Source organism: Lathamus discolor, chromosome Z, assembly GCF_037157495.1.
Source record: "Lathamus discolor isolate bLatDis1 chromosome Z, bLatDis1.hap1, whole genome shotgun sequence".
Taxonomy (NCBI): Eukaryota; Metazoa; Chordata; class Aves; order Psittaciformes; family Psittacidae; genus Lathamus; species Lathamus discolor.
Genome location: NC_088909.1, coordinates 36,675,162 through 36,747,250, shown reverse-complemented (window position 1 = coordinate 36,747,250; position 72,089 = coordinate 36,675,162). Strand labels below are relative to the sequence as shown.

The 72,089-nt window shown below is 38.6% G+C and overlaps 1 protein-coding gene across 5 annotated transcripts; it reads left to right on the top strand.

The window, feature by feature from the left end:
- The first annotated feature begins 16,962 nt into the window (after window positions 1-16,962).
- LOC136005007 (solute carrier organic anion transporter family member 4C1-like) lies at window positions 16,963-48,406 on the top strand. Of its 5 annotated transcripts, none has more exons than XM_065662089.1 (13): window positions 16,964-17,232; window positions 21,440-21,703; window positions 29,887-30,081; window positions 32,207-32,303; window positions 33,197-33,318; window positions 34,180-34,295; window positions 34,606-34,750; window positions 36,592-36,787; window positions 41,452-41,605; window positions 42,731-42,918; window positions 44,338-44,402; window positions 46,349-46,486; window positions 47,578-48,406. In XM_065662089.1, exons 1-13 carry the CDS (start codon window positions 17,016-17,018, stop codon window positions 47,718-47,720), a joined length of 2,040 nt encoding a protein of 679 aa, XP_065518161.1. In that variant the 5' UTR covers window positions 16,964-17,015; the 3' UTR covers window positions 47,721-48,406. The 5 variants fall into 5 exon arrangements, with proteins under 5 accessions (XP_065518165.1, XP_065518161.1, XP_065518164.1 ...); XM_065662090.1 differs by having other exon boundaries at window positions 16,966-17,232; window positions 47,616-48,406; XM_065662091.1 differs by having other exon boundaries at window positions 17,013-17,099.
- The last annotated feature ends 23,683 nt before the right edge of the window (window positions 48,407-72,089 follow it).

Sequence of the window (72,089 nt, the reverse complement as noted above, 5' to 3'; positions counted from 1 at the left end):
TATTATATTATTGAAAATTAAATTGAATCAATAAATAATGAAATCCTAAACAAAGCCGCCTAGAAGTTTCATTCACATGTAGTGCCAGAAAGGCATGTATATTAATAAAAGGATTGCTTAGGGAGTCAAGAGAAAATTACTGCTGGTCACTATACACCTGTCTTGGGAACTTCCAAATCGAACAGGAACCTTCTCCAAAGATGTTATTCCTGTTGCTTAGATTCTGTTAAGTAAACATAACTTCTGAAGCATACTTGGAAACCAGCACATGTGTTCTAATTGCATTGTTCTAAGTGCATTAGGATCTGAGTTGAAGTAATTTCAGAAACTGAGCCAAACTTAGACTTCCACATGTGTTTCTTTAAAACATCATCTTTGCTAATGATGAATTCTTGGTAATACAGAGTCTGCCTGTGTTTTTTAAACTCAGAGTATCTAAGACTTAAACTCACTATCAAACGGCTAACATCCAGTCCAGCAACACCATTTCATTCTAAAGTAATACATTAGGTATGTAAATTATACACCTGTACTAAGTTTCCTCTGTCTTGAATTTGAGTCAGGTTATTGTCTGTCTTGACAATGCCATTTTCCAGAGTGTCAGAGGATATAAATGAAGATACTGCCATTAAGATAGTCTATTTACCCTAGCTTTACTGTTGTTTACTGCCTTTAAATCTTCAGGTAATTGTTTTAACTGGACACCAGGAAAATAACTTACTTCTGAAACAGTGTTCCAAGCAGTGGCATTGATTTTTTTTCGTATTTACATTCTCCACTCCTGGCTGCTACCCAAGTAGCTCTTGTGAAATTGCACTGGCTAAGATGGAACAAAACTACTCATCCTTACCTACAGCTTAAGCCAACTGAAACCGAAGCTGATTTCTGAGAACAGGAATGGAGTGTTGAAACATTATAAAATTACTTCCTTGTCACTAAAAATTTGGATAAGCCAAGTCTGGTATAAAGGAAAAAACTAAGTTAAATCCAGCACTGTTCATAACCTGAGAAATTCAAAGACACTAGCATGAATAGGCTGAATAGCATTTAAAAACCACTACTGAAGATTTCATAGAATGTGCAATGATTGTTTTTTAGTATTTGTGTAAAAAGGTAATTCTTATTCAAGTAACAGCAGCGTGTATATTTTCTACAGTGTTTGACTGACTTTATTGCTTGTACACACTTGAAAGGAAAATCCAAGGATAATACAATATTTCTGTCACTATTAGCATGCATTCATGAGACCCAGCTCAGAACTTCTCGGCAGCAAAAATCCAGAAAGTACAGAAACAAGAAACTGGCAGAGCAGAGATGGAAAGCCTTGAAGAATCAGACCACAAAGAAGGTGGGAGACATCATACCATGTCTGCTGCTAATGGGAGGACTTGGTCTTCCTGCAATAGTTGCTATCCCTGACATCCCAGCTTCAATCTTGGCAGGAAAAACTGCAGCCTGCCTTTTGAGAGCTTTGCGCTGATGAGGTAGTCATGGGCAGTTTGTTTATTTTCCTCGGTCTACAGTTGTGTTAGTTCATATAGAAAGCTTTGTATGTTTATTGTATTTTCAGAGATAAAGATTCTGTCAATCTCTGGAGGAAGAAATGGTATATAGGAGAGGACAGAGAGAAATGAAAGAAGTATAAGGAACTTCCCAACAGCCCACTTGCACAGGTGTCCCTGTCTGATTTATCACTGGTCTAAGCCTCCCTTAGAGGGTTATGCAGTGACAGCTAAAGAACTGGTCTCTGCTTTTCTGTATCTGCTAGCACAAACACATCTTTTGAAATATTTATGAGGTGCTCATAATAGTCAGTGCAATAGATTATTTTTGGTAATAGTCCATGCCTGGGCAAACAAATGGGCTAGTTTAGTATGTATAAATGATTGCAAAATTAACTGCAGCAGGGGTGGCTCAGAATTGCATAGCTTCTTCTGTGTGTTTGCAGTTGCAAATCAGGAAATCCCCCTCTTCTAGAACCATCACTGTGACTGGACACATCCTTTGTTCCAACATGAGTTCCATCATAAAAACACAGTTAGCTCTTAGAGTGAAATGTCAGAAACAGCCAATGCTAGAAAGTCATAGTAGGTAGGAAAACATTCCTTCTTGCCAATGAATTCCTTTGTGTTTCCTGCTAATGAGTACATCTGCGTTCTCCCAGTATGAAGCTGAGGACTAGGCACCTGCTAGTTTCTGTTAACAGTATGAAGATAGGAATTTTACAGGTATTCTGTTACATGCAAGGTTTCAGTTTTCATTGCGACGAATTCCAGAAATAATATCTTTTAAAGTGGCTTTCTTACAGTCAGTTGAAATATGCCCCCCAAACAAACCAAACATCAAACTTTTTAGTATTAAGGTAAGATACCATTAGGACTGCAAAATATATGACTGAATTCATTATAGGTACCAAATATGAAACATAGTAATAAATGAATTACCATAATAGAGATTATCACACGCTCCAGCAGAACCTGAAGTTCTGAAGAGGAGCTGCAATACTTACTGAAACTGGAACCACAGACATTATTAGAACTTCTAGCCATTACGCAGATAGCTATAAATTTTCAGCAGTTTGGCAGCTCACCCATTTCCCAACAATGTTTACTTATTCTAAAAACATAAAGGTCAAAACTGAAAAAGAATAAATTTAATTCCTTTATGTCCAAACAAAATTAACTTGTTCTGGATGAGATACATGGATGAGAATAGGACATGCAGTTCTCTACTTATATGACCATGGATAAATAAAACTGCTCACACCTATTGCTTGTTTCGTTATTGAGGACTAAAAGATAATATCAATAACAGTTTTTAAATTTTTTTTTTAAGTCCCCATACCAGAGTGGAACCTGAGTGTCCAATAATCAAGTAACAAAGCTTTTTGTCCTCCGCAATGACCTGATCCAGCAACACAGTCAAGCTTCCTTTTAGCCTGTGCCTTAGAAAATTACCTTACAAACTGCTCTGTCACTGGCAGGTGCTAGGCGACCTACCCTTGCTTGCTAACCTAACCCTTTTTGTTGCCAAATGTTTTATGAAATTGTGGTTGTTTTCTCTGGAGACATGCCCTGAGAAGGCCATTGTCTCCTGTTGATCATATCACTCAGATTTCTGGGGCACAGGCAAATAAATTGTTAACACACTGCTGCAAGTTTAACAGGACAATTGCTTTGTAGCTCTCTGAAACACAGATACTGATCTAAACCCTGCTGACTCATAGCACTGACTAGACCTGATGCCTGTACTTTGAATTTATGTTGAAATCAAATTTATGTTGATCACTGCTATAACTGAGTGCATTATTCAACTTTAGCCATAAAGTGTTCTTAGGCCTCTAAAGGCTAGAAATTAAGTTCAAATAACAGGTAAATGAAAGATATTTTATGCATTGAATGCCTTTCTACTTTTTGTGAAACCTTCTTATAAGACAAATTTGCACTGTCAATTTTGTTAAATCAACAAGATAGGAAAAGAGAAATACAGATTCTGAAGTATTTGTTTGAACTAATAAGCAACCATTTTCTTAAATACTTTATGAAGAAAAAAATTGTGGTCTAAATCAACTACATTGGCTAGTCAAGTAGTAGATAGCAAGCAGATGAAGACCAAAGCAGTAGCAGCGAGTCAGGTATTTCCAGAGCATACCAACATCTGTGAATACAAAACTAAACAAAACAGTAGTGAAATAAAGTACTTACTTCAAAATCCTGATTCAACCTATCATGCAGAATGTGTAAAAGATAATAAGCCCCTGCAAAAGGCTGTGGGTGGTTTTGTTTGGTTGGTTGCTTTTTTCCATCTTAGCAGTCCATTTATAGCTCTCTCCTTGAACTTCTGAGCATCAGAAAGGCCAAGTGAAATTCCACTTAACTTTGTACACCTGAAAATTCATGTGGACACTGTTGTCTCTAAGAATTGGTGTGTTTCTTTAGCTCTTTATGTGAGCCACATTTTTATACCACCACTTCTGTCTCATGTAGCAAGACATACAACACCTGTACTACTAGAAAAAAGGAACTTAGAAAATTCTCCAGCTATTATCTATTTTAGAACCACAGAAAACTGTCAGCTTAAGACATGCTACTAGTTCATATTTCCTAAAATGTTATACTCTAAATATTAACATACATCTATTTTTAATTGTATTTTTTGAACAAAAGGGATTACAGAAAAATAGCAGACTGTTTTCTCATACTTCCAAATAATTTTTAAACACTTGTGAAATGATACACATGTATTTAATTAATTATAAATAAAAGCTCATTGCTTCAACATTTGTATTGAATTTAATACTCACAACATGGAATCTAAACTTAGTGTTGCAGAAATTCTTGGAAAAGTTCTCATTCAGATATGTAGATTTGAACTAAATCTGCTTTTATAAATTTGTGCTTAAGAAATCAAATGAAAGTGGATTAAAAAGAGCTTGAAACATTACACACAAAAATCTTATGTGAGTTACGTCAATAACATGTATTTATAAAAAACTCAAAGTATTTAAAAGGTATAGCTGGCTGGACCTGTCTTCACAATGATCTCAACAAAAAGGATGAATTGAGAAAGTTAACAATAGTACAAGTAGAGCATGGGATATGAGTTACCTCCCTTTAAAACCACCTTTTTTTTCTCTCCCCTTCTCCTTCCTCATCCTCTCCACATATTTGCAGCAGGCTCATCCTACAGATTTGACCCATTAGTTTATTACTTAAGGACAAAGCCAAAATTTTGGAATGCTTAACTTGGTTCTGAAAGAGAGCCTGGGTCCCTGTGGAGTAACTTTGGCATACAGGGTCATATATAGGTAAACGCTGCCTTCAAATTTCACTCAGACTAGATGTTAGTAGTAAACCCATGGGGTCACTGATTGGGTAGAAGTTCATTTTTCATAACTACTACTGTATTATTTAGCTATTACTTTCTGATGAACATTTACTGCATTGCTGGATTTAGCTTAATATTCATGGCCAAATTAATTAGTAAATTAAATGAAATTAGTTTTAATTGTAAGTTAACAATTTATGGATTGTCATATAATTTATAAACTGAGCAAACTGAATTTATGAACTGAATTTTAAAAGATTATAATAATGCTGCCCCTGAAAAATAAACACCCTAAGAAGTTTCATAAAATATCCAGCACCTTTATTGTTTCATCTCACAAAAAAATTTTGATCATGAAAATGTTTTAAGGTAATTAACTTTATATTAATTTTTAATATTTGCATATTAGTTTTTATTTTACAATTATATATTTTATACTAATTTTTATTTATTTTCCTTGGCTTAAACTAATAAAACCTAAAATTACAGAATTTTCGGGATTATATTACTTCTCTGTTTCCACATCATTAATTTTTCCTGCTACTAGAGGCACGCAAATATTTTACTAAAATCAATGAACTTTCCATGCTCTGAGAAGTATTTCCTAAGCAGTTTCGCCTGCATTCATGGATTAATATCGCAGTCATTGAGAGTACGTACATTCTTGATGGTGAATCACATTGTAGTGTTCCTACTCACACAGGTGTCCCATTGAAGTCAAGATTATTATTAGGGTGGCTAAAGTGTATGAAATGAGTAAAGTGAAAGGAAAAAAAATCCTTGCTTGTTGATGTAAATGTCAGGATTACCTTCAGCTTCAACGGCGTCAGGTTTTAATTCTGATGATATTCTTACATCAGGCTTTTAAAGTAACTGCAGTCAGTGGGATATCTACTTCTGGCATACTTGAACTGAGGATCAGCATTTGTAATTGTATTCTAAAAACCTTCTTGAAAAGGTCCTTTTACCTTGTCCTGGACTTATGAATTAAACTTCTCTTTTGGGATTTACAAATTTAAACACATATTTTGAATGTATATCATAGTTACACTCTTGTTTTCCATAGGCTTTTAAATGCTCTTCCCAGAAACTGGTGCATTAAGCTATATGCATAGTTCTCCGAGGGAACACATCTTTCAACAGGATTTGATTAAAAATTCTTTGATTGTGAAGAGTTAGATAATTGTTTATTAAAAAATATTTGGTGTCACACCATTTTGAAGTGACAGCTGGGGCATGTGTTAGCATAACTTGTAATTACAATATATAAACATGTTAGCATGTTGTAACTGAGACAGTTAATATCAGTAGCAAAAACAATAGAATCACAGCAAGGACAAGTTAGGATGGCTCCAGGTTTCCCAGAAAATTCCTGATGTGTTACCTCTACATAGTTTGAGTTCCTATATTTAAAAAAGGTCAGTTTATTTTCTTTCTCTTCCACCCAGGTAACGCCTTCTGTCTCTCAGATTCCTTGCCAGTCTTCATTTATGTAGAATGCTTTTCATTCTGTTTAATTCCTCCTTGAAGTTTCCCTCGGATGACCAGCACTCTTCCAAAGAGAATATATTCTAAGTGGAATCAGTTTGTCACTTTCTCCTTCGTACTAATCTAGTATTCTGAAAAGTTTTTAAAGTCAGAATGAATTTTAACAAATCTTCTGCAGATGCATGGGTGTGAGCTGAATGCTTATAACAACTAAAAAACTAAGGTACAATTAAGACTGCTAATAGTTTATAGTTGGAGGCAAAATAATAGGACATTGATAATAGGATAGTCAAGAAATTGTGCCCCCACAACTGTTTATCATTTCCATCAATGTAATGGTGTGAAACAAAAGAAGAAAAGCACGTAATAGCAACTAAAGAAATAATGGGTGGGAGAGATGCTCATCTGGTGCTATTTAATACGATGTGGTCCAAGAAAATCTGAACAAATAACATGAGTTATTTATTAATCAGATCAGTCAGGTTGTCCAGTGCACCTCCCATCCCATCTTCTCCAAGTTTTTCCAGCTGTGCTCATGGTCAGGAGTTCCCTGGATCAGCCTCTGGAAGCAAAGCTGCCTGAGGAAGACCTGAGAGAAGCCTCATGGGGGGGCCTGCCGTGCTTCCCCTGGGAGGTGTCACTGCCTGCTTTGCTGCTGCCCTCAGTGCTCCCCAGCCCTCACACAGCAGCAAGTGCTGCTGCTCCCTGACAAGACTAGTCATGAATGTACTTCCATCATGTGCATGAGTCTTACTAGTGATGTATCTATAGTGTCTCCAAGATTCTGACACTAATTCTTTTCTTGCCTTCGGTAAGTTTCCATCATCTTCCCTATTCTTTTTCTTATGACAGTCCCTCAGCCAGGTTACAAATGTCCATCCTGTGTTTCCGATGCCACACAGAAAGCACTTGGGGATGTCCTCGCAGTTTTAAGGCATCCACAGTTACTCTTGAGAGTTTGACTCTCTTTTGGTGATGCATTCTAAGGCATCTCAGGTCTGAGGGCCAGCAGGACACCGACAGGTTCTGAACAGCCTCATAGGGGTCTCCACTGACACCCCTGCTGATGGCACCCCTGCTCAGGGCTCCAGGGAGGTGCAGAGAAAAGCTGCCATGGCTGAAGAGGTGGCTGCCCATGTTGCCACCCTTCGCTCCTGACTCTCTGTCCTTTTATGCAGCCACTGGCCCTTGCTGCTCCCTGACCTTAGGTTAAAAGTTATAGCTACCTTGTCCCTCAAACAACTGTTGTTTCTTAGTCTTATCTAGTGCATTTGATTCCTTCATGACTTTCTGCTAGTTTGGACATTTTGCTCTTTCAGGTCTCCTGAGGTTTCACAGCCTTAATGTGTCAGTGCTGATGTGTTCACCAGGAGAATCCAGACTTTTTATGGGGAAATCTGAGTACACTAGAAACAGACCAAGATCTCTGGTCCTCTCAACTGATCCTCACCTGTTGAGAGGTTTTTACTAGTAGTAGATAGGTTCTTGGGATGTTTTGTTCTCCTGGGCCTCCCTTTAGAAAATCCTTTTCTCAGCTCATGGGTGAAAAGAGAATGGCAGCCCTTCTAGCCCACTAAATACAGTTGCCATTGCGCAGGGTTTGTGTCAAACTGAAGAGACACCATTAGGAGTTGTTAGGCTTTGTACAGACTTGCTGGCCTGGATGCTAATGGCTCGCTGCATTTCCCCTCACAATCCAAACTGAAGCCATCAACCTTGAGACCCAGGGTATCTGTGAAGTGTTACTATAACACCAAAGAAGGGGTTGACACTAAGAATTTATGCATATTGTCTTAACTGTATACAAGTTGAATTATGAATGATAAAAAAAGGTGATTGGATAAACAATAATTCCTTGATCAGACTGCTAACACACTGTGCTTATTTTGCCCAGAACAAGACTGAGCTTAACAAATATTGGAAATATGTGTTTGTTATATATAAGCTACTCTAACTTGGATCCCATAAACTGGTGACAGCATGAAGTGCCCCAGATCTGTCAAGATCTTGCCACGCATTGGTGTTGGTGATTGAGTCTCCTGCCACTTCTAATGGGTATACTATACCTTCTTCTGTTGTATTTAGTCACTTAATAATGTATGGAACCCTCTGATCCTTTTCTGCCCGATTGCTCTTCTGTCACTGTGTTTTGGCTGTTAAACAGTATAAGGGTTTGTTTTTTAAAGTCCTATGCTGAATGTAGCCTTTTCTTTCTGCAAGGATCTTTTAACATTACCTACTTTTGTAACTTAGTGTATGATGTAAATATATAAATGTGATTTAGTTGATGGAAGGCCATCAGTTTGGCTTCTGTTGTCTCAGATCTTCAGCTTCTCTACCAGGTCATCTTCAGTAAAATGGGTAATGATGACCAGGATATTTAGTTATGTGTCCCGAAATGTAACATGTCTCATTCTACTACATTACTCTTTACAAAAGTTCAAACAAAAACACAGTACAAAACTAAACTGCATATGAAGCAACTTTTAAAAACTGCTAAATACATTCCCTCAATTAGAAATTAAGAAATGCTAATGTATTATTAAGCTTTCTTTGAAACAACTCCTATGAGTCTATGGAAAAACTGAAATGCAATCTAAATTACTGTGCTATGGACCTCTAAAGCAATCATTTTATCCATAATTTCTTAAAAATACATAATTTAATTCTTTTCTAGTTAAACAAGCCACTTACTAAAGAATCTTTGCAACAACAACAAAAAAAAAAACCTGTTATGCATTAACTTCATAATTTGGCTGCTGCATTTGGTAAAAACTAACACACAAAGGGATTGTTTGGATTTTTTTCCTTACATCTATTTTTATATATCCTGTAAATTAAATCTACTTCATCAACCTGATATTCAGTGGACTACTGAGCGGGAAAATTACTTTTGCTATTATTTTTCAATTACAGCTTCTATTTTTTGTATTTGTTTTTGAATTTCACCACTTTGTAGTTTTCCTAGGTTAATAGAAGTGTAAAAGGCAATCATCAGCTGGGAAGATTAATTTTTAGAGTTTTATCTGTGCAAGGCAACTTTTAAAAATTTTATTTGTTAACAGGTTATTTTTTGATAGAGACATTCCAGGGAATTCATCAACTTTTCATGCACAAATTCTGTTTTATGTAATATATTTTTGGTCCATGAGAAAATGAACACGAGCCGGCAGTGTGCGCTCACAGCCCAGAAAGCCAACCATATCCTGGGCTGCATCAAAAGGAGTGTGACCAGCAGGGCAAAGGAGGTGATCCTGCCCCACTACTCTGCTCTTGTGAGGTCTCATCTGGAGTATTGTGTGCAGTTCTGGTGTCCTCAACATAAAAAGGACATGGAACTGCTGGAACAAGTCCAGAGGAGGGCCACGAGGATGATCAGGGGACTGGAGCACCTCCCATATGAAGACAGGCTGAGGAAGTTGGGGCTGTTCAGCCTGGAGAAGTCTGTGTGGAGACCTCATAGCAGCCTTCCAGTAGCTGAGGGGGGCCTATAGGGATGCTGGGGAGGGACTCTTCGTCAGGGACTGTAGGGACAGGACAAGGGGTAAGGGGTTAAAACTTAAACAGGGGAAGTTTAGATTGGATATAAGGACGAAATTCTTTCCCGTTAGGGTGGTGAGGCCCTGGAATGGGTTGCCCAGGGAGGTTGTGAATGCTCCATCCCTGGCAGTGTTCAAGGCCAGGTTGGACAAAGCCCTGAGTGGTATGGTTTAATGTGGAATGTCCCTGCCCATGGCAGGGGAGTTGGAACTAGATGATCTTGAAGTCCTTTCCAACCCTAACTATTCTATGATTCTATGATTTTAATACTTTCCAGCTTTTATATTTCCCATATATAATTATCATGACTAAGTTAAAAAAGACCCTGCCCAGAAATCACTCACAGAAACATTATTTTTGTCCAGGAAGATAGTAGTTAGTGAATGAAATCAGACTTAATTCTCCTAAACAAACAGAAGTCTTATGTATTTATTATTTATATTGAAATATATTTTATGTATTTTATTTATTTATTATTAATATAGAAACAGGGGAAATCCTTGAAAACCCCATGGCAAGTTATACTGCATCAATAAAAACATGGAACAGAATTGTGTAATTTCAGCTTTAATACACTTACTAGTAAAAGTTTCCTGTAAAAGGCTGCAACAGTTTGAAATATTTGCCATTAAAGACACTTCTAAATATCAAAGCAACAAGTTCAGGATTTATATATTTATCTGAATACATACCTGAAATATGGACATAAATAGCTAGCTGGTAAGAATCCTTGTTCTGTTTGACTATAACTTGTAAAACTGTTACAAACCTCATTTAATCTTGATCCATTGAATTGCGAAGAATGTTGTATCAGACATCACAGCCATGCCTCAAAACATATTGGACTTTCCAAAATTGGAAAATATCCCTGTCTCAGAAAAATCTGAGATTCCTGAGAAAACTCCGGTATCTCTTCTTTCAGTGTTTTAGACAGGACATTCACCAGGTATAGTAATAAAACTGCCCAAATCTAACAATCATGTGACTTTGTCGCCTGTTTTGTAGTGTTGTCTCTAACAAACTACCAAGTTTCTTTGTATAAACACTTCTTTCAGAGACTTTTTTAAAGCACAAATGGAGAGATTTGGTATACTCTCTTAGATGCACATTCATAGGAACGCTCTCTGTTCATAAAGAGGCAATGTCAATAGGAACTAAAACTGTAACATAAAATCCCATCCCATCCCCCAAAAAGTGAGTTTTTTTTCTGCTGCTGAAATCTTTTGTTTCTGACAGGTGACAGAATCAGAGTGGTTAAGGCTGGCAGGGACCTCTGGAGGTTATCTGGTCTAACCACATGCTCAAACATCACCCCCAGCCAGGTGCCCAAGACCATATCCAGGTGCCTTTTGAATATTTTCAAGGATGGAGACTCCACAAACTCTCAGGGAAACCTGTCCCAGTGCTTTATCAGCCTCACAGTGAAAATGTGTTTCCTGGCATCCTAGCAACACCTCCTGTGTTTCAGTCTGTGCCCTCTGCCTCTGGTCCTGTCACTGGGCACCACTGAAAAAAGCCTGTCTCCGCTTTCTCGGCATCCTACCTTCAGGTATTTATAGACATTAATTAGACTCCCCACCTTCATCACCCTGAGCCTACTATTCTCCAGGATGAACAGCTTTTGCCTACAGGAGAGATGGTCCAATCCCTTCACCAGTGTGGTGGTCCTTCACTGCACTCTCTATTAGCTCCATTTCTCTGATGATCGGGGGAGAACTGGGCACGCCACTCCAGGTGTGGCCTCACCAGTGATGAGTAAAAGTCATCTTTGGATGACGCCAGTGAAGCAGAATGAACATAGAGTGGGTGCGCATTTTTACCTGCCATATAAATGTTAGAAATAAATTAAACTCAGAGCTATTAAAAAAAAAAAAAAAAAAAAAAAGAGCTGCCATCATGGTGAGCATCTAAGAGAGAAAATTTGTGGATTTACCTGTTCCTGCTCTGTACATGTAGATTTTACTTAACATCATAAATGATTACTACCTGTCTACCACTAGAGGTCATGTATTCGCTAATGAAACAAACTGAAGCAGATAAAATTGAAAATTTTTTTTTGTTAAAACTGGGAACCAGGCAGAAATAAAACCAAAGAGACTGCCCAGCTCTCGAAAATACTGAAGCTAGTGTTTCTGAAGAGAAATTAAATAATTAGTTCTTCTCCATTAATCTGTTCATTAGGTTCCAAGAGTAGAAAGTAATCCATGGAATCTACTACGTGAAGAATCAGTGACTGTGATATGGGATTTGTCCCATTAGCTCTGAATACGTTTACTGGTCAAAGAACACAATGTTTACAGAAAATAGGCAAGGTTTGATTAGAATTAAAAGATTACGGCATCGAGATAAAAACAGGAGATGCCTTGAGTTTTCACACTGAGGCATATTTATCAAACAGTTTAACAAATGATGGGAACAACTATAGGAACTACAGGAATTCATTGTAGGATACTGGTTTAACCCTAACCAAGAGAACAAACCTATATACACTTCAATGTATTTCACTGCACAGTAGGTTGGTTGGACTTCTCGAGGATGAAAAAGGCACAAACGTTAAGTACAGAAGATCCATTACTAATGTCTTAATGAAGACAATCATTCAAGAAAACGTCTCCTTTGACATACATTCAAAACAGGGGAAAGCTGGTATTGCTTCTTTGGGCCTACAATTAGACACAGGGCAGATTAAGAGCTACATTACCTTAAATAACATAGGTACAAGACTTTAAGCAAGCAGAGAGGTTATTGCAGCGTTGGCAGAAGTACATGACTGCCCTGAAGCACAGTGTAATTTAGAGATACCTTGAGCTAGCTCACATCCAACAGCAGAAGAGTACACAGCTGTAGGACTTCTCTGTTCCCTTTCAAAAGAATAAATGTCTTCAAAAAGAAACAAAACTAGATCATTTTGCATAAAAACTAGAAAGCTACACACAATCAAAATGCTGATTTTACAATGTTTCCAAAACAAGCACAACATCAGGATTTAAATGGAATTCAGTTTTACTGGAAATATGAAACTATGACGATAGTCAAGAGAAAAGATAACTAAAGTTTCACATTCCTGGTTCTGCATGCCAAATAGGCAGGCTAATTTCTACCCTATTATGACTCTCTCTGGGTGCTAACACACCCCAATCCACATGCCTCTTTGAAGCAGGGAAATATACTTGGCAGAGGGGTTAACTACATCTTTAAATACCACAATGTAGATAAAAATTCAAGAAGACCCAAGGCTTCTCTCCACTGGGGAAAAAAAAAAAAAAAAAAAAAAAAAAGAAAGAAAAAAAGAGACAGGCAGACACAAAGAAAGATTATTCATTTAAAAAGGCAGCACTGTTTTCTCACAGCTTCGAGTAAATTCTGACCTAGGCTAAGAAACTGAAAATTATGTGGAGAGAGCTACCACAGTAGAAATAAAACAATCCACAGAGGAAAAAGATTTTATTTAGAGTGCCAAAATATCAGAAATAAAGTTGTGGAATTATCTGACATCTGAAAAATTCAGCAAACACTGAAAAGCTGCCTGGAAAATTAGTTTGTTAGGATCCCAGGTAATCTACTTTTCATCTTATTTTATAGCTGGTAGAGTCAAAGGGAGCATTGTACTGACAAAATGTGTCATGTTTCTGGGAGATAATCTTCTTACAATGTGAGAGTGGGTCTGTGAACCACTTGGCCTTTAAATGAGAGGGCATGGCTTCAAGATGTCTGACAAAGAATATCTGAAATATGCAGGTTTTGGTCTTATCTGATGGCAAAACTCAATCACTTTTGCTGTTCAGAGAATGACAGTTCTGTGACTTCTTGAGAAGCAACTCTGGTTCTTAAACAAATCCAGAGGTCTAATCTAGCATTCCTGTGGTGGGTTTATGTCTGATCAAAAATGAGACACAATGCAATCGCACACTGCACAATGCAATGCAACTTGAGAACTACTATGACTTCTGAGACTGCAAAAGCTGTAGCTGATCAAATACAGCACTGTGAAGGTAAAAGAAGGCTACACGTTATAACCCTTCCACAAATTCAGCAATTTTTTCTTTAAGATGCTTGCCTCTCTGCAAGGCATTCCAGTATGAATTTTATGTTATTATTCTGAGTTAACTATCATTTTTTTCCCCTAGAATGTAGTTTCCCATTACAGGGAAAAAGTTCCTTCACAGGAACTTTGGATCAGAAAAAGACATTCTAGTTGATCTGTTTTCATATCCATATCCTAGCCATAATTTCACCAAGCTCCACCTAAAGTTTTAAAATTCACTAAATCCATTAGAATTTTTGCAGAAAGCAACTTATAGAACAACTTCAGCAGGTCTCCATTCACTCTGATAGCTAACAAACGTACAAATTGTAGGTCATATTTGCCTTTTCTATGAGTAACCTCCATCTGGATCAACAGATTATCTACCTCGTTCTATTACCATTTGTACCTGAGCACTCCAAATACCTCACCGGAAACCAGTTGTATTTTATATTTTCAGGCAGGTCATGTATTCAGTCTTGAATGTCAGGAATTTAAACTTCGTTAATAGCTTGTAATGATACAGCAGTAGCATAGCAGTTCATAAAAGGCAGTTGGATCTCTGTAAATTGCTTACTGAGGAACAGTATCACTCACGAAACATAAACCAGTTGTATACGTTGTATACGTTGTATTTCATTCCCTCTCTCTCCCTGTGCCTTTTTCCTAAAATCACAGAATCGGTTGGGTTGGAAAAGACCTTTAAGATCATCAACCACTGCCCCAGCGCTGCCATGGCCACCATTAAACCATGTCATTGAGGTGTTCATCTACACAGTTTGTGAACACTTCCAAGTGACTGTGACTCCACCACTGCCCTGGGTGGCCAGTTCCAATGCCTGACCACCCTTCTGGGGAAGAAACTGTTCCTAATATCCAGTCTAAACCTCCCCTGGCACAGCTTGAGGCCATTTCCTCTTGTCCTATTGCTTGTTCCTTGGGAGAAGAGACCAGCCACCTCCTGGCTCCATCCTCCTGTCAGGCAGTTTTAGAGAGTAATAAGGTCTCCCCTGAGCCTTCTCTTCTCCAGACTAAAAACCCCCAGTTGCCTCAGCCATTCCTCATTAGACTTGTTCTCCAAGCCCTTCACCAGCTCCGTTGCCCTTCTCTGGCCCTGCTCTAGCACCTCAATATCTCAATATACTAGCATGGTATAAACTCTTTAAAGTGCACTTCTGTTTAATCTCCTGAATTATTTGATTCCCTATTCAATTCTCAGAGTAGTTCTGTGCTGGACACCACTATGATACCCTCTCCCCAGTATTCGTAAAAATAATGTTTGCTTCAGCTGAACAGACTATTTTTCATAGTGAGCTCCACTTCTCTTTTTCCCTTCCTTCCTGTCACCTTCCTCTGATGTTAAAACCAAAATCATCAGCTGGAACAGTGACAATTAAATGAAAATAACAACAAACCTAGCTGACCTGGCAGATCAAAGGAGGTTCTTATGTCTCATTATCAGTGTAATAATTAAACAATTTAGTGGATTATTCTCAGTACTCTAGCACATAGGCACTGTAGTGAAGATCAGGATATTAGACCTCTGAAGAGGCTGTTAACTGGGGTGTATCTTGATAGCCATTTGAGGAAAACCCACTCCAGATTATTGCCTGATAATTTCAGGGTTTGGGGGCTGTCAGTGACCAGCAGTGGAACACTCCACTGGGGAGCAGCTGTCTGAGCTCCTGGGGGCTTGCGTGGCTGCAGGGCTGGAGCAGTACTTGGGAAAGACCCTGAGGTGGCTGAGGCAGAGGGTGGGGAAGGCCCTATGTCCAGGGAAGCCCATGGCCCTCCAGCTCCAGCCACCACCGGCTGCCCCTGCACTGCAGCAGCAACAGCTGATTTCTCACTTGGAATGAATACATAATATTCACAACTTAATCTTCTCTAACCTACTGGTTTTCTTTTTTAAAAAAGACCATCTCCATGTAGTTTCTGGACTTGAAATACTGTTCTCCAATAAATATTTGAAAATGTGTGGTTCTTTCTGAAAAGCTGTGACACCAGAGGACAGTTGAGAATTCATAAAGATGCCCTAGTTTTCATTGTGAAACCAAAGCCACAGCTCATGTCTCCAGTTTCAGCCTTATTTCACTTGTCTCTAAAGCGTTTTGAACTCTTGAAAGGGGAAGGGCTCTTCCACAAACGCATACTACCCAGAAATTAACACTAGTGACGGGTAATTGATGCCTGGACTCCTTCCCAGTTGCTCTTGTGCAAATGAGTGAAGTTAACTCCCACTGTATGCAAACAGACTCAATACTTCCTTGAACACTCGACAAATTCTCATGGTCTGCAACTGAATTAACTTGCCCAATGGCTGGAAGCTCCTGCAGCTGGAAACTCTGTGGTACAGCAGGGGAAATAATATTTCCAAAGGATGACATTTGCAGATATCCAATTTTTTTTTTGGTTGGAGATGGGTTTCCACACCCAACCGGGTCATATGCTAACTCTCTTGCATAAAGTGGGAAAGCACCCTCTCTGGAAAAAAAGTCCCTTTCATTTTTTCCAGCGCTCACAAACAACATCTTGAGGTTGGGTTGGTTTTTGTGTTTTTTTTTTTTTTGTGTGTGTGTGTGTGTGTTTTGTTGTTTTGTTTTTGGGTTTTTTTTGTTTGGTTGGTTTTTTTTCCCCCTTTCTCGGAAGAAACATTATTTTCAGGTGCTTGACTTTCAATTGTTTTCAGAGCAAACCCTTCCCCAGTACAGACGTGCCCTTCTGCCGCTCAGCCTTGAACTGGCAGTCGAAGGAAGAACTCGATTGGACACACGACCCTGAAACACACGAGAACCTGCCCCTCACCCGTGGCCCTCCTGACGTGATCATGTCAGTCGCGCTGTGCCCGTTCCACGGCTCCCGGAGCAAAGGCTCCCCCGTCATGGCGCCCGTGCCCGCGGGGCTCGGTCCGTTGCACCGGCCGGCAGCGGGACAAGTGCCGGTGGTGCCGGCGGCGACACCACCGGGTTCGGCGTCATCCGCCGGACCCAAGCGCCACAGAGTGGGGTGGGGGGCGGAGCGGAGAGGGAGGGGCAGCCCTCCTCGATAGGAGGGGGAAAGCGCCGCCACCTGACCGCCCTCGTGGTATTTAGAGGAGCGCTGCAGGCGGCGCTGAGCGGGGCATTCCGACTCGGACATGGAGGGTCGTGGCATCGAGAACCCGGTGTTTGAGCCGCCCAGCCCCGACGCCGGCCGCGAGCGCCAGGCGAGCTCCGCCAAGGTAGATGGCGGCAACCCCGCGCTGTCTGGGGAGGGGCCCTGCGGTTGGGGCTGCTTTGCACCTAGGGCTCTGCAGGTCTGCAACAACCCTGAGGGCTTCTTGGCAATGTACAGCCTGCTGGCCATCTTCCAAGGTAACCTTCCCTGGAGACGCAGTGAGGTGCTGCACTTCTCCCCACCTGCCTTGCGGGGCCCTCCTGCTGCCCTGGGCGCATCTTGCTCTCCGTTCTGGAGCTGCGAGGGAGCCTGGTTTGGGGAAGGAGGGTGAAGAGTGGTGGTGGTGGGTGCGGGGAGACAGGGTTCCTCCAGCTGCCTGAGTTTAGAGTTGGTGCTAAAAAGTGACATTAGTTGCTAGACTCTGTCTAGGGGAGGAAGTGCCCCGGTGTCCTGGGTAGTACTGCTCTGTACTTCTCTCAGTTCCTCATTTTCTTATTTTCCCACCCACCTTTTTGACCACTGCCAAGCCCATGGCCCCATCAGCTCTGTGCTTCATGCTCTGCTCTTGTATACTGGATCCCCATTGCTCATTCAGCTAGCATGCCATACGTGCTGTGCAGGTTGAGACAGCTGATCCAGGGAAGAAAACAAATGCTGTAAACTAATAGACAGCAGTGTAGTGATCTAGCATGTGCTTTGTTGCCCACCAATTAGAAAGGTACCTTAGCATGGTTGAGTGTGACTTTGGGTAATTTATGTGGCTTTAAAGACATTTGATTTGTTCTGTGAATCCCAACACAGCCATTTTTAGTACATAGCTAGGGGATTAATCTTGAGGGGAGTCTGAAATTTTGCTTGCTCTTACTATCTGTTGTTCAGCTTCAGATATTCTTGCCCATATTTTTGGCGTTCTATAACAAGATCTGTTGGGGCCTTTGCAAGCCACTGGCCTAGAAAGCAGTAATAATTGGGTTAATGTTCAGAACCCTTCAGCTTCATTGGACTAGCTAGAAAAGAAAACTTTCCTGAAAAAAACAGGAAGCTTTTAAGCTCATCCTTGTTGCACTTGAGACTGCTGTAGAGGGGTGTGGGGTTGGGCGGGCATGTAGAAGAGATTCGGTGCTAGGAGAGCAGGAAACCTATGCCAAAGACATGAGGTTATGGATGGCTGTATTCCTGCCTGAAACACTGAAGTAACTGGGATGGTGTGAGGAGAACTGAGCAGCAATATCATAAGAAACTCTGTCCCCTTAGGATGACATGGGTGTTAGTTATGCCACTTATGCAGCTCTTGGTCCTGTATCTAAATGTAGATGTATGGCAAACCTCAAAGAGGTACCTACCTAATGTAACTCAAATTTATGGCCTAATGTGAGGAAAATTCTGATCCTTGTTTTGGAGGCTGGTGTAGGCATAGCTATTACAGCCTTTGTGGCATTGTTAATTATATGTCATCTGGATTTTCACAACAAGTACCCTTCCTTTGGCTATATCATAGAAAGGAAATTGGGCACTGAATACTCAAGTTGCAACTCCTTTTGAGATGTGGAAAAAACCCAAGAATATTTTCACACAAGAAATTCACTGCTGTGTGTGAAACTTTGCAAAAATATTTAGGGCTTTAAGCTCCAGAACTTGGATAAAAGCACTGGGGTTTTGGAGTTATGTGAGCTACTACTGTACTGTAGCTTTCCCTTCCAAATTACAGAAAGCATCACTAAGGAAGATAAAATACATCTATAAAACTTGCTAATACTTAATGTACCTCCAGGAAAGTTTATTTCCTAATGTGCTGAAGAATAACGAAATAATCCTTAACACACTTTTGATCTATGTATGCTGTTACACTAGAGTTTTGTTTTGTTTTGTTTTTTTTTTTTTTTACAATATGTGAATACAATGGGTGAATACAGTAGGTGGTTTACTGCAGAGACCTGGTACAAGTGTATAGATTTTTGTATGTGTGTTTCTAACTGAAGGCATGTATTTATTACACTATATTCTAGCTGCCCTAGGAAATAAGTTGTTATCATTAATATCTGATGTGCTGCATTTCAGCTTCTCAGGAGATTGCGGGTGAAACTTGCATCTCATTTCTGGCTGTTTCTGTTTCAAGGACATGTGAAACCTGTATTTCTAGAATAGAAGACACTACTTCGTGTAGAACATGGGTACATGGCCAGTACCTGCTTTCTGTATGGCACTCACAGGCGCATAAATGCGTGATTGCATCTTCTCATGCAGTAACCAGATATGCTGCAGTAGCAAAAAAGTTATCTCACTATCTTGGGTACAAGCAAGACAGTTTTTTGTAATGTCAGTAGTAATTTTGGTAAATGAAACAACAGAACCACTGTTTGAGACTGTCCCGGTCTAATCTTTCTGAAAACTTTGAATAGCACTAATACTTAATATGTGGACTAGATTTGTTGCTAGTAAGACTTTTAAATTATTATTTATTTTTTCTTTTTTAATTGTGTGCCTGCAATCCACTGCTTCAAAGCCAGTGTACTTTCAAAACCTGTAAAGTGCTTTCTGTTGAGTGGATGAAGAAATAGTCCTGTGTCTTGTTGGACCAAATGAAGTTGGTTTATGATTAATCTAGATTTTGTGGTTCAGTGCACATTGTACCTAAACTTCTACCACATGTTCTAAACAGATGTGGCAGGACAATAAGGGTTTGGATGATAGTTAAAAAGCAATTTATAGTACTATTTAAGTGTTGAGATGTCCTTGCAGGATTTGTTTTTCAGATCAAGTTAGTGTCAACCAGGTTCCATCTTCCCTGAAGAAACTTTAGTGATTAATCAGTAGATGAATGGCAGCACAACTTCTCCAATGCAATCATCACATTTACTTTTTTACAGATTAAATGTAATTATCCAGTAAAATTATCTGCAAGGTTTTACTGCTTTTAGGACGTAAATTAAAGGTAACAACTTAAACTACAGGTACAGACACTGTCCTGAAGACTGCTATTTGATCCTATAGGAACTTAAGTGTGGTGGTCAGACTTGCAGTTAAAATCATAACTGTTAATAAAAAGGCCATAGTAGGATGTTAGAAAACTATGATTATGCCAAGACCTACCTCATTATAGAATGGTGGTTAGTTATGGTGTGGATTTCACTGATAAGAGAATAGCTAGTTGATCACAGATTTGAAGTGATATCTTTTTTTAATATGTAGAGCACTCTAGGCAGAACTGTTGAACTTAAGCCTGTGTAGTTGCACTTCTGGATGGTGCAATGCTTGTTGAAAGCTAACTTGAATACATGGTTGTTGCCAGTCATCTCTCATTCTGTTCTTAGAATGACAATAGAGAATAGTATTTGAATTTTAGAAAGAGGAAGGATAACTGGGGTCTGTGTCAGACTGCAGAAGTCTTAACCTTATTTGCAACTGTGACTCCAAGACTTGCAACTTTTTGCCAGGTTGCATATTTTATTGTGAGCACAGTTTAATTAGACTACCATGGAGTTACCTGACAGCTAGAAAGTACACTTACTCATCTCACTTGCAACAGAATCCTATTTGGGAACTGTCAGAAGTAAACTCCTGAAAGTTTAACAACCTGGTGTAGGAAAATGTGAGGCAGGATGGGCAATTCAAGTTAGTATCTACAAACAACACATGTAAAAAATGAACAGTGTTTATAAGCATGCATTGGCAGTTGCAGCTTACTTGCTTCTACTTCTGGATCAGTTTTTTGGAGTTCGCCTGTGTTGAAGTATGGAAGCTTGTGCAAGGTCTTTTCTCCAGGTTGTTTTGACACTTCTGGAACTTGAAGATTCAGAGGGCAAACTTTTTTCTCAGTTAAAGTAAATCACCTCAGTTAACTCTGAAACAGTTGCATCATATTTTTAAGTATGTTTTGTACTGTAGAGGAAAGATGTCTGTTCAGAAGCTGCTTGGTATCTTCCCTTCATGGTGGCGGAGAGGAAATGTTTAACAGTCTTTATTTGAAAGCTGTGCCCTGAACTCTTCTGTTGTAGCTTGTATTCTAATGCAAGTCAAACTTGACAAATTTTCTTTTAATTTGTACAGAATCTTATAATGCTGCAATGCATTTTGTTTGAAATCTCGGTGCCTCAGACTGAATCTGGAACCTTAATACATGAACGGAGTTTGAGGCATGGTATTTTCCAGATTAATAGTTGAGTGTTGAATCTTTAATGCCCACAACAGAGAAGAAAATGGAATCCTTCTGTGCAGTTTGGCTGGCTTAAGTTAACACTGTATCATTCTACTACGTACCTGGATTTTAAAGCTAATTAAATAGCTTTAAGTATAGCTTTGTAAATATATTTGTTTTAACCATTCCATCATACAGTGGTAACTTTACCCTTGCAACTTCATCAAATTAAAGTACCTTTGACTAATTTTTTTTTTTATTTTTTGTAGGTATGGTGGTAAATGGCCTGATCAACATTAGTATTTCAACAATTGAGAAGCGTTACGAGTTGAACAGTTCACTCACTGGCTTAATCTCTGCAAGCTATGATATTTCTTTTTGTATATTGGCACTGTTTGTATCTTTCTTTGGAGAAAGAGGGCACAAACCACGATGGCTTGCTTTCTCAGCATTTATGCTAGGACTGGGCTCACTTATATTTTCGTTACCACACTTCAGTAGTGGAAAATACCACTTTGGAACTAAACTCGAAGGTAAGATTATCCCTATGTTTTGGAAAGGATTAAAAAAAGTCTGTGTAGCTACTTGGTGCAACTTTTACTTTGGTACGACATAATTAATCTCTGTCAGAGTCCTAAAAATATCATTAATCAGAAAATAAAATGATTCTGTGAAATTGTGAAGTTCAAGACATGTCTCTTTGCACAGTGGACTTCTGTTTTCAGAAGAGATCTGGGTGTCAATATCAGTTCTTGCTCGTAAGCAATACTTGAATAAGATTTTTTTTTTTACTTGTGCTGATGAATGCAATTAAAATCCACTTTGTGTAAAAAAAAAAAAAAAAAAAAAAAAAAAAAAGAAAAAAATAATCTGGCATTTCTTTGAATAGAAATGCAAGTTAGGTCAGTGATTGTCCTGAGTTCAGCTATAGCAGTCATTTTTCTCCTTAGTAGCTGGTGCAGTGCTGTGTTTTAGACTTTCAGCCTGGCAACGATGCTGATAACACTGATGTTTTTAGTTGTTGCTAAGTAATGTTTACTGTGACCAAGGATTTTCTGAGTCTTGCACTCTGCTGGGGTGGAGGGGAAGCCATGAGGAAGCAGAGACAGGACACCTGGCCCAAACTAACCAAAGGGGTATTCCATGCTGCAGCACATCATGCCCAGTATATAAACTGGAAGAGTTACCCAGGAGGGCTAGATCACTGCTTGAGTCGGGCTGGGTGTCGGTAGGTGGGTGGTGAGCGGTTGTATTCTCTTCCCTTGTTATTTCCGTTATCATTATTATTGGTGGTAGCAGTAGTGGTTTTGTTACTTGGTTACTGGACTGTTCTTATCTCAACCTGTGGGATTTACATTCCTTCCATTCCCCTCACCCCCCCCTTCAGGAGTTGGGGGAAGAAGTGGGGGGAGTGAGCGAGGGGGTGCATGGTTCTGAATTACCAGCTGGGCTTAAACCCCAACAGTGGTGTAGAATAAATGTTAAAAGGAAGCTGTTAGACTTGGTCTTGTTGGGGGGTGACTACAAGTCGCAGTTCTTTTAGGCTTTGAACTATTCAAGGCATCTTGTAACAAATTTCACTAAGTTATTTTAATGTTGATAAAAACTTGTGGGTTTCTTTGAAGTAGAGGGAACCAGCAGTACTGAACTATATTGAACAAAGCAGTACTGAAATTGTGGGAGTAACCAGCTCTCAGGAGATCTTGCATATCTTTCCTCATAAAGCAAGTTTTTAAGTGTAGTGTGCTTAATGCATCTCAGCTTAGTGGTACACCCGTAATTAACTAAGAAACATTCAGATATGTTTAAAGCGAGATGACTTAATATTTCAGGAGTGTCTTAACTGTTACTGCAGTATTTAATCAGATTTATGCCTTCAGTGACTAAGCAGAGTAGTGCTCACTAAAAAAATAAGTAGCTGTTAAGCAGTCTGATGAAAGGGTCTCAGTATTCTGGTGGTTGGTTCTCAAATTAGTGTTTTTGAAGTGTTAGTCACGTTGCATGCTTCCATGAGCTGTCCAGACATCAAGCATTAGTTCAGTAACTTTGGCAAGCTATTGTTCCACATCTAATAAGTGGGGATGTGAGGCAGAAGTCAATTTAACTTTTAAGGCCAAAAGGAAAAACTCTCCAGTGTTTGGAGACTGAGCAGATGATTACTTGTTCCTGGCTCTATTACTGTCTGCAATTTCAGTATTGTTCTCCCTGCTTCACTAGGATGGAGGGGGAGCTGAATTTAATACAAAACAATTCCACCTGGCAAGGTAGGAATCTGGAGGGAGATGGCCAGCTATTGCAGATGATCTCTCTCTCTCTCTCCTATCAATTTTGATTGAAATCTCAGAATCAGTTACTGTTGCATCAGAGATCTGTCCCTTTGTCTGCTGTCAAAGATGCTGAGGTGTGATACCTTATTAGGGATCATGCTCTATATGGACTTCTGAAATCTAAAAGCTGTAGGAAGAATGTTAAATGAAGCATATACTTTCTTCTCCATGGCAATGTAAGCATGAATTCATGCTGATTTTACTATTCTAATGCAGCTACCAGTGCTGTGACTGTGGTGAGCAGTTTTAAGGACTTAAGCTGACTTAAACAAAATGTTGTCAAAGATAAATGACTACAGGATGCAGGGAATGTCTGCACCATGACAAATATTCAGGTGCTGTGTAACAGCATCCTTTAACAGTTAAGTAAACCACAGTGTATGATTTTATAGGATGTCTGATTTAGCTAGTTCTGATGATGAAGCATATTAACCATATGTTTAGCTGCAGAAGTAAATAGGACTACACCGTGAACACTTTCCTTGTAAAAAAAAAATCTTTTATTTGATGCTTTGTATTGAAATTTTTGAACAGTTCCTAATTGATTAATTGAGTATTTTTTCATGTGTTATATACGTGTACAGTGAGCTTCACCTGCAGGACAGCTTCAAAGTATGGTTTAGCCCAGTATTTAATATGTCTGCCAGGTTAAGTGACAGATCTTGTCTGCAATACAAAATACATCTAGTGGTCAATATAAGGCTGACAGACTTCCTGGAACTTAATGTTTTAGCTTGAGATATTAATTTAATTTTGAGTATATACATATCCTACTTTACAGAACTATTCAGGTGCAAATATTTATCACAGTAACACTTTACATAGTTTGTTTTCTATTGAAAGAGTAGGTAACCAGTGGTCTACCTATTTACAGAATTTTTAGCAACATCAAATTTCTTATCTCTAGAAATGCTTCAGACTCAAAATTGTAATGAAGATGTAACCTGCTGTTTGTTCTGCTAACTTTTTCAGGTTACATAGGGTCGTCAGTGTCGTAGCAGGCTCTGATATTGATAGTCAGGAGCTCCATCTACTGGTTTTTCTGTAATGAAACCATTTGCTATTGGTTACCCATAGTACAGAGGACTAAAAATTGCTGATGCTACAAGCAATGTGCTTTTAAACTTCCATCTCGGATCTCATTGAAACATATTTAAATTTGTGAAAGATGTCTGTTACAGCAAATGTGAAGTGTAGATCTTCACTTGACACAAGGAAGATAACTTCATTGTGAAGTTGGTCAAGCACTGGAACAGCTTACTCAGGAAGACTGTGCAGTCTGTTTTGGGGTGGCTTTTAAGACCTTGCTGGGTGAAGTCCTGAGTGACTGATCTGCATTCTGCTTTGTCAGACTTAATCCAAACAGTGTCAACATGACTCCCTGATACCTCTACCAACCTGAATTATTCTATAAGTCTCTTCAGTAACAGGATGTGAATGACTTCTTCAGGAAAAAAAAAAAAGCTGTCTTTGTTAATAACAAACCCTTTGTTAGTAACAAACCCATTTGAGTTGAAATGTGTGTTGTGTGATCTAAGAAGAGGGAGAATGATTTGAACACTTTTCTTCAGCTCTCTGTTCCACTGGAGGCTCAGGTGATAGCCAAGTCATTTAGCGTCTGAGAGTGAATCTTCTCAGAAGGGCATTAATTGACCTTCCTTCCCAAAACATGCCAAGGGCAATTTAAGAGTCGACAAGACTGTGGCATTTGTGTACTAAGGGTGAGATAATGTGTGTGATGCCCCAGTCTAATTTGGCATCATCAGTATATCTGTGGTTTTTCTGTTAGGTTCGCTCTCTGAAGAGACTATCTAATTAGTCAAATAATGGGTAGTGCTGCTCTTCTCTGCATTTCTTGGCTTAATTCTCTATAGCACTTAGATGTGCTGTAATACTGTAACATCTGCCTTTAGAAACAAAGACTAAGTCTTCATTCAGCATGTCCATTGAAGCTTTGAATTTCCTATTCAGGACTTAAAGATGAGACATATTTCTTTTTATAAAGGAATGGAAAGCAAGCTGTTCTTTATTTCTCACTCTTGGCAACTCTGAACTATTCCATGCCTGCCAAAAGACAAAAAAAACCCCGACACGTACTGGCTGCAGTTCAAGGTACAAAGAAACTGAAGTCAAGAGACCTGTCTTAGGTCTAATGTAATTGGTAGAGCATCTTACAGTTGGTTCTAAACTCTTGCCTAGTATGTTGTATTACATACTTGGGGATATTTTGGCCTTTGCATAACTTGAATTCAGGTAGAAAATTTAAAGCATGCAGGAAGGCTTATAATGACCAGCTCTGTTGGATGGTGTTGCCTTTAATGCACTTCTGCTCTTCAAAATGCAAGTCTAATCCACTGACTTTTAGAAGGAAAAGAAGTTTAATGAGAAAATCTAGTTAAAAATGATCAGGCACCCATCTTAAGCTTCTCCCAAAGTTTTCCTTAGCTAAGGTTAGAGTCTCTTGGCCATATAAAAGGCAGTACCTTCTCACCATTGTTCTTATGACAGCAGCAAACAGGCTGGTGGATCTAATCCAGGTTAGATTTAACCTGTGCCACTTTAACAATCTACTTAAACCTTTGACTGGTACAAGAGTGATACTCTTAGCTTTTAAAGTGTTTCTTGGGAACATGAAATATGGTCTATGACTCCACTCAGCAAGTGCATGTGTACTTGGTGACTTAAACACCCAAGTCTGGTAACAAATAAGAGTACAGTGATTGTATTAAAAGTGCATATTGATGGTTTTCTTAATTTTGTAGTTACACCTGATTATGCAATTCTGGAAACAAAGTAATGTAGTTAACTTCTCACTTTAATGTGAGGATAAATTTCCTAGGGCATATAAATTGAAGAGCTAGAGAAGTGAAAGTGTCTATAATCAACTAGTTCATGTCAGTCTAAAAGCCTGAGGCAGTGCGGATGGAGATGGGAATTCGTGAAGAGCAATGTTCTGTCAAGAGTTTGATTTATATTACCCTACACAATCTACTTATTTTGTGAAGATCAAATTAAGCTACACTTTAGTTATTAGCATCATTTGTGGTATTTTCTTGCTCTGCATTACTTGTTTTCTGATGTGTGTATTTTAACAAGTTACTATTGTTTATGTACTACAATAAAATAGCTAGATGCTGTTTTAGATTAGCCTAGTAGGTACTGGAGGCTAACTTATAACTGCAGGTATATTGCATATGTATGCGCTGCACATGAATACGTGTATGTTAAAAAGATATTGCAGGACGTGTTTTGTTTTTTATTTTTTTTTTTATAATCTGTTTTAGATCTTGTGCATTTAAATAGCACAAAGCTAACCTGATTTAAAGGTTTAATTTACTTCAGAAAAGAGGAATCTTAGAATTATATGTTGGGATTGGAAAGGACTTTAAGATCATCTAGTTCCAACCCCCCTGCTATTGGCAAGGACACCTTATACTAAACCATGCCACCCAAGGCTCTGCCCAACATGGCCTTGAACACTGCCTGGGATGGAGCAGTTCCAGTGCCTCACCATCCTCATGGTAAAGAACTTCCCCTGTTTTAAGTTTAAACCCATTACACCTCGTCCTAGCACTACAGTCCCTTATGAAGAGTCCCTCCCCAGCATCCTTATAGGCCCCTTCAGATACTGGAAGCTGCTCTGAGGTCTCCGCTCTGCTTCTCTTCTCCAGGCTGAACAGCCCCAGCTTTCTCAGCCCGTCCTCATACAGGAGGTGCTCCAGTCCCCTGATCATCCTCGTGGCCCTCCTCTGGACTTGTTCCAGCAGCTCCATATCCTTCTTATGTTGAGGACGCCAGAACAGCACTGCAAGTGGGGTCAGGTGAGAGCAGAGTAGAGGGGCAGGATCACCTCCTTTGATCTGCTGGTCATACTTCTTTTGATGCAGCCCAGGATATGGTTGGTTTTTGGGCTGCGAGTGCACACTGAAGCTGGCTCATGTTGTTTCTCATCAACCAACACCCCCAAGTCTTTCTTTGCAGGGCTAGTCTGAATCACTTCTCTGCCCAACCTGTAGCTGTGCCTGGGATTGCCCTGACCCAGGTGTAGGACCTTGCTGCAAAAGAAAGAAAATAGAGTATATTTTCCATTTATTGTCCAAACCTTTAGTCTTCAGAGTAGCGATACATAAGCTGTTCCCTGTGTGGCTTCTTGTCCTGGGTTTAGCAGTAGCAGTCACTTTTTCTCCTTCTTAGTAGCTTGTGCAGTGCTGTGTTTTGACTTTCAGCCTGGGAACAGAGCTGGTAACACCGATGTTTTTAGTTGTTGCTAAGTAATGTTTACTCTGACCAAGGACTTCCAGGTGAGACACTGGAATCGGTTGCCCAGGGAGGTTGTGAATGCTCCATCCCTGGCGGTGTTCAAGGCCAGGTTGGATGAAGCCTTGTGTGGGATGGTTTAGTGTGAGGTGTCCCTGTCCATGGCGGGGGGGTTGGAACTAGATGATCTTGAGGTCCTTTCCAACCCTAACTATTCTATGATTCTATGACTTTGTGAGTCTCATGCTCTGCCAGGGATGAGGGAAGGCTGGGAGGAAGCAGAGACAGGACACCTGACCCAAGCTAGCCAAAGAGATATTCCATACCACAGCACGTCATGCCCAGGGAGGTAACTGGGAGTTACCCGAAAGGGCATGGGCTCTCTTCTGGTGGTCGGACTCATTTCGGCGGGTGGTATTATATTTTCTTCCCTTGTTATTTCCTCTTATAATTATTATCGTTGGTGGTAGCAGTAGTGATTTGTGTTATATCTTAGTTACTGGGCTGTTCTTATCTCAACCCAAGGGAGTTACATTCTCTCGATTCTCCTCCCCATCCCTCCGGGAGCGGGGAGGGGGTGGGGGTAAGGAAAGAAAGAGGGAGAAAGGTGGGGGGGAGTGAGTGAACGAGCTGTGTGGCTGGGTTTAAACCACGACACTTCTGCATAACATTAAAATGAGTGTTGTTCAAAATTGGAAAGAAAGGAAAACTTTACTGATTCCTCCACTTGAAGTGAGAATTTCCCATCGCTCTATATTGGCTGGTTTCTGTGCAACAGCACTGAGTCACCAGTTGCGTGCTACATGATTTCACTTCCACTATGGTGGTGTTCCTTCAGGAGGAAGCCATGATAAAGCCCATGGATGCATTTATAACACCAGTGTAGACAGTTCTCTTTAAATATTTGCTGTGTGGCAAGCACTTCCTTATGTTTTCTATCTTATGAGACAAAGTGTGGACAAGTTAGCCCTTTGTTTGCTTAAAGTCAGAAGTGTTTGTAAAACAACCTGAGAAAAATCATGTAATAGTTTTGTAGTAAAGTATTGAGAACTTATTGGTGTATGTGTTTAATCTGAAGTGTGCTTTCATATATTTGCTAAATGTGGCTTGTTTCTACCACACTGACAGGCTTGTTCTCTTCTCTAGTGTTGTGTGCTTTTCTGTGGACAAACCTGAAAAGAGCCGTGATGCTCCTTTGAACTTGCCCCTGGGGTGTCTGCTACTAAAAGTGCAGTGATAGCAAGGGGAAGGATAAGAGAAAACCTACTTCCTGTCTTCACTCTTTTCTCTTCCATCCTTATAGTGCCAAGTGTGGCAGGATCAGATTCAACCTCAGGCTGTCATACCTCTGCTTCCCTCTTTGTATATGTGGACAAGTTGAAAAGCTTTATATAAACTTCTCATTCTGTAGATACAGCAGTGTGTGCCTCATGAGCGTTAGTGGTGTGGGGTTTTAAGGTTTTGTTTTTTTTTTTTTTTTCTTGAGAAACATCTCTCAAAAGAGTGTATTTGAAGAGAGGATTATTTTTGCTTGTGGCTGACAACTGCACTTTTCTTTCTGGCAGTCCAGCTTCACTTAGGTTGTCCAAACTGTTCTCTCACTTAAGAGCAGAAGTTGTTAGTGCTCTCAGAATCATTTAAAAAGTACAAGAACAAAATTGTCTGTTTCCTAGGAGTATCCGCTAACCTGTTGCATAACAATTTGACAGGTTTGGCTTTCTTTGTTTGGTTTCCATATTTGGTCAATAATACTTTCAGAAAGCCAAGATGTTTTAACAAGCCTATTTTATCCATCTTTCCTTCCTGGGCCATAATAGTATTTCTTTTGGGGGATATGATATCATTTGCAAATGGGGTATATTACTAGGCCTGAAAATAATAATTGTGTGCAGAGTACTTCATCTGTAGTTTAGCTGTCAGTATAGGGTTGTGCTTTTTTTTTTTTTCCTGTGTGGTTTTAGGGGTTTTTTTGTTTTGGGTTTTTTTTTTTTTTTGTTGGTTGGTTGCTTCTTTTGTTTGTGGTTTGTTTTGGGTTTTTTTGTGGGTTTTGGGGTGGGTTTTTTTTTTTTTTTTCAGTTAAACTGCAACAAGCTTGGAAACAGAATTTTAAAGTATTGCTCTCTGTCTTTCAGACACATGTCAAATTCCAGGAACAAGGTCTGCTAACTTCACTTGCAGTGCCAGTGCAATGTCTTCACTTTCCAACTATCTGTATGTCTTTATCTTGGGACAGCTGATGCTGGGAGTTGGAGGAACACCACTATATACTTTGGGGACAGCTTTTATTGATGATAGTGTCGCAAAACACAAGTCTTCCCTTTATATAGGTAACTTTTAAAACTACTTATAACACATTGTCTGGATCGGTCATAGACTGCAATGCCTTTGAAATGTTTTTATGAATTTCTCTAATTAAATCTGACTTGTCGTTGTTTACTTAGGTGCATAAAGTGTTTCTATATCAGCTACTGTGCGTGTTTGGTTGTAGTCGGGTGTTAAGTGTCAAGTCTTGTCAATAGTTGTTCTGTGGAGTGTGGTGATGCTATTTATTGCCTCTCTTGCTATTTTTTTCATGTCAGTAACTTAAGGTGATTAAGTGGTTAATATAGCCTTCCTGTCAAGAGCAGAATGAGCTGTAGAGAAAGTTTGCTTTTAGTGTCAGTCTTTGAAAACTCCTGTGTATCAGGCTAGTAGCCAGGCCTTACTGTATTCTGTATCAGATTTATTTATTTACCTTCTAACAGTAATCTGTGCCTTCAGTGGAGGCGCACTCCTGTGCATCATGTGATCAACGCAGTTCTCTAGCCACATACAAATCTGGTACTTCAGGAGGAAATAGTGGAAATATCTTTCCTTAACTGACAGTAAATGGATTGTTTAGAAACATGGAGAATATGTCTTACTGCAGAGCTGTTTGAAAACAAAGGAATAGTGTTTCTTAGTAGGGTTTTTGAGTTTTTCCTAATCAGCATTCTTTTGGTTATGTGCATTTTTACTGCCACGTTCATTGTAGTATAAGTGTGTTTTCTGTGGGTCTGAAGATGTTTACTGTTATCCCCATTTTGGGTATGAGCTGGTAAAAGTATGTTAGCTATACTGGTAACTGCAGGAGGAATTAAAAGCATCTTAGATTCCTGGACTGTTTTCCAGACTAAATCAATATTTCTAGGGGACAAAATTGAAATCATCATCTATTTGCATGCAGCTCTTGCTTAATTATTCTAGACAAGCCACTTCATTTGAAGCCAACAAATAGAATAGTTGCACATGTTAAATCTTAAATAACTAAGACAACTTTTATTTTTCGTGTTTCTTTATATTGAGAGAGAAGATTACACTTTCATTTGTTTCCTCTGAGGCCAGTGAAGTAAATAGAGCAGACTTACAGATATCTGCATGATGAGGGGGATCATTAAGTAGCCTGAAAACAACTAGGAGAATGCTGTCACTGTTCAGAATTAAAAATAACAGACCAATACAATAAATTCATGCTTGCGCAATCTTCAGACAACTGCTGAGTTCAGAAGAACTCCATATATATATATATATATATATATATATATATATATGGAGCCAAAATTCAAGTGGGTGGACAGGCAGCTACAGTAGTCCTTAATTCTTTTTCTTGCTTCTATGCAATGTATTGAAGATTTAAAATACATTGTTTTGCTTTGCCTAATGTGAGAAGGATTGTGCAAGGCAGCAAAAAGAAGCAAACTAAAACTTTCTTTTAGTGTCTGCAAATAGCTCCTAGCATCTTAAAATGTAAGCTTGCATCTTCTAGGCTGGTAGTTTGTTTCTCTTCTGAAGCTGGGTGCATTTTCATGAGTGTTCTCCTCTTGCTGAACTGAGGTGTCTGCATCTAAAGCCAATAAAAAGTTAAGCGGTTCAAAATGGTAATTTAAACTGAATGGTCTGTAGGAGGAAATAGTCACCTTCCTAGCTAGGTTTGATATTCTGTAGATTGAATGTGGACTTCCATTGGAAAGATCCTTTCAGCATGTCATTATTTCCAAAATATAGGAAAACCTGGGACATGTCAGCTGAATGTTTATTTTACTTACTGATACTTAAGTCCCCTTCTGTGCCCCTTCCTCCTCTTGCACTCCTTCCCCATCCCCAATCCTCTTGCTGTGTAAAGACATGAAGTAATACTAAATAGTGAGGAAGCAACTTTGGAAACAACTGAGAAATTCAGGTTCTACAACCTGAAGAGTTGCATTAAGCTGAACCTCTGAGTTGCAGCTTTTAATGAGAGCTTCAGATTTTCTTGTTAAGAGACAAGTACAGATTTTGTCTTCTACATGCTGTAGTTGAAGTATGACAGTAAAAATCCAGATCGAGTTACAAAAACCATTTGTTCCAAAGCTGATTCAGGGTGTTTTAAAACAAAGCTTTAAAAATGTGAACTTGAACTTTTAAGTGGTGAACTTGATGTATTTTGTCTTCTAGGAATTGGTTATGCCATGTCACTGCTGGGTCCTGCTGTTGGCTACGTCTTAGGAGGACAACTACTTGCTATTTACATTGATATCGAGATCCCAGAAAGGCAGGATACAACTTAGTCTTTTGCTTTCTGTTCTCTTTCCCTATTCATTCTTATTAAAATCTTCATCTTCATGTAAGGAGGAAAAAGTGGTTTTGTTTGGAAAATACTACATTTTCAAGAGCTTCTTTAACTTGGTAACAAGGTGCATTCACAAGGGCTTCTAGCAAATGAGTTACTTCCCACAGTGAGCAGTCACTCCATTGTGTGTGAAAGTTTGTCTGTAGTGCAAATACTTTGTTATAGCTTTTTGAGATGCTAGTTGTTTTAAAGCTGATAAATGAAAAATACTTTACCTTTTGCAAAGTTGCTAATTTAAGTCTAGATTGCAACTACTGACTTACTGTGCAGAAAGTTTCCCTGAGGTGGGATATGGGGAGTAGGATACTGCTACTTACCTTCTGGGGAAAAGCTTGCTAGAAAACTTACCAGTTGAGTAGTCAAAAAGTGACAGAAACTGTATTACTATCCAGCAACTTCATTTGTATTTTTATTTCCTCTCTTTTGGGGACTTCAGAGCAATACAGTGATACTCTGAACTTCTGTATTGTCTTTCATTTAACTCATTGACTTTGTTTCTTTCTAAAAACAGTTGTCTCAGTATCTTCATGCTGCAGAATCTTGAAATCAGGGTGAAATAGTGACTTCCAAATCAGAATGAATTTGACTGAATTGAAAGCTGTATTTAGTAGAATGCAGTATTATACTAGAGCTGGTGATTGTGCTTTAAGCAAGCCAACAACAAATGTATGTAGAAAACAAAAACATTACAAAATTAAAATGTCTTCTGGTAAATTAGTGTTTAAAACAAAGAAAAGGTCTAGCTCACTAACATCTGAAATTGCTGATTTAAATTCACAAATTGTAAACCTACCTTTTGCGAATTATTTTTCCAGTACAAAGATGGATCCAGATGACCCACGTTGGCTTGGAGCTTGGTGGATAGGATTTCTAGTATGCTTTGTTGCAATTTGGCCTCTTATAATACCTTTTTCATGCTTTCCAAAATACTTACCAGGTAAACATTTTAAAATAATGGGCTACATTGGAAGAGATATTTTTTACTTCTGGGTTACACGCTGCTGTGCTGAGTGACTGCTCTTTGTTTCTGTTTATCAGTTAACTGTTTTTTGGCTAAAACCTGTGATAAATACCTTGTTTCCAATATGCGGCCTTTAGAACAAACAAATTAGGGCTTTGTGTATGTAATGATGTATGGCAGCACTGCAAACCAGTAGAGCATGGAAAGTGGTGGTCACAATTTGGAAGGTGCTTGCAGCTGAGCACCCAGGACTGTATTTGAAGATACTGTGTTACCCATCAAGAAACATGAAGAAATTTCATTGACTTAATATGCATGCATTATTGTCTTTGACTCTGTTGCCTTATTGTTTTGGGTGGAATAATAAGACATGAATCAAAGTATCCCAGAGCAGTCTTCTAAAAAAATAAGTTTAATACAATTTCTGTTCAGGTAGTTATTATCTAAGAGTCCCTTGGAAGAGCATCTAAAGGAATGTATTGTGCTTGCTTGGAAAGAGAAATGATGGGGGAGAAGAAAAAATGGAGTAGAGGCCTAGGGAGAATGTGAGGACAACTGAAAAAAATAAAATTGAATGAGTTTCAGGACAGTTTGAAATTCTTAGGATATTTCTAATAATATCTTCTTACAGCCAAGGCTTTCTAATATAAGCATAATGCTTTCAGCCAAATTCTTCTTTCTGCAGCAGTACATTGTTATTTTTATGGATCTGTACCAGTAAAATAGTCAAGAATGCCTAAAATATCTGAGCTAGTTTTGTGAAGGAAAGTAAACACTTTGTTTTTTCTGACTTCAAGCCCAAGAGGACGGGTTGTCAATAAATATGTCCATTTGTAGGAACAGCAAAAATACAGTCTGAAAAGATCTCTGAAACACACGATGATGGAAGTGAGCTGCTTGTTGAGACCCAGAATATTGGAAAAAGCTTTAAAGACTTTCCTGTGGCTCTCCTGGTAAGGGAATTGTGATTTTACTAAAACTGATATGTTCTGAGAAATGATTTTTTTTTTTTTTTTTGTTTTCAGGTAAAACATAAATGTTGAGAAAGGTAATTGCTTTTTTATTGTGTTGTGATAGGTAAGTCTCCAGTGCTGCTGATAATTTGATGCATATTCATTTTGTTGATGCTTAGGACTGTTAAAGTAAGAAAAGCATATTAGTGAAGTTCCAAATGAAAGTATCTGCTTTAAAATGTAGTGACTTCTAGTTTACGTGGTACTACAATGAAATAACTTTGAGTGTAATACTAATTTCCCCCCATAGATACTGGTGAAGAATCCAGTACTTATGAGTCTAATAGCAGCCAGTACTTCAGAAGCTTTAGTTGCCACAGGCTTTGCCACATTTCTACCAAAGTTGATAGAAAATCAGTTCGGGAAAACATCAAGTTTTTCAGCAACTCTTGCAGGTAATGTGGCTTTTCATTTTTACATGTTCAATTCATTTGTGCTGAGCACCTCATTAACATTATAGTTTATATAAGCATCTTGTGTTTGTCATGATATTGGGAATAGACTTACATGAAATGCAGTTTTCATAGCAGAAATTACATTTTTATATTTTCTTGCCTGTCCTGTGAGATTAATTCACCAAGGGTACAGATCTAATCGTTGTCTGATAGTAACCATAATTTATTCCTTCTTGTTAAAAAAACACTTATTTTTGCTGATTAAAAATCAGCTGAAGGAACATTAAGCCTTAGTCCCTGCTGCTTATGAAAGGCAGCTGGAAAAAAAGCAGTGCTTACCACAGGTAAGCCAGGGCTTGAATTGGCTTTTCCATTCTTCAGTTCTACCATGTTACAGTGAGATAGCTTACCATAAAATGGCTAATCACGTTATATTACAAAGTTACTGTGCAGCTACTTCTATGGTTGCCTTATTGTCGCTTACTCCCATTATACAGTATGCAGACCTAAGAGGTAGAACAGAGGAAGATTATGAAAAGATGAATATTGGAAAAACAAATGAAAAAATCCAATGGAAGAGGTGCACTAGGTAGAGTCACATCATTCTGACACAATTACTTCTGAAGAACAGCATCCAGATCAAGGCAGATAGGCCAACAGATGCTTACAGTGTGCAGACTTAATATATCTGGAATATGTCTTGCTAAATTACTTCAGCTGTATAGTGCTGCAATATAAGCATATGCTAGTTGAAGTGTTCTAAGAGAAATATCTTTGGGAGACACTTTATGAATTACTTATTTCCCTGGATAATACCAGATAGTACTTTCCCTATTCAGACATTATAGCTTCAAAATTGAGTATTTGCAAGTTTTGCATAGAAACTCATTGGATTACATGCTCAATTGTTAAATCAGCAGCGAAGTGGAAAACAGGATATTCCTTTGTCTATAGATCTATACACTATTGCCTATAGAATTTCTGAGTGGAAAATATTGATGGCATTAACCAAATGTACCGCTTTAAATGCCGACACTAGGCATACAGGTACACTAGCTGTACCTGAAGTAATGTTGAGCTAGCTAGTCTCAGTGTTACCAATGACTATGTTAACTACTTAAAGAAGCTTTGACTCTGTGTATGTGGCCTGTGCAGTTCTGCCACTGTACTTGAACTGCCTTTAAAAATAGCTGTCTCAGGTCAGTGCATGTTAAACTGAGTTCTGGGTGGTAGATTAGCCATAAAAGTGCTCAGATACGTATCTGGACTCCTAATAGTAAAAGAGGATTAATCATGGGTTATATGGACAGTGAAAAAGACCCACTGTTCTAGACTTTCTAATCTATTTTTTTCTAATCTTTATGTAGATGCCTTATTGTATCTTGTGCTGTCTCTTGTATAGTGGTGATTGTTTTTTTATTAAAAAGTTCAAAATGTGAATTTATAACAAAGATCATGAATGTGAAGGATGGACTGAAGCAATGAAAGAGCATTACCTGTTTTTATTAAGTGGCTCAGAGATTCCTGCCCAGTATGTAGTACACTTTAAGTAATTGAGTTTTGCTATGTTGAACTTGGGTTTTAGACAACTGTAAATCAATTATGCTATCAAGTTGAACTTCCAGAAAGTCTAAAAATAATGTGAAAGCAGAATAAATTGCACATGCTAACAGATTCTAGTAAGGTGGTTTGAAAATGACATCACATGGGCTGCATCTTAAGATACAGGTAACTTCTGTGATTTTTTTTTTTTTTTCCTTAGGATAAAATTGCATTTTAAATTGCTTCACTAATTATATCTTTCATTTTTATGTAATTGCTGGTGTCTTGTTTTCCTCTAGGGCTTGTATTAATTCCAGCAGCAGCACTAGGCCAAGTCGTAAGTGGCATCTTGGTTTCCAAGTGCAAAATGGATTGCAAAAGCATAATCAAGTTCATGATAGCCACTTGTTCAGTGGCCCTACTATTAAACACAGTGTTTTTATTTGCTAAATGTGGGAATGAACCTTTCGCGGGTGTCTCTGAAACATATAATGGGTAAATATATTTTAATGAACTCTTGGGTTTGGTGATAAAGTTCAAAATAAGTAAGCTACTTCACAGAATGCAAAACATTTAAAAATATCATTTATTGCCTTTATGTATGAAATGGAAGTGCTTTATGGAACTCTAAAACCTTGTTCATGGAATCTTTATGTAATAGGTTATTAGAAAATGTAATAATACATTGCCTGCAAAATGTGCTGAGCAGGCTGGTCCTGCTTGACAAAAATCCCAGCTTTTGTAACTGTTTTAGGTGTAGCCATGGTATTGACTAAAGCTAATTTTCTAGCTCTGCAGAAGTAGCGTGTCTTTTTGTCAAGAGCTGGTTAATAAAACCAGATACAATCTTGGCAGTTTTTGAGTCTGCTTGTCAACATTTTTGTGAGAGCCCTGAGGTGAACTGCAACTTACACTGATTGCAATTTTTTCCCTAGAAAAACTAAGACATTATTGTAGCATCAGATTCTAGCATATCTAGCCTCCATTTACAGGGAAAGGTTTATTTTTTTTTTCCTTGTAAAATGGCTGATGGAAATTTAATGCCCGAGAAAGCATAGCTCAGTTGACCAACTTGAAGAATAAAATTGGTGGAGTAATACGGCTAGCTGAAACATAATTAAACATACTTTTGTCTAACATGTATAGGAAGACTTCTCCAAAAAATATGTGCTTGCCCTTAAACAACAAAATTCTCATTCCTTATAAGAATGTAGTGTATTGCACATCTTTAGATATTTGTAGTAATTGTAATAAAAATTCTAGGATTAATGTTCTTCCTGTTTCTATAAACAAAGCTTACTCTAGAAACCAGTACAGCAGTGGGGAAAGAGTCAAAAAAAAAAAAAAAAGGCAAAAATGAAGCAAGTTTAAAAAATGAACATCTGCTGTGATAAGCATTCTTTAGAGAATGGATTTCTAGGTCTGCTTGTTTTACAATTTCAACATTGAATGTATGTGATTACATCACCATCATAGGCACTATGTTTCATAAAATGTCTAATCTTGCCTTATTAAGGCATTAATTATAAGATTATGATTTCTCAATTCCCATAGTTTTAAATAGCACACACTTCCATAGTGTGAGCAGTGTTTAAAAGCAGGGGAAGGTAGATAGCTGTGCCAAAACCGTGCTCTCAAGTGGTCAGTTACTCTGTCATGAATTGACAGAGCCAGAGGCAACTCCAGCTGTTTGAAGGTCTGCCAAAGAGCCAGATGCTGCTGCGCAAAATAACTCCAGTAGACTGGTAGCTAGGGACTAGCTGCCATTTGAAAAAAAATCGTAAGTACGAGCAGCCTGAGTTACTGTGTAACTTACCAATATTCTTTTGTTTTCCCCAAATCCCCCATTTTAGCAAAGGGTTAGGCAGCACTATCTTGTACAAAAACTGAATCTGTAAGCTATGCTTCAATGCATAAAAAGGCATTTGCATCCTAGAATGGGGAGGAGTGTTTCTGCACTTTACTGACACAGTAGCATGAAGTATGCAATGAAAATACGGAAGATGGGTTGAGGGGGGAAGTTAATTTTGTAGCCTCTAATGCGTATAAGTAATAATTCTAGGAAAAATGGTAAACATCTAAAAAACAGACATACATAGTTTCTTTACTTGGCATTGTCATGCTTTTTGACTGACAATATAAACATACAAAAAATAGAAGAATGCAGGAAAGTCACATCTTACTGAGGCAACTAAGTGCACAAAAATCACACAATGTGAAGTCTACTAATTTTCCTAGATCCTTTAAGGGTATCATTGACATAAACATAACTGACATATTACAAAAATTTCCCCAGAATAGTGACATGAATGACTAATCAGATATTTTTCAGGTGTTTCATTTAGGTAAATGTAAAACCAGTAAAACAGGTAACCTTAGGTTAAAAGTTCAGAAATTCAGAGTGCTTAGAGACAGTTGTCACAGAAGACAGTTAGTTTTCCAGAGTCTCTAAGAGAGTAGAAATTTAATGCCACGATACCTTAACTGTTCATTTGTACTTACTTCTTCTTAAAGCAAAGTTAACACTCATTCTGGTTCATCTTTCATCTTTACAGCTTGATGTATCAATTGATAGGAAATTCAAAGGTCAGGGTTGACATTTGATGCTTAAAACATAGATCTGGTGTGAATAAATGCTAGCTGTAAGATTACTGTGGACACTTCAGAACTGTGATAACTAGGATGAAGACACTGGTTGTGGAAAGCTTATAGTTACAAATTGAGCAAAAGAATCTGTATTCAGCAACTGAATACTGAGGAAGTTCCATAGAAAATAGTATGTGATGCTATCTAGATTCCTATACCAGGTGCTGTGATAATGAGCAGCTGACAAAAGGTACAGCTGAATTGATTTTCTTCCTCAGTTAAATACAGTTGACTTGTGTTTAATAGTTTTGTGTAACTTCAGCAGTTATGTAGGTTAGCTGTTGCTGAAGACCTGTCATATGCATTATATATATGTGTACATGACATGTGGAGTTTACTAGTCCTGAAATAACTCTGCTCAGTATCCAGTATAAGCTATGGCTCAGTTTTATGTAATTCAGTGTTATATGTTGGACTGTAGTTTTTTGGGTATACAACCTGCACCAAAATAGTGGCACTAATGTAGTGCCAGTTCTGTAACTGCTTTCCATGAAGCAACAAGCAGCTAAAATATGTACTAGAAGCTTTAACAAATTTATAAGCTTGTGGAAGAGTAGGCAAATGCCTGATTCCTGCTTATGTTATTGAAAAAATTCTTCTGAAATAATAAATTATGAGAGTGTTCTGAGATATGATTTGGAAATGGATGCACATTAATTTTTGTGGAGATTTAAAAATCCTTAATGGCTATCATTCTCTTTCTTTTGAAAAATAGCTTGGAGCTGGGAAGTGGGGAAGCCTTTTGTAAATTTAGTGCTAGAACCACACGAGTACAGGGTCACTTTTGAGTCCATATTTTAGTGAACAGAGTATGTTGTTTGTAGTAACTGCTTATTACTAGGTAAGGCTATAAACAGAACTAATGTGGATTACTTTGCCTATTAAAACCTTCAGGTTGTTTTTTTTTTTTTGTTTTGTTTTTGTCTAATTCTTCTGCCCAGTATTTCCTTGAAAACTTGAAGAAACAGAAATGCAATGACTACTTCTGTAGTTCCATGCATTTCAGCAGGTCTCTGGTGCTCCTTTTTTTGCTTTGCTGTGAAAGAATACCCAACCTATAGAGCTTTTGAAGTCCACTTAATGACTTATATGCTGGGCTTCTTTAGAAAAGAAATGTTAAAACAAGTTCCATGTCAGAAGAGCCTACACTAAATTGTGTTTCTTGTGTATGTTAATATCTTCCTCTAACTATGCATAACTAAGTATTTTTAGTCCCTCTTTGTAGGTCAGGGAACAGAGATGTTGTCTGCCCATGTGAAGAGAACAAATATTGCTACTGAATTGATTACATACTTCTAGGCTTGACATGCCTCATAGGTTAATGAATCTCTGTGCAGACAAATCTGTGATTAGTGAATTTATGGTTCACTGTAGTAGTGCTTTAAGCCAAAGCAAACTAACTTTGATTCTTCTATCTGTGAAGAATGAGCTCATGTAACTCAATAGGATTCAGCTGTACCACAACCAAAGTATATTGGTAGTTATGATGTCCCTAATATTTCATGTGCAGTTTGAATTCTAGGTAAGTGATCACCTTAATTATAAATTATTTCTCCACGTAGTATTTGTGCCCATTTTAAATTCTCTTGAAGAATTCTGTCTTTTAGGTAGTCAGTTTGGAACTTTCAGTTGACAGTACAAAATTTAAATTACTGACAGCGTTAGTATCCTGGTATCAGCTGACGGAACTCTTAACCTGTGAAACTTCTTTACTTAGTAATGCACTTTCAGAAAATCAAGGGGTGTAATCTGTTTTCTTCAGTGAAAACTTAAGAAGGTCCCACACCATAAACTAATATTTTATTTAGCCCCACGTATAATAAAGTGGGGCTACTTCAAATGGAACCATACTACAGCCTATACTGGAAGTAAATGCCTAAATTGAGAGTAGTTATAATAAGCAAGAGCTAAATCAAACTGTTCATTAGTTATTCCTGAAACAGTGAGAACATCTTTGAGGTCCTTGTGGGTGTGATAAGACTTTGTATGTCTTACCACTCTGCATTTAGCATGTGCCGCCATCTTGATGCCTTAACAACCTAGATGTTTGTGTAACAGCGTTAAAAATAATAAAATGCAGTGGATTTGCAAGTGGACTTTAATCCAAAGCATGGGAAAAAACTTTGGAATGTGGTCAGCAGAACAAATAATACCAAATACAGCTTTTAGTTTTGATTTTTTTTTCTTAAAAATGTAAATTGAACAAATTCAAATTAATGAGTGTGGGAGAGGGAGGAGATGATACAAGAATCCTGTTGAGACAGTTTTGTCATCTGTTTTGTGGAATGGAAATTGGAGGAATAATCTATGGAAGGAATAATAGTACAAAAATAACTTGGTATAGAGTAAATGGGAAGAGTTGTAAGTACTAAGAACGTGGCTTATTTTTAAACAAAAAAGTGCATAAACCACTTGAATATTTTGGGATTTATTATCCTGTAAATACTGCATTATTTATATGTCTTCTGGTTTTAAGTTACTTTATTAAAAGCCTATTAACTTTTACCTTTCAGAACAGGCATGCTACGTAACTTAACAGCGCCATGCAATGCTAACTGTGGATGTTCACGGTCTATGTACTACCCAGTTTGTGGCAGAGATGAAGTACAGTACTTTTCTCCTTGTTTCGCAGGATGCGCATCACTTGTTATTAACAAGATGAAAAAGGTACTTTATACTATGAAGATAGCTAACATGGTCTGTTCTGGTTACCTGCAAAATTCATTCTGTATTGAAAATATTCTTCCCTTAGTATAACAGCAAATAATGGTATTTATGAATCAGTTATAGTTACTACAAGAAAAAATGGGTGTGGATTGGAAACACATATTTAAGTAGGATGGATGCTGGTATGTGTTGTTGTCCAATACTCTGACCAGGTGCTTTTAGATATTTCACTTGTGGGGGTATAATGTATAATATCAAATTTATTTGTGACAGATGATATTACATGGGATTTATGATTTAGCAGTGTGATAAAAATATGCTGAAAACACAGTACAAGTTACATTTAGCAAAACATAGCAATTTCAGTATGAAGTTCAGTCACAATACCAATGTGCTTCTTGTTACTGGTCTCTGTTACATATTCCTGTCCCTATGCTGAGCCTTCCCCATCACTGAGAGTGCATACCTGGACTGAAACTAGGTCAAGTCCGTTCAAAGCTCTCTTCAAAATTATTTTGCTGGTTGCTTGATTTTTATAATTTATGTTGGGCTGAGCTCCTTTCCTCCCCTTGTGCTGGTCTGACTGACTCAGGGAGATTTTCACAATGTATTAATGAACTCGAAGAGAAACTTTTGCACCACTAGTTGATCTGGTCAACCGACATAGCTGTTTCTTTTCTGTATAGTTTTCTGTATAGGTTTTTTTTGTAATAGATGTGGTCATTCATATTTTTGTATAATATTATGTACTACATATCATCATGCCACTAACTCTAAAATCTTCAGTTTTAAGGTTTTGTTTTGTTTGTACTGTGTGAGTTTTTATTTTAATGCTTATACCTAAAAACTTGCTCCACACAAAATGGAGACTATAGTGGTCTTTAGATCCCAAACCCAAAAATACATTTTGCTCAGGTGAGCTGGATCAGTCAAGCTCTGCTGAACCAGTTTTAAAAATGAGGGTTACAGTGTCATATAATCATAAGGAAATTGACTGTTTCTCCTGTGGTAAAGTCAGGAGTTATTCCTTGTATCCAGTGTGATGCTAAGCCAATTAACATCTGCCATATTAGTACTACTTAATGTCATTCTTGACCTAATCTTTCTTTTATAAATTATTTGTAGATGTACCACAACTGTTCTTGTATTGGGAAACCGGAAGGACAAGCTGGTTTAGAAGACCTTTTCTATGAAGCTGTCTCTGGGAAATGTCCAACACAATGCAAACTTTTACCTTTATTCTTGACCTTCTTCTTTTTCACTGTTGTTTTTACATTTATGGCTGTTACTCCAACAACTGTGGCCATTCTCAGGTACACTTTTTGAAGCTGAGAAATGGGTAGATTTCTTGTGAAAGCTCAGATCAGTGAAATATTCTAATTTGTTTTGCTTTGGAATGTGGACTTAAACCAATGTGCAAGGGTCTTCTTGTTTTACTACTTTGTGTAGTAAGCAAGCAGGTCTTGAAGCAGAGGACAGTCATGCCATTGTTCACTAGTTCTGTAATTACATTTGGTTAGTAGATTTAACATTTCTACATCTTTCCTACTTGTGGTAAAAACACACTTTCATGGGAGCAGTCCTCTGTTTTAGTCAAAGCAAGAAAGAATAAATGTACTACACACTTGGATAAAGAAAGTATGAAAGTGGCCTGTGAAATCCTGTGTGCCAGGATTTCAAATTCTACCAGGAAAAAAAAAAAACCAACAAAAAACAAAAAAGCAGTCAGTCTTGTACTCACAATCTCTGATTCCTGTCTCAGTTCCGAGTTCTGACTTGCAAAACTGAAGTTTGTTGAGAACTGTAGACTACCTTTCATATGATATTGATGTTATATGTATGGTAATTATAATATAAAATGACAGCATGTATATGGCTGTTAACCAGTGGTTTGACTCTTTCAGATTAGTGAAATTCATATGCAAGAAAGCTAAATTTTTTATTATTTTTTTTAATACATGGACCTTGTTCTGAAGTAAATCTCTTTATGTTGAAATCTGACTTGCACCTCTAATACTTCAAGAGAGAATAAGTTCATGATGCTTAGGAGTACATGCAGTATACATGTGATGCTTTGGGAGGGTATGATTAGATTCTCTTTTTACAGCTTGGTAGGTAGGGAGCTTGGTGGGGTGGGGGGAATGATACACTGTAACAGTGATTTGTAGAAGCCTTTGGTTCAGGGTTGGTGTAAATCTAGAATTAACAGTTTGGAATTAACTGTTGTGTTAGCGTTAAGTCAGAATGATGTGAAGTGTTGCATCATCTTCAGATCTGAGCTGACATAGTTTTATAGTCATAGTTTTATTGAGATAGTTCTGAGCACTTGGAATTTTTAATCTTTGTATACTTCAGCTGAAATAGTGAAACAGTTTTTATGGAAGACTGTACAGCAGTTTAAATGTGCAAACCCTAATTTAAATACCTAAATCTTGGAATAAATTACTACACTATGTACTGATAATTTTTCAGCAGGCCTATTTTGTGTAGCTTCAAGTTTAAACCCATGTGTTTGTGAAAGCTTTTTTGTATTTTGTAGTTATTTAGCAGTTATTTAATACTTAAAGTATTTTGAAGTTATTTGCTTACTTGTTCTGCATACTGGTTTTCTAAAACTCTGCAACTAACATGTTAAGGGTGTATTAAGACAAAGCATATTCACTGAGGGACAAGGCAGAAAAACAGAACAGTTGAAAGTTTACTAAGTCTTAAACTGCAAATCTTATTTACAGGTGTGTGCCAGATAAACAGCGCTCATTTGCTCTTGGAGTGCAGTTAGTGTTTCTACGACTGCTGGGTATGACTCCCTTGTTTAAAATACTTGCCTCTGAATAATTTGTTTGCTTGATGTTTTTCTAGACTTAAAAATAATGCACTAACAAGCTTTCAGAGGAGCTTCAAGCAGCCTGTTGGCTTACAGAATACACGTGTTGTAAGGCAGATGCCTTGTAACAAATTCCTTTTAAATAGGGCATGTGTGCTCATTTTAGCCTTCCTTGTTCTTATCAGCACGAACAAAATAAAAGTAATTACCATTCTTTAAGCAAAAGGCACCTGCTGTCTCTTCCCTGAGAAGAAAACCTATTCTGAAAGTTAAAACATAAGAAATCAGCAATGTAATAGAAAACAGCTTTTTGGAGTTAATATTTCAAGTTCCAGAAGTTAAAAGAAAGTGATACAGTCTCACACAATCATATCCTTATTGGACGTGGCAATGTATTTTGAAGTGCAAAGGTAGTCTTCCCTCTTCTCCCTTCTCTTTAAATTCCTTTGACTAATTTTAGTCTTTATTGAATTTGTAGACTTTTGTACATAAATAATTACTAAGCTTATATGTGGAAAATCTGCTACTTAAATTCTAAATCTAAGTGTCTCCAAAATCTCAGTAAGACCGGTGAATTGCCTTAAATAAAACACTAGGTTAAATGCAGGTATTCTCTGAACCATTCATTTGAATTTTTTCTCTCTAAACTCTTGTTTTAGTCTTTACCATAGCATATGTAATTCAAGACTGGCTTAAGGCTCAGTTACCGGTTAGGCTTTTATATTTATGTTATGTTTGGTACTGCAGCCATTCCCTGTCATTTGAGATCAGATATCATAGAATCCAGGAATGGTTTGGGTTGGAAGAGACTTTAAAGCTCATCTAGTTCCAACCACCTGCCATGAGCAGGGACACCAGCCACTAGACCAGGTTGCTTCAAGCCCCATCCAACCTGGCTTATGAGTTCTGCTTTCCTGTACTTACTGGAATTCCAATTGCTCTAAGTCATTCTACTAATAAAACACAAGAGTAAATATCATCACAGGTGGTAATTAGCAGGGAGGTATTGTTAAGTGTTTTGTGAGGTCTTCTCTGATTCATTCTACTCAGTTATCTGTGGCAGAATCTCAACTCTTGACTTCAGTGTGGAGCAGATGATAGAAGAACTTCTGCACTACCTATATTAACTCTTGCTGAAGAAGGTGGCGACAGCATTGATACCAGCAAGATATTTATGCTGTACATTTTAGGAATCACACAGGGGTCCTAGACAGAATAGCCGTGTTGAGGACATAGCTGCTGAGTAGCTCAGGAACAGTTCAGGCCTTGAATAGTTTAGGTAGACATGTATTGGTAAGCCTGGAGTGTTTATGATAAAATTGGCTGGATGCAAAACACTTGTGCTTTACAAAGCACTGTGTAACAAAAATCACACAAGTCTTAACATATTCTATGAGAATCATTTTAAACGCTACTCATTTTATGTTAGTTTTTCCCTGGAAGCTTGGCTGCATCTAAGGAGTGCGAAAAAAAAAATGTATAATTGAACATATCAATGTAATAATATATTTGTTTTCTGCATTTGGAATGGGTTAGTGATGATCTGAGTGAAGGGACTTTTTTCCTTCAGTCAAAATCCTTCTTCCTATTAGCTGTTTTCCCCCTATTTCAATCACACTTTTTTTTTTTCCCAATGAAAATGAAGGAAGCTGAGAAGGTTAAGTCTTTTGAACAAATCTCTTGCTTGATAAAGTGAGACCTGTATAAAGAATTAATTAACCTGCACCCTACCTGGTGAAAATCATGGAAGAGGCACACTTGCTATGTAATATGAGCCCTGTGATTTTAATTAAAATGTTTACTGTGTGGCTCTCCCATTTTATCCTCCCACCATGTCTGGGCATTTCACTGTACTCATTAAGACCAGGTAAGATTATTCTGAGTAACTGAAAGTCCTTACATGTTGCTGTGTTTTTTAGGTACTATTCCTGGACCAATTTTGTTTGGTGTTGCTATAGACAACAGTTGTACTCTGTGGGATATTAATGACTGTAATACTAAAGGAGCCTGTTGGGTTTATGACAATGAAAGAATGGCTTATCTGCTGATGTGCATAAGTAAGTGGCTTCTTCATATAAAGTACATGTACAGTGTAATAGATATACTGATGTGGACTGCTACATAGGTATTACTTTAAAATGGAACCTTAAATTTATTTTTAGCAGCAGTGTTTTTTAACAATGTTAATTTTTCATAAGTAATTAAACACAAAACAATAATGGGAAGAAACACGTTAAATGGCTGTTAGAAATTACCTAGGAAAGTATTTCTAATAACAGTAATACAGAATAGTTTTGTTCTCTGGTTTTTCTTCATTGTCACACTTTACTGAATTTTAAGAGATTGGCACACATTTCAGTCTTACCTGCCTCAGTTTGTTGGCATGTTAAGGTCTGAGGAGCATTCTTCTTTGTCATATTTCAGTTTTTTTCACCTAAATTAATCTCAAGGTTTTGAAAATATCTCTAAAGACTAGTCAGAAATTTTCCCAATTTTATAACAATCTGTTCCCTTAAAGTATGTGAGATACATAATGTCTGGAGGAGGGGAGGCAGCCTAAGCTTGCATCTGTGATAACTGCTGTTGTGCTGTCTTCTAGCAACTGTAATACAGCGCATAAATGGAACTGCTGACACCTAATCCTGAAAGTGAAACTACAGGAGTCACAAATTGAGATTTCAGTATCTCTCAGGCATATTTGTAATAAAATACAATGCCTTTTCTTTTTCCCCCCTCTCTTTGTCCCACACCAAGTTGCACAAACACCACTGTACCACTGAGTAGTAAATGGAGCAACCTTTTAGGGTAGCTGAGGAGAATACTTAACAGGTATGTATGTGGGGAGTTTCAGTTTGTGGCTAAGAGAATATTGGTACAATGAAATACCATATGGGAACAAGAAATAAGGCAGACTTGCACTTCAGGCTAGAATGGTGTGAATAAATACAGAACTGAAGTAATGGCAATAGCTGCTACAAGCAGGAACTGTCAGGCAGGTGGGTGGTCTGAAGTTGGATGACTGCCTTTACTTGCCCTTTGCAGTTCATGTAAAATATGCTGAAATTCACAGAATCTATTTTGAAGTCTTAGTGTAATTCACCATGTGAAACTTCAGAAGCAGCTGAAATACTGTTTTCTGCTATTGAAGGTGACTGCAACAAGGATTCTTGTGTTCTTTGCATTCAGGTGCTTTTTGCAAAATCATCACGATCTTCTTCACAGTCATGGCAGTATGTTTGTATAAGCCTCCCGCAGCCAGTGCAGTCCTCTCACGAAAGGATTCAGAAATAGTATCAGCCATACACACATAAGTCAGGAGCTAATGGGACCTTTCAAAAGCAGCCAATAAGAACAACACTTGTACCAACGTTTGTGTACCTAAATAAAACTTAGTTTGCCTAAATAAAAAGATCCTTTTTGATTCTTGATCAACTAAAACTTATTTGTGAATGTGCATAGTGTTCTCTGACTTGTTAAGCACACTTTTTAGAATTCCATTGTATACATCCAAAAAAGTGACACTTAAATTTGCAGTCGGATTTTTAGATGTTTATTTGAAACAAGCTGGAATACTTGATTGAAAAAAAAGAGGAAAAATAGTAATGGGAGAAAGCAAATAACTTGATATATTAAAGGGAAATATGAATGTTTAAAATAGATTTATTTTAATGTGCACATAATCTGGGCTAGTGCCTTAGTTGGGGATTTTGACTGTAGGTGCACTTGGGGATGTGCAAGTATGGCCATGTTTTGAAGATACTTTTACATGTTATCTTCATGCCATAAGTTCACTTTCTAGTATTGTAGAAAAATGTGAATAGTTGTTACAGGATAGCTGGGTTTGCAACAGCAACATATTTGTTCATTTAAGTGCCTGAGTTTTTGTCTGTTATATATACAGAAAATTGCTGTCCAGCTGCTGTCTCTTAAGCACTGTTAACATTTTTCTATAAAATAAAGCTTATTCTTGTACTGCTTCTGTGTGTGCTCTGTTGTTTTGAAGTAACTGAGTTCTAGGATTCTCAACTCCAAGAAACGCAATGCTGAAAGATACCAAAGAATACATATGTGTCCTGAATTCAGCTGTAGCAGCCATTTTTCTCCTTTTTAGAAGCTGGTGCAGTGCTGTGGTTTTGATTTTTCAGCCTGGGAACAATGCTGATAACACCGATGTTTTTAGTTGTTGCTCAGTAATGTTTACTTCGATGAAGGACTTTTTCAGTCTTGTGCTCTGCCAGTGAGGAGGGACAGGGAAAGCTGGGAGGAAGCAAGGACAGGACATGTGAGTCAAACTAGCCGAAGGGGTATTCCATACCACAGCACATCATGACCAGTATATAAACTGGGGGGAGTTACCCAGAAGGCCCAGATCGCTGCTCAGATGGGGCTGGGTATCAGCTGGTGGGTGGTGAGCAATTGTATTGCACAGCACTTTGTGTTTATTTTCCTTTTCTCCTTTTTATATTCTCTCCCCTTGTTATTTCCCTCATTATTGTTGGTGATAGCAGTAGTAGTTCTGTATTGTTCCTGTTACTGGACTATACTTATCTCAGCCCGTGGGGTTTACATTCTTTTGGTTCTCCTCCCAATCCCTCCAGGAGCGGGAGGGAAGAAGGCAGGGCTGTGTGAGTAGCTGCATGGTTCTGAGTTACCGGGTGGGCTTAAACCGTAACAGTATGCAACCATCAAAATGTAGGAAAATATAGCTTTAGTTGTTCATTTTGACTTTATACTGCATGCTATTAAAACTTTTGTTTGCACAACACAACAGATGTGCAAATTAGTCACTTTTACCAGGTACTAAACTATATTGCCTGATGCTGAAATATTCAGTATTGACTGTAACTTTTTAATGAGCAAGATATCCTCTCCACTTGCTTTACTGTGTTAATGTAAAATTCGTTTCTTTTGCAATGGTGTCGTGGTTTAAATCCAGCCACACAGCTCGTTCACTCACTCCCCCCCTGCCTCACCCCACTCCTGGAGGGATGGGAAGGAGAATCAAAAGAATGCAACTCCCACGGGTTGAGATAAGAACAATTTAGTAACTAAGGTATAACACAAATCACTACTGCTACCACCAATAATGATAAAGGAAGTAACAAGGGAAGTGAATACAACACCTCAGCCAAACTCAGATAACTCGCCAAACCCCGCAGTCAACTGTCCCTTCCGGGTAAATCTCAGTTACATCCTGGGCATGACATGCTGTGGTATGGAATACTTCTTTGGTCAGATTGAATCAGGTGTCCTGTCTCTGCTTCCTCCCGGCTCCCCCTCCTCCCTGGCAGAGCATGAGGCTCAGAAAGTCCTTGGTCAGACTAAAACATCAATGTTGTCAGCTCTGTTCCCAGGCCGAAAGTCAAAACACAGTGCTGCACCAGCTACTAAGAAGGAGAAAAATGACTGCTACTGCTGAACCCAGGACAGATGGCTGTGCATGTCACTAATGTAGTGTATGCATGTCCTTTTCATCTCATTACAGAGGCTGTACTTGTTGACTCTACTAAGCTTTTAAAACAAGTTCTACACAAAGAATTATGGAATATGGGTCATATTTTGTCTAGTCTTTAAATGCAGCTGTTAAACTTGGTAGAGGTTAAGTATACAACTCAAGAAGAGGATCCTCTAGAACTATTTAGAGGATATTCCTATTCAGGAAATAAAGCAAAATAATCTACACCTGCTGAAAGCTCAAGACTTAATGGCTTTTGAGGCAGAGGAGGAACAGGGCAAAATGCATCAACAGAGTTTATACTTGCTGTATTAACTTGAATGTCTCCTGATTACGCAGTTTCCTGATAAATGGGCTCATAGCAAGATGGGTAACTTTCCTTGAAAGACCTACAAACTGATCTTCTATTAGGTTTGGGAATATGGGTTAAAAATCTCAATTCAGTTTCCAGTTTCTGATATGGCTTGTGCTGGGTATAGCAAATCACTTAATCATAGTAAAGACATGCAATATGCTGGCTAAAGTTTTCTTCTATTGATCTGTGTTAGGCTGTGAAATCATAGACCACAATTCCTGCTGATTAACGTGATTGTGCAGATTAAAATAATTGCGGGGCAGAGTAACAGGCACTTCCTCTTCTGAGGAAGTTACCAGCAGTCTTAATTGCACTGGAGTGGTTATTTAGGTGGAGAAGGAAGGAAGCATTGCTGTTGCAATTTGTAATCTAGCCTATCACTTCTTAAAGATTAGCATTGCTGGTTTAGGAGGAGCAGCACAATGGTTAGAAGAGGGACCAAATATTTAGAACTAAGTTTACCCATTCATCTTGTGTCACAGCAATGTTAAATTAATAGATACAGCAATAGATAGTGGAGAGCAGTAGATGTGTCAAAGGTTTTACTAAGTGAAGGTCACCATCACAGACAAGCTGAACAAGTGTGAGTTGGGTATCTTGTCAAGGAAGGTGAATTAAAAATTGCCCAAATGGGTGAGCCCAGAGGGTCAAAGCACAAAGTCTACTTTGAGTCATGTCACTAGTGATATATCCAGCAGATCAATAGTGGGCCCAATCTAGTTCAACTTCTTCATTCATGAACTGAATGATGGGTTAGACTCTGCTCTGCAGGAGTGGCTGATACATCAGAGGGTTGTGGTGCCATCCAGAGGGATTTGGACAAGACAGAGAAACAGGCAAATGGGAACCTCATGAAGTTCACGAAGGGGAAGTGCAAAGACCTGCACCCAGGGACAAGTAACACCATGTACCAGTAACATGTAGGAGGCCACCCAGCTGGAAAGCAGCTCTTCAGAGGAGACTCTTGGGTTCACGGTGGACAAGTTGATGGTAAACCATCAGTACACCCTTTCTGCAAAACAGGCCAATAGCATCCTGGGCTGCATTAAGTAAAGTACTGCCAGCAGACTGAGGGAGGTGATTCTTCCCCTCTACTCTGCACTGGTGAGCACACAGCTGGAATGCTCTGGCCAGTGCTGGGCTCTCCAGATAGAAGACGTTACAGACTTACTGGAGGGGTTGTGGTGCAGGACTGCAAAGGTGATTGGTGGACTGGAATTATCTTTGATACCGAGAAAGCTGTGGAAGACATCTGGAGAAAAGAAGGCTAGGGGTGCTGAGCCTTTAAAAGAGGGAAGCCAGACTGTTCTTATTAATGCCCAGCCATCTGGACAAGAAGTAGTGGGCACAAACTGAAACACATGAAGTTCCCTCTGAACATGAGAAACAGTTTTTCTAGCTGTGAAGGTGGTTAAACATTGGAGCAGGTTGCCTGAGAAGTTATGGGGTCACCGTTTTTGGAGATATACAAAACCTAACTGGACATGATTCTGGAGTAATCTATTCTGGCTGACCTTCCTTGAGCAGGGGTGTTGGACTAGGTGATCTCAAGCAGACCCTTCCAACCTAAGTGGTTTCTGTAAGGTGCTCCTTTGTGTGGCCTTTCTCCCATTCATCATCTGATGTGTAACTTCTTTACAGACCTACTTTTCTTGCATAGTATCATTCTGTTCTCTTAGGTTTTGTGGTTTTGTTTTTTTGTTTTTTTTTTTTTGTTTTGTTTCTCTTTTTTAGTTTTTCTTTTTTGTTTTTTTTTTTTTTTGTTTTTCTTTTTTTGTTTTTCTTTTTTTTTTTCCATTTTGGTTATTGGTTAGCTGATACTGTGTATGTCTGACTGTGTGGTTTTAGTTCTTTTTGTGACAGCAGCAATAAAACATTTCAAACAGCAGTTGACAGTCTTCTGTGATTTGTACATTTTCTGTGAGCCAGTGTTTAAAGTGTGTGGACTATTAAACTCTTGGACTCACATCTTTGAGGTTGTGCTAACTATCACAGATTTGGTGTTTAAGAAGAATTTCAAGTATTGTCCCAAGTCAAGATTATTTAAAACTTTCCGCAAGTTGCATCTTCTAACTAGCATGATTATTTTTAGGACTCATCCTAATGCAAATGAGACTGTCCAACTAAAATATGTAGTTGAGTGAAAGTTTCAATTCATCTGTGAGCCAGAAGCAAGCTTCTAAGTATATTGCTTTGCATAGCTAGCACAAATAAAAAGTTTACTGGAACCTCTGCTCAGTAAATCTGTAGGAGTCTTACAAGGCAGTGACAGTAATTAGCTGTTATAGTTGAGACTAAACTTCTGATATAAACTTATTTTTTGTTGATTGTTCTTATATCTCAAAACCAAGACACTTTATTCTGCAGAGAAAGGATGATAAGGTAATCTCAAGCTCTATTTCAAGTGTGAAGCCCCTGTTAAAATAAGCTGATATGTATTTGGGCACAAATGAATAGCTTAACACCAACAATCACCTCAGCAGCAAAAGAACTTTTTTCGTGGCTTCATGAATACTGAGAAAGGGGAAAAACCTGAATTTATGGCTACCATACATATCAGTACTTGAAAGTGTAAAGTATACATGCCTTGCTTGCAGTGTCCCTTTGAACGTGATTAGAGGTATCTGAACAAAATGACCTGAAATGTCATTGTAAACATTGTAGTCATAAACAAAGTAGACCCAAGTATGTCTACGTATCTGTTATGGACAGAAGCAGATTCTTGGGAATGCTGCAGCTTGCTAATTGTTTTTACATATTTGAAGTTCATTACTGGTGACAGTGGGCCTTGTGCTGTTTACTGGTCTAAAACATATTAAAGGTAGATCAGGAGCAGAAAAGTTAATAAAATAGCATCTTTCATGTCTGAAAATCTCTAAGTCTTGTTGGTTAATATTTCAGTTTATCAGTGAACAAGTGGGAAATTAATATGTAGTCCTTTGTTACAGTAGCAGAACTTGTGATTTAACATATGGCAGGGGGGGCGTTGTTTCTTGTTTGTTTGGTTGTTTTTTTTTTTTATTCCAGCAGATGGCTCTGTTTCTGCTGACATGAATTAGATCTATTTCACTTTCTTTTTTGGTGGGAGCATTACAGGTCCGTAGAATGCAGAGCAGAAAATATGCAGCTTTTGCAAAAAAATATTCTTTTAATGGTAGACTGGCATCCTTTGTCTGTTTTTGTAAAGGCACTGATTTTTATTTTTTATTTTTCTGGTGGAAAATACATGAATATGCTTGTTTATGATTTCTTTCATTTTTATGACATATTTATGCAGCACTCTATGCAAGTCTAATTTTGTATGGGTTCTTGTGTTTCTTTTTCCCCAAAACCAGAAATCCCCAGGCAGCAATGGTCAGTTAGATTAGAGAAGCTTTACAAAAACACAGAGGCAGCAAATTAATCTTATATCTTAGTAACAAATGATTCAAAAAGGCTGGAATGCGTTATTGGTGTGCTGCTCCCATCGCAAACGTACTCACAATAGTGAGTCTGTGGTGCAGAGGAGTCGTATGAATTTGGGCTGCCTACTCCTGTGTATACATTTTGAAATCTGTATAAAGTGAGTTCTGGTAAGCGGTTATAAAACGCCCACTCCAGTCTACAGAATTCTTTAGTAAATCCACAAAAGTCCCACGGCTCATAAAAAGGTTTATTCTCATCATTATTCTCATCTTTAAGAATTAAATATTGAATGTGTGATTTTTTTTTAACATGAATTTGAGCTCTTGAGGAGAGGTGAAATATAAATCAGGAAAATAAAATCCAAACTGAGTAAGGACATCATCGTTCCCTCCAAATTATTCAGGAATTTCTAATACATAAGGCTAACTTGAACCCAGTTTTTCCCCCAGTATTTTGGTCAGAGATTGTCTTTAAAGGTGCAAAATTGAGGAAGTATTTAGCTTGTTTGGAATAAAAACAAAATCATAAAGTAGGCTCATTTGGTCTGAAGACAATGAAGGTTTTGCTATTTATTTAAAGGGAACCAGGGTTCTTAGACAAGTTGCAAGACAACTGTTTAATATTTGAGGGATTTGCCATAAACCCAGCTGGAGGAAGTTGGTGTCACAAAATTGAAAAGGTTTGGTAACTTATAAACCTGGTAAGAAATGACTGAGCTATGACAGAAATGCAAGCTGGAGAGAGGAAATCCATGCTTTTCCTACCTAGTCATCTTTTAAAAATGTCTCACTTGTCATGTTTTAATTGGCTAGATGTAGAAATTAGTTTCACAGATTCGGATTGCAAATTAATGCAAAGCCACATCTTCACCTTTGCACTTTGCTTTTCTCAGGCATCTGTTGTCATTCATTTGAATGGCAAACTGTCAGGCTACACATAAAGAAGGCTCCAAAACACCTGCAGTAAGTGAACTGAAGCTGTTCCAGCAAGATATTGGCAAATAAACATGCTAAAACAGGAGATATGAAATGAGGCAAAGGAAATGAGGGCTGAAAATCTGACACATGAAAGGAAATTCATGCAGGAGATGAAGAAGCTTATGTTGCCATTTTATTTCATTCTAGTCAAAGTGAATGACCTTCATTTGACATGCTTGTAAATCAATTATTTGTGCTTATGGGAATGCAAGGACATGCAGTTGATGATTGCATAGAGGCATAACCTCCTGGAAGCAATCCCTGGAAACAAATCCAGTACTGTTTGCAAATTACCATATGTAGTAGAATAGCTAGGAGAAAAGAAATGCATTATGTGCAATTTAAAGAACTTCAAGTTTATGATGCTGTAAAAATGTTTTGCCCTCTTGTAAGGCTGTGTCTTTCATATGCATATATGCTAGTCTAATTTTTGTGATTTTTGGCTTACTGGGTAATATGGCAATGTTTCTTTTCAAGTTACAGTCCTTCTTTTCAAGGACAGGCGGCCTGGGTAGAGTACAGGGATGTTGTCCAGGAAGCTAGGGACCAGGTTAGGATGGCTAAGGCCCAGTTAGAATTACACCTAGCCAGGGATGTTAAGGATAACAGGAAGGGATTCTACAGGTACGTAGCAAAAAAAAAACAGACTAGGGAAAATAGGCCCCCTGAGGAAGCTCTCGGGAGAACTGGCTACGCAGGATTTGGAGAAGGCTGAGGTTCTGAATGACTTCTTCGCCTCGGTCTTCACTGGCAAAGGCTCTGACTGCACCACCCAGTTCTTAGAACGTAGATGCAGGGGCTGTGAGAATGAAGACCTTGGGCCCCCTGTAGGAGAGGATCTGGTTCGAGACCATCTTAAAAATCTGAATGTGCACAAGTCCGTGGGACCTGATGGAATCCATCCGTGGGTCCTGAAGGAGCTGGCGAATGAAGTTGCTAAGCCACTGGCCGTCATATTTGAAAAATCATGGCAGTCAGGTGAAGTTCCCGAGGACTGGAAAAAGGGAAATATAACCCCCATTTTCAAGAAGGGGAAAATGGAAGACCCGGGGAATTACAGACCAGGCAGTCTCACCTCTGTGCCTGGTAAAATCCTGGAGCACATTCTCCTGGACAGCATGCTAAGGCGCATGAAAAACAACAAGGTGCTTGGTGACAGCCAGCATGGCTTCACTAAGGGGAAATCCTGCCTGACCAATTTGGTGGCCTCTATGATGGGGCTACAGAATTGATGGACAAGGGTAAAGCAGTTGATGTCATCTACCTGGACTTGTCAAAGCGTTTGACACTGTCCCACACGACATCCTTCTCTCTAAATTGGAGAGATATCAATTTGATAGATGGACCACTCGGTGGATAAAGAACTGGCTGGATGGCCGCACACAAAGAGTTGTGGTCAATGGCTCGATGTCCAACTGGAGACCAGTAACGAGTGGTGTCCCTCAGGGATCGGTGTTGGGACCGGTCTTGTTTAACATCTTCGTCGCTGACATGGACAGTGGGATTGAGTGCACCCTCAGCAAGTTTGCCGATGACACCAAGCTGTGTGGTTCGGTTGATATGCTGGAGGGAAGGGATGCCATCCAGAGGGACCTTGACATGCTTGTGAGGTGGGCTGATGCCAACCTTATGAAGTTCAACCACGACAAGTGCAAGGTCCTACACCTTGGTCGGAGCAATCCCAGGCACAGCTACAGGTTAGGCAGAGAAGAGATTCAGAGTGGCCCTGCAGAGAAGGACTTGGGGGTGCTGGTCGATGAGAAAATGAACATGAGATGGCAGTGTGCGCTCACAGCCCAGAAAGCCAACCGTATACTGGGCTGCATCAAAAGGAGCATGACCAGCAGGTGGAAAGAGGTGATCCTGCCCCTCTACTCTGCTCTTGTGAGACCTCACCTGGAGCATTGTGTGCAGTTCTGGTGTCCTCAACATAAAAAGGACATGGAACTGTTGGAACAAGTCCAGAGGAGGACCACGAGGATGATCAGGGGACTGGAGCACCTCCCATATGAAGACAGGCTGAGGAAGTTGGGGCTGTTGAGCCTGGAGAAGAGAAGGCTGCGTGGGGACCTCATAGCAGCCTTCCAGTACCTGAAGGGGGCCTATAGGGATGCTGGGGAGGGACTCTTCGTCAGGGACTGTAGTGACAGAACAAGGGGTAACGGGTTAAAACTTAAACAGGGGAAGTTTAAATTGGATATAAGGAGGAAATTCTTTCCTGTTAGGGTGGTGAGGCACTGGAATGGGTTGCCCAGGGAGGTTGCGAGTGCTCCATCCCTGGCGGTGTTCAAGGCCAGGTTGGATGAAGCCTTGTGTTGGATGGTTTAGTGAGAGGTGTCCCTGCCCATGGCAGGGGGGTTGGAACTAGATGATCTTGAGGTCCTTTCCAACCCTAACTATTCTATTCTATGATTCTAAGTTAGCTGGGTTTGATCTTGATCATGGCTCTGCTTTTCTTTGGGTGCCCCATCATTTGCAACAACACTGCAATGAAGAATCTCTTTAACTTTAGTTTTTAAAAAAACAAGACAAATGTGACCTATTCTTATCAGTTCCCTTCTTGCTTAAAATGTCCTCCTTGAGAAATTTTTGGCTGTGAGTGATTCTGTACCAGATTTGACAGACAAAACCAACACAAATTGTAGAACTTCTAGAAAAGTTCATCAAGCTTCATCAGAATGGATACCTGAAGTTTCTTTACTGCCATCCACTAAAGAAAATTATAACTCAGCCATCGGCCTTTTTAGAGCTAAAGGTCAGCCAGATGATTGCATGTAGATCTGCAGGAGTATCTGCTGCTTGTAGATGCTCAGTGAGACAGCACTGGGAAGGTTGGAAGCTGTGCTGACGATGTAGGACAGGGCCACAGCAAAATAGGCTTTTTTGATCCAAGCTCATCAATCAGCTGTTTTGTGTAAACCCCTTTGCTTTCCTTTAACTTAGATACAGCTTTTGATTACTTTCTTGTGTGACAACATACCTCTCTGCTCTTGTTTTACTTCCAGAAAAACAGAATTTTAAGATTTTTAAAAAGCAACTTTATTCTTTCAAAAGTATTTCCTAAGATGTGGGCAACAAAATGGTTTTTGGTTTAACCTGCACTAACCAATACTGAGAGCGAAAAAGGCAATTATTTTTATATTTAAAAAGCTTCAAGTTAACACAAATTTCAGATTCATTTAGGTTTAATTCAGTGAGGGCTCGAACTTCATAGAGGTACTAGTTTTACCAAGCATTTATTATTGAAGAACTGTCTTGCACACCCTGTTCACTGGAATAGGTGTAAAAGGTCTTGCCTAGTGTTTTGATCCTACCTCTCTGTGTGGAAATATTTAACTTTAATCATGTGGGCAGTTCCCTCAAAGTATCTATAGATTTGAAACTAAGCAGATGCATAAATGTTTGTAAGGAAAGGAATACAAGCAACTCTGAGCTACCAAGGCGGTGGATGCTACCATGAAATGGTTTTCTCATCATGTTCATGCCTTCAGAAAAACATACGCTGTCATTTAAAGCCTGAAGCCCCTAAGAAAAACAAAGCTATAAAAAACACTTTCATAAGCAATTAGATGTTCTTAATTAAGTTCCTGTATAAGTCTTTCCTACTTCGTGGATCATCCTGCATTTTTCAGTAGGACTTATTACAACCTTTTGGGGCATTCCTGTTTTCCCAAATACCTAAGCTGTTACGGAAAGTCTACCTCAGAGCTTTGGATCAGAGCCTTTGGAATCAATTTTTCTTTTTTAATCAGTATATTTCAAAAAGCACTCTGTGTTTCCTTTATTTGCTAATAAGCTGAATTATCTTGATCATTTTTTGAACAGAGACGTTACAGTCCAGGAAATAGTTAAGTAGGTATTTTGTTTAGTTTTTTCTTTATTATTCAAGAATTTGAGGCTATGTATGTGAACTAACATCTGAGCTTTGACAAGTTTAAAACTTACCCATGTCTAAGTTTTTCTCCTGTTTATTAGTGAGAGCCAGGTACTAAGGTGCTGAAGAGGACTAAATTTCTTGGCCCAGCCAATGTGAGAAGCCACTCTATAGTTTTTTTGTATGTTGTTACTCGGTCTCCCATGCAACCTTTGAAGTGCTTTACACAGTTGCCAGGGAGCAGTCCACAAACTAGGTTCTGGGATATTGACTAAAGCAACGAAAGTTTCCCTGTATTATGTATCAGTCTGTTATTTATTTAGTTTGTTGGTTTTTTTTCATTTCAAGGCATGCAAACTGAAAAAAAAACCCAGGTGAGATTATGTGTGAAAAGCAAACAATGCATGCTTTCTGCATTTCCTGCGTTACATACAAACAACTCAGTGTGCAGTGGTCTACTGGAGAAAAGAATGCTATCCAAACATGCCGTATAAAAAAACTTCAGAGTGTACCGGATGACTAAGCAGGTAAGAATTCAGCCAATCAGTAGTAGATGCTGTGTGTTTTTATTTTCTTTTTTCCCCTTTGAACCTGTACAGTGTGCATGCTGTGCTAAAGATGTGCTTGATTTAAAATGATGTTGAAGCTTTTGTAAGTCAGTTCAGGACCATGCTGTTCTAAGAGAATTGCTATAATGGATGCATTTGGGATGATACATATGTGTGGAATTGTGTGGAATGCACAATGTTGTTAAATAACAGTTCCACTTTACTAAACTGATTGAGCTTTGCATTCTTTGCTATGCATAGTTGTATGGTGGATTTTGGGTTGTTTTTCTTTTTTTCTGGTTTGGATTTTTTTGTGTTTTGTGCTTTGTTTTGGTTTGCTTTTTGCAGTAGTGCTTGAGCGGGTAACAAGGCTGTTGCCAGAGGCTGCATGCATTAATTGGGAAAAGTCTACATTTTTTCCTCCCACTTTTAATTAAAATAACAAACTGCTTGGAACAACATGGGAACTTCTAAACTTCTATAAGACTCAAAACCCAAAATGAACAGCTGCTATGATCACTGTGTGAAATATTTATGGAGATATCACTGCTGGGCCAGAAAGTGTATCGCATAATAGGATGGTTTCATGTGGATGTTAAAGCCCTTAAGCTACAGAGCAACAGTTTGTTAACAATAAAATGTGATGGAAATCGGTATGGACTGGACAGAATTTGATTCAGTAGAACATCTGTCCTGAACACTAGAAGTAAGACACACCTTTGCAAACTACATACAATAGCTACATAAAAAATGGAAAGTTGGAAACATATAGGCAAGTTTTAGCATGTATTATTTAATCAAAGTACTTAGTATTGATGAAAAGTTGCTCAAGAGTAGAATACATACCAACCAAGAGGTATACTCCCAGGATAACACAGTGAATAAGCAGGGAAAAAGGCCTATACACATTTCAATTCGGTGTTTTTATATTCGGCTAGCTTCTTGCTGATGGTTTTCCTGATCAGCTGGAATATAATATTATATGCTATTTGTTAATGAAGATTATTATACCATGAAGTCAATTTCAGGAGAAGCCATAGAAAGAAGAGATGGAGTTGCTGCAGACATGAATCTGGATAAAACTTGTGTGATAGGTGGAGTGGGCATTCTGTGTAGTACCTTGCATATGTGTAACTGCATATTAATGTGCCTTTTGGAACTTACTCTTCAATTTCAGTGTTTGGGAGAGCTTTGTGTTTTGTGCATTGTCTTACAATGGCATTTGGTACTGAAATAATTGCAGTTCAGCATGTTATCCCTTGTGTACATAATTGGCAATACTAAAGTTGGTGTGAGCACAGTGACTAAGTTTGCCACTTTCTGAAGAATTAACAACTTAAACTAGACTGACAGAAGTGGTCTAGTTAATTCTTCCATTTGTTGGCTTGTGCGGTTTTCTTTTTTATATTGAGACAGTCTCTGCAAGTAGCATGGTTTATAAATCACTAGCAGAACCAGCTGACCTTGGCTTAGTTGAGTAGGACTCAATGCTGTCACTATGTGCTCTGTGGTAAAACTGAAATCTTTTTACACACATGGTGAAAGGGCTATAGCTTATCATTTATAAGACTCTATTCTTTGAATAGATTCATACTGAAGTTGAATGGTATTTCATTTGCCTGTGGAGTCTGTAGCAGTTTGCATGGATTGCTTGGTGCATTCATTATATATTTTGCTGTCCTTCATTTTCATACTGAAATGAATAAAGCAGAAGGTGATGGTTACCAGATTTATCTTGTAATTTCCTTTTTTTTTTCTGCCATTATTTGTGGCAGGCAAAATATTTGCCTTTCATTTCAATTTTAAAATTTGATATACAAAGTAGTAGTATCTCACATGTTCTTTATGGGGAAATTAGAAAGGGAGAGAATTCATTACTTTTAGATTTAAAGAATAAAAGCCATTAGGAAGTTGTGCTAATTAAGTTTGTTAATATTTGCATATACAATAATGTCTTTTTAGCATACTGAAAAAAAATCACTTGTAGGTGGTAGGAGAACTTTATTAGGAGATCCACATATGACATTTTAACATGAGCATTGCTAGAAGGAGCCCTGTGTTTCATCATGGAGACACTTCAGAGTGTTCAGGGGAAGTTCTGCTAAAAGTTTTGTGTAGTCAGCAATCTGAAAAATGAAGCAACTTAATGAGATCCCTGAAGGAGCTATTTATATGTCCAGCTGCAGTAAAATTTAGAGGTAACTGAACTGCATTTTAAATACTGAAGGTAGAAGCTCCTGCATGGACTAATTTATTCAACACTTCAACTTTTATGCTTGTTCAGCCAACTTTAGGTGAGTAGAAGTCTTCAATGTAGACATCCTCAGGAATCCTAAACTTCAACTTGTGTTAGGAAGCAAAGCTGCCTGTGATTATTCTACCTGGCAAATAAATGTGTATTTGTTGTTGTCAAAGGGACCACTAGTTGTTCTTGAGTAAATAATTTCTTTTCAGAAAGGATATTAAGAGAGTAAGATGAATCGAGATAGATAAATGGGCATTGAGGTCCCCTTCTCCCTTTCGCCCATATGCTTGTAAATCATTGTATTATCTGCACTTCAGTGACTACATCATGAAACAATAAAATTGAAAGCAGTTGTGGCTCTCTTAATATTATGATCCTAATGGGAGTTTATTTCTTCAAGCAGCAAATCCAGTTGCTGAGATCAGCATACTGGCAGCAGAAAATTAGAATTAAAGTAAAATTCTAACTGTCAGCATCAGATGCAGAGCAATACAGCAGTAACCATTAAATCTTATTGTTCTGTCTACAGATGGAAAAGGATGATGATGATGACTTTTTTGACATTTCCAATACAACCCTGTTTCAGAGTCTGCTTTTTCAAGAATTATGTGCCTGTACAAGATACCTTTTGCCTTCTACAGTATTAGTCTTGGATTCATGTGTTTAATTTTTCATGCTAATACTTACAGAATGGTGTAGCCCTAAAAAGCTTCTTACAAGATTAGGTTTATTTTTTTCAGACTAAAAAGGAACCAAATCTGAAGCATGCCATGTCAGCTGCAGCACATTAAAAACGCTTTCTGCCTTTTTTCCTTGACAAATTAAAACGTATTTGTACTGGTGTACAGTTCAGCAATAACCCAGTGCCAAAAGTCTTGCCAGATGCTTCGTACAACATTTGTGTCCACACATCCAGTATGAAGCTGAGCCTCTGCTGGGCACAGAGTGCATGGTGGGGCCAAATGGCTCTTGAGAGGCTGTGGAAGGCATCACAGTGAAATTGCATGCTCGGCAAGGACTCAAAAGGTTTGGTTTGCTGCATTAGCAGTGGAAACTGGGAGGCTGAATTTTTCGAGGGTCTATCAGTGTAGAAATTTAACAAACCCAAGTCCTAAGTTATACTCTGTTTTTTTATACATAATACTGAAGTTTATTTTGGGGAAAATGGTAAATCTTTCAGAATGCCAAGTACTTAACCTGTTTCAGGTCTTGGGTGAACAGGTAGAAAACATATTTTCTTAAATTGTAGATTTTAAAAATGTTACTTTGAGCACTGGAAATACATGCTAGAAGTTAAATTAAATCTGGTGGTGACAGGCTACAAACACCATTTATAGGGCACTGTGACATTTTTGTATTCAGACTTGCATCCCATTAAAAATCCCACTGTGAGTGTGGTGAGGCACTGGAACAGGCTGCCCAGGGGAGCCGTGTCTGCCCCATCCCTGACAGTGTTCAAGGCCGGGTTTGACGGGGCTTGGTGCAACCTGCTCTAGTGAAAGATGTCCCTGCCTGTGGCAGGGAGTTGGAACTGGCTGATCTTAAGATCTCGTAGGACTGTAAGGTCTTTTCGAACCCCAACCATTCTATGATTCTATGAAAATAATTGTTAGGGTTGCAAGCCCTAAAGTGACAAGAAAGTACAAATCTGTAGCTATTTCTGCCATGCTCTGAACAGTGAGATGAGCCACTGCATTCTTTATGTGCATAGTTTGGAGGTTTTTCCTCTTACTTAGTTCATCCCCTTGTATCTTCTATAATCTTCTTTCTTTATCTTCAGGTTACTGCAAATGTAATCAAGTTAGAGAATGGCTAGAAAAACCTCTGGGTACTATGGAGGTATTTTTGCTGGTGTTTGACTTTGCTGTGAAACAACATGACCACAGAACTGAGTTATAGTAATGAGGTAGGAGATGGTCTTGCTGGTAATGTGTTTTTTCTAACCAAGTTCATTAATGGCTGTTATCATTCACCATTTTTCAAGGAGGTATCCCCAGGAGGGATAATTTTATACCTTTGAATGGAGACCAGACTGCATTCTACGCTGTGCTTCCACATCACAAGGCAAAGTTAGAGAAGAGATACATGTGTTTTGATCAGAGAATCTTTCATTCTTCAATGCAACTTGCCTAGTCATCTCATGCTCTGCTTGTGGAAGTATTATCTGGGCTTTTAACACCACTGAGGGCAACCATGATATGTCTTTGTCCTGGGTCACAGTGATGGATTTGTTTTAATTTTCATGCTTTCATGCCGGTTGTGCATATCACAAGAAGACTGATTGATCACTTATGAAAAACAATGAAAACACTGAAGTAGTTTTTTATTGCAGTAATGGCTTTAATTGCTGGTGTACTTCAGAAAAACCTTTACCCATTTCAGAAAGCCATTCAGCCCATAGGGGAGCCACACTCATTCAGTCTGAGAGGAGTGCAATGTCTGCATAAAGCTGGTAGCACTGATCCAGAAGCAGGTTCTGCAGTAAGAAAGTTGTGTTTAGGACACAAGAAGTCCAAATTTTAGATTCATGAGATCCCTTAGCGACGGCTGTCTATCTCAGGAAACGCAAAAAGTATAGAGGCATCTCAGTATCTGCTTGCAAACTTCTCTAGATGCTTGAAGATGTGCCTTTGGGGAAGTCTCATTAATTGTATTCAAACTAATTATATTTCTCTGATAATTGGAGCAGGAATACACATCTCTTGCCTTCCAGCTAATTGTCCTAACAAATGAGCACATTGTCATGGTGTGTAGCAAGCAGCTGGAAACTAGCTCTGCTCATGTTCTGATTTGACCAAAAGATATATGACTTTAATTAGTGTGATGTCAAACTCAAGTTAATAAGCTCTGCTGAAAGAAAAGACATTGTAGCTCAGGCTTAGCACCATGCTAACATGATTGCATGGCTCCTCACACTTGGAGCTATGTGCCTGCAAGCCTGGTACCTCCAGTTTCTCTGAGCAAGTAATACTGAACGATTCCTTCCATAAGGGAATGTGCTGAACAGGAAAGGCTGAATATGCTCCATCTGCTGCAAACATTCTTGCTTTAATATTTTTTCTATTTCATCTTCCATTAAAAAAAAAAAAAACCACAACTTTACTTTTAGCAGAAAATACAACACATACAATTGCATACAATAACATGCAGTGTAACAGACAATAAAAAGAAACAACGTGTCTGTAAAACAACTATGTAAAGCATGATAGGAAATACATTTTTGTGACAATGACGTCTTGGTGCTCCATATTTATTTTCTGTTGAAGCTCCCAATAGGATGTGCTCAGTTAATAAGTCAAAGCATGCCCAGTGATTTATCTGAAATTCAAGCTGTGTTCGTTCGATTTTCTACACCATATAAACAATCTGGGGTCAGAATTTCATTGGCAATCCTGTTGATGCATTTTGCAAATGAACATCTTTCTTTTCATAGAATCGTAGATTGGTTTGGGTTGGAAAGGACCTCAAGATCATCTAGTTCCAACCTCCCTGCCATGGGCATGGACACCTCACATTAAACCATGTCATCCAAGGTTTTGTCCAACCTGGCTTTGAACACTGCCAGAGATGGAGCATTCACCACTTCTTTGGGCAGCCTCTTCCAGCTCCTCACCACCCTCACAGTCAAGAACTTCCTCCTTATATCTAACCTGAACTTCCCCTGTTTCAGTTTAAACCCATTACCTCTTGTCCTATCACTACAGTGTCTGATGAAGAGTCCTTTTCATTTAAGTTTCCTCAGCAGCTCCTTATCCATCCAAGGAGGTCTCCTGGCCCTCCTGCCACACTTCCTTCTAGTCAGGACGCAACACTCCTGAGCTTGTAGCAGGTGATCCTTGAATATCAACCAACAGTCTTGGGCCCCCCTGCCCTCCAGGGCTATATCCCATGGAACCTGACTAAGCAGGCTCCTGAAGGGGCCAAAGTCTCTTGCTTGTATGCTTGTTGCATGCTCTTCTCACTGTCCTGAGGCTCTCGAACTCCACCATCTCCTGATTGCTACAGCCAAGGTTGCCCTGGATCTTCACATTCCCCACCAGACACTCCCTGTTGGTGAGCATGATGACAAGCATAGCACCTCTCCTTGTTGGCTCCTCTATTACTTACAAGAGGAATTGGTCTTCCACACACTTACTTTCCTCAGTTATTTTGTGTCTAAGACTTTGGCAGTATACATTACCATAAACTTGATTTGGATGCTGAAGTAAACAATTGTATCTCAGAAGACAGAAAGAGAAAATATATGTATAAATGACAAGGTTACTTTTTGTTTTCAAAATCATTTGATCTCGAACCAACAAAATCGGTTTGGAGATGGTATACAAGAATTTCTTTCCACAGACATCTAAAACTTTAGCACTTCTCCCAACTTTTGGTCTGTTTCTGTTTGAAATCAATCTGAAACTTTCACTTTATGGTGCAAAAAATGACCAAAATCTCTGAAATGTAGTCTAGTGCCTCCTTCAAAATAATGCTTGAAAGCAATAAGAATATTTAGAAGGATGGTGATCATTGTCATATATAAGGTAAATCTACATGCTACTTTTAGATCATGTATTTATTATACAGTATAGAGAGACTGAGAATCAGGAGAAAGCACCTTTCCTGTTCAAAGAGATTCGGTCCACTACTGAAGGACATATGGGGCAAGGCTGCAGTTTTGCAGTTACTTCAAGCTGCAGTGGTCACATTCCTCAACAGTACACCTGCATGTCAGGTGAATAGTCACTTCTCTAATTTGACTTTCTGCCCAAAGCATTACACTGGCAAAAATAACCCAAGGTGTGGGGTGAAGGGGTGAGTGAGGGGAAGGATAAAGGGATGACCTCCTGATCGTATGTGGTGGGGTTTGTGCTAGCTCAGTACACGTCAGTGTGGAATGATGGCATGGAGGGTGGAAAATCTGGTGAGCATTAGTGCTGTATCTGACTGAGTCATGATGTAAATTTATTCATCTATCATTTAACTTTGCGTAATCTTGTTTAACTTGCGACTGTTTATGCTTATATAACCTATTGAAACAGGAATAAAAATGGATGAAAGTGGGTTTCCTGCTGTTGTTCTATAAGGGGGCATCTGAAACGCACATTCTAAGGAATATAAAAAGATTTATAATGAGAGGAGGCAATGACTCTGAACAGGTAGTTGTGAGAGGCTGTGAACCCTTGAAGGTTTAAAAAACTTTAAAAACCTGAGCAAATTGGTATCATTTTCGAACTAGGGTTTGGAATAGAAAGTCAGACTAGATGACTTCCAGAAGACATTTCAAGCCTGTGATCCTATGATCACCGTAAATGACCTCTCCTAGATTATGTATTAAGGCCGTGGTAAAACTTGGTGGATTTTTCGCCTCATCTCCTAAAGAAAGCATGTTTTGCAATTAAGTGGGAGGTAACCTGTATGCATTCTAACCATTTTTCTTTATTAAATGATCTGAACCTCACTATTAGGAATATATTTTTTTTCCTCTTCAATCCTCTTTGCTAGTTCTTGGTTAGCTATTTTGGACCAGGCATATGTGCCCTGGATATATCAGTAAGGAAGTTTATTTTAGTGAGCTGCAAATGTTGACAGCTTAATGATGATGATTCTTTGTGGGCAGTGATTCTGCTTTCTCTAAACTTTAACTGAAGAAACAGAAAAGGTACATTCCTTGTGCTTAAAAGTTTGAGTGTGAAGAAGGTGACTTAGCATCAAAAGAGCTAAATGAATGATTCTTAATCACAGTTGGATTCTTGTTCTTCTGCTAGTTAATGACTAGCTGGGAGGAGTTAATGGTCCTCAGCTGCATCTTGGACCATTAACCACTGAGGAGATTATTAGTAAGTGCCTGCTGTTAAGAATTTTACTATTACAAGCTAAATGTATTTTAATGTCTTCTGAAATGCTTGTGGGTTTTTACCCTGAATTTGATTTGCATATGGGATGTCATTGCAGGACTTAACTTTTGTTTTGATACCACTTGAATTGTCAACAAAGAAAGCACCAAAATGATAGTTCCTTCTGGTTTAAAAACTGAAGGAGCAAATACTCAAAAGCATTTTATTATTGGAATTGAATGAAAGCCATTCTTTTTAATACACTTGAGCAAGAAAGAATTTTTGTCCTTCCCAGTGTGCTTAGGGTTAGCATAAGAACAGGAATAGTGATTATATGTAACCTACATAATTTGTGTAGTGCTGGGGTTGTTGCATATTGGGAATGTGAAGCATCTGTAACTCCATGGAATATCCACTCTACACATAAAGCCACTCAATGCGTTATAGTTTTTCTCACCTCTGTGCCTGGTAAAATCTTGGAGCACATTCTCCTGGACAGCATGCTAAGGCACATGAAAAACAACAAGGTGCTTGGTGACAGCCAGCATGGCTTCACTAAGGGGAAATCCTGCTTGACCAATTAGGTGACCTTCAATGGTGGGCCTACAGAATTGATGGATAAGGGTAAAGCAGTTGACATCATCTACCTGGACTTGTGCAAAGCGTTTGACACTGTCCCACACGACATCCTTCTCTCTAAATTGGAGAGAGATCAATTTGATGGATGGACCACTCGGTGGATAAAGAACTGGCTGGATGGCCGCACACAAAGAGTTGTGGTCAATGGCTCGATGTCCAACTGGAGACCAGTAACGAGTGGTGTCCCTCAGGGATAGGTGTTGGGACCGGTCTTGTTTAACATCTTCGTCGCTGACATGGACAGTGGGATTGAGTGTGCCCTCAGCAAGTTTGCCAATGACACCAAGCTGTGTGATCTGGTTGATATGCTGGAGGGAAGGGATGCCATCCAGAGGGACCTTGACACACTTGTGAGGTGGGCTGATGCCAACCTTATGAAGTTCAACCATGACAAGTGCAAGGTCCTACACCTGGGTCGGAGCAATCCCAGGCACTGCTACAGACTGGGCAAAGAAGAGATTCAGAGCTGCCCTGCAGAGAAGGACTTGGGGGTGGTGGTCGATGAGAAAATGAACATGAGCCAGCTTCAGTGCACACTCGCAGCCCAGAAAGCCAACCATATCCTGGGCTGCATCAAAAGGAGCGTGACCAGCAGGTGGAAAGAGGTGATCCTGCCCCTCTACTCTGCTCTTGTGAGACATCACCTGGAGTATTGTGTGCAGTTCTGGTGTCCTCAACATAAAAAGGACACGGAACTGCTGGAACAAGTCCAGAGGAGGGCCACAAGGATGATCAGGGGACTGGAGCACCTCCCGTATGAAGACAGGCTGAGGAAGTTGGGGCTGTTCAGCCTGGAGAAGAGAAGGTTGCGTGGAGACCTCATAGCAGCCTTCCAGTATCTGAAGGGGGCCTATAGGGATGCTGGGGAGGGACTCTTCATTAGGGACTATAGTGAAAGGACAAGGGGTAATGGGTTAAAACTTAAACAGGGGAAGTTTAAATTGGATATAAGGAGGAAATTCTTTCCTGTTAGGGTGGTGAGGCACTGGAATGGGTTGCCCAGGGAGGTTGTGAGTGCTCCATCCCTGGGGGTGTTCAAGGCCAGGTTGGATGAAGCCTTGTGTTGGATGGTTTAGTGAGAGGTGTCCCTGTCCATGGCAGGGGGGTTGGAACTAGACGATCTTGAGGTCCTTTCCAACCCTAACTATTCTATGATTCTATGATTCTATCTTTTATTATCTGTTGGCAACAGCTATGCAAATAAGTTTAATATGAGTGATCATGAAATCTTTGTATTGTCCCAAATCAATTGATGCACTTAACGTTAGAAAAGATGGGAATAGGAGCAAAGTCTTAAGATTTATTAGTGAGTTTGTTCTGGAAAATTTCCACATAAAGCAAGCATCTTTAATATAATGGTTTTATTTACTGGCCCTGGAAATTACAAAAGCTCTAGAAATTACCCATATATTGGTTGTTTGTTTGTGGTTTAAAAAAAATAAAATAATCCATATTGCAATTTTAAAATCTTTAACACTTCTCTTTCTTTTAGCATACAAAGTAGTATTCTATCCCATAATATTACAGTATATCTAGTCAGAGAAGAATTCATATTGAAACGCCTCCCATATTTCCCATTTTCCTATCAGTTTTGAAAATTATATGGCAAATGTAGTCTCTGGCAGTTTTCTCATTGACTTGATCTTCATAGCGTACCCAACCAGATTGTGTTTTTTGACAGACAAAATGCAATAAAATGCTACTTTGTAATAGAAGTTCTATGCTGAACTTGATGTGTAAAGATGTAAAAGTGTTATTAAATGACTCTCTCCTGGCTGGGAGGGGTATAGTAAAAGTAATTGTTTTACTGTAACATCTAACAAACTGAGCAGCAGTGTTGCTTTAGAGAAAGTCTGTTCAGTCTAGTCTGCTTTTGCCTTATAGCTGATCTGAAACCACTTAGCTTATGAACAAATATCCTGCTATTTCTGGTTGAAGCTGAACATGATATGCCTGGTTCAGTGTTCAAGTAGTAAAGCAACATCTAGAAAGAAGGATATGGAACTTGGTTTTGATACTGGGATGTCCCAGTTTGTTGGGCTGCTAAACAAAATACTGATGAAGGAAGGCACATTTCTGTTGAAAGACAGCACTATAAGAATAAAGTTAGTGCTCTGTTCTGCGACCATAGATATAAAGGCAGGAATTAAGCCAGTCACCAAAGAGATTCTTGTGAACTTACATGAAGTAGAAAACATTCAGAGGAAAAGAAGGCACAGAGGTCACAAGACACCTCTGAAAGATTGGAATGGGACATCCAGGAACTGACCAGAATGCTGCTGTACTTGGACCCCGCATGATCATGTTTCATCCCATTGTATCATAGTGTATCATACTATGCTATCTGAAGAAAAGAATTTATCAAGAAACCATAGTGGGTATTGCAATGTAGGGCTTGCAACTCTTTTCAAAGACATTTATTTCACTGCTGTGATCATGTCATATCATTCATTTCCTTATTCTATCAGCATCTGACAGAAAAACAAAACATTGTATAAGGTTGCTGCTTAATTTTGTTGCATAGCATGAAATTTAATAAGCGCTAAAATGGCACTGCCAGAGATAATTCTGTAAAAGATTTCAGTTGCATTATCTATATAAGTTCAGGTTGTGATACCCTGGGTTGTGCAGAAAAACGCTTTTTATTTTCCGCAATGTGACTACTTATGAAGTACAAACACATGTGAATATGAGCTTAGAGCTTGAGGTTTCTTTTTATATTTTGTGCATTAATGAATAAATTTTTCACCAGACTGTGCACTTTAAACTTTAGCTTCCTCCCAACATGCACCTTTTTCTATCAATGACATTTTAAGGACAGTTTCCAAGATTTTTTAATAAGGAAATTAATGAAATGCAAACACCTTTTTTTGGTAGGGTAATTTTGATATCCTTTCATTTGCATTTTTTTTTTTTTTTTAGTAGATTATGACTGCAGCACTGGAATGTGTATTTATTCAGAGGGCCTGACTTCCTGAGAATAAAGTGCATCAAGGACATCTGGTATGTTGTATGAGAAAGTGATAAATTATGTTTTATGGAGAAGTTAATAATGCAGAATGCCATTACTTCATGCACAGTTTCTAATGGCTAATAATTTGCACTTTTGTTTCTGTATATATGTACATAGGTATTAATAGAGATAAATATATCTTGCAAAGCAGCTCTTGCTGCTTTAACATGTTTATTGCGTGATATATTGTCTCCCTGATGCTTGTCAGGATTTCAGCTGCTAGATGGAGCAGGATATTAGGATTCCCTGTGGTTAAGACAAGCTAAAGAGCAGAGTTTTGGAAGATATTATTGCCACGTTATTTTTGACTTGCAAGTCCAAATGGAGCAAGGTTTTCCCCCTGCCCATTGAAGGGAATGGGCAATGTGCTATGGAAGGACAAGACATTTCTTTTATTATCATAATTACATTATATTACTTTATAACTAAACAAATTATGAAGCAAAGTTTTTACAAAAGTCCATCCATTTTCCCATGTTGTGTTGCTGGTCTGAAATGTCAATACCAGTAAAGTCATGTATTTTTTAAGTGAATTTAAAATGTTATTTTAAAACTCTTGCAGTAATCGAACTAGAATAAATTTTGTCCTTGGAATTTTTGTTTGCTTGTATATTTCTCTGTCAATTTTAAACCTGCAGTTTTTAGCTAATGTTTACTCACTGGGAAAAATGCATTTTAGAGAAAATTACTTCTGTTGAGAATAACCCTGCACAAGCTATAATTTCTTACTTGCTGCAAGACAGGGATCAAGTATGAGCATCTTTCTTTTCCTTTGGTCATCTCCCTTTAGTTGAAAGTTTAGCTGAAACTGAAAACTAGTCTCAGTTTTTAAACACTTTATTCTACGAGTATTATAAGACTTTAGATGTTCACCTGCTATTAGTAATCCAGTGATATCTCTAGCAATATTAATGTACTGGTAGGACTACTAGCTCAAACTGTGCCATAGAAAGCGTAAATAAAATTACCTTATTAACACCTAAATAATTAAAACTTAGTCTTTAATATTTTGTATTTATGAAAAAATTTGCAAAGCAGCCTGAACTTCCACTCTTCAGCCATTAGTAGCAGCAGCTACAGCATTTCTCTTTTGGGAAGAAGAGCTGTGCCACATTAGTTTTGGATATCTCTAATAAGGAAAATCTTAGAATGAAATTTTCATGTTCAGTCAAAACCAATAAAGAGTGAATATTCACAGTTGATGGTTTGTCCATAATTTCCTTGCTGAACAGTTTTTGTTGATATTGTTGAAGGAGTGACTTTAGAGTAACTATGACTATCTAAATGGGCTGAAATCTTATACAAATGCACAGAAGTAGGTGAGTAGCTT

Excerpts from the sequence above, each read along its gene's own strand:
- LOC136005007 (XM_065662089.1), top strand. The coding sequence starts at position 17,016 with ATGGAGGGTCGTGGCATCGAGAACCCGGTGTTTGAGCCGCCCAGCCCC. Across the intron at positions 34,296-34,605 it reads ACTTTCCTGTGGCTCTCCTG|ATACTGGTGAAGAATCCAGT; the intron begins GTAAGGGAATTG and ends TTCCCCCCATAG. Across the intron at positions 44,403-46,348 it reads AGTGTTTCTACGACTGCTGG|GTACTATTCCTGGACCAATT; the intron begins GTATGACTCCCT and ends TGTGTTTTTTAG.